Genomic DNA, 72,089 nt, shown 5'->3' on the forward strand with positions numbered 1-72,089 from the left:
CCCACTGGACCATCTAGAAAGTCCGTGGTCGTCATCCAAACTCCGCTAGATGACTTGATCTTAAAACACATTGAGGCCTCTCCTCAATTTTATTTTATCACACATCACTATCTACCCATGTTCTACCCAACATATTTGTAGATAAAAATACTTATACAGTTTAAAACTTGTATAAAACATCAACTAAACAGTCACCTCAAATAAACAATTAATATATTTACACATAGCACGTATTATAAGGTAAATACTTCATATCTATGTGTAAAATGAAAGTGGCTATATACTCACATGATTTGATGATAATCGGGCAGCAATTCGTTTCCTAAAACGATCGTTTCTAATAAAACCGGGAGTTTTATTGAGAAATCGGGCTTTGCAAAGGTCGGGCTTCGAAACCGAAAAGATAAATTTTCTGTGCTTCTCGGGCACTTCGTGGAGTATTCCTGGGCTTATAATCGATACCGGGGCTGTGGGGGATGTTAATATGAAGAAAATATGGAAAAAGGGTTAAAAGTGGCAAATTTCCAAAGTTACCCGGGAGGTCTCACACCCTTCTATTTATAGGGGCGAGGCTTCTGATCGGACGGTCAGAAAGAAGACACGCGTCGCAGATCCGAAGGCTCGCAGGGGGTGGCTCACACATGGCTCGCACCTGCGAGGGGCTCGCTGTCAGTCTGTGATTGGACCGAGGTCTACGGTCCGAAGTTGGTTCCGGTGGTGGGGTCCGCAGGCGAAGGTGCGCAGATGGCAGCACGTGCGAGGGTCTCGGTGACGGTTGTTGATTGGACCACGGTCTAGTAGTCCATGTGCGAGGCTCGGACTAAGGCGTGCGAGGTTCGGATTGGGCCTCCCTTTGGTCAAATCAGAATTCGACACGTGGCTTCGCATGACTCACCATTTCTAACACGTGGCACATGCGAGGCGAGGGTGACGTGGCAACTCGTGACTATGAGAATTTTCTCGATTTTCGCGCCAAAACTTCTAACATCCATAACTTTCGCATACGAGCTCCTTTTTTGACGTTCTTTATATGCACGCGTAGGTAAAATTATGCTCTACAACTTTCGTTTAGACTTCGTCGGCTAAATTTGAATTTAATTTTTATATTATTATTTTTAAAAGACCGGGACAGGAAATCCGTTAAAAATTCATAACTTCTTCATCCGACGTCTGTTTTCGTCAGACTTTTTACCATTGTGCTACTAATGACGAGACATTCAATTCTCGTTTAGGTCGTGTCGGCTAAAAATCGCTCGATCTAAAATTCGAGTTTTTAGATGTCTACTGCTAAGCTGAAACTTCGAAAAATCATAACTTCCTCATACAAAGTCAGATTTGGGCGTTCTTTTTATCGAACTTCTCGGTTTAACGAATATCACGATTTTCGTTTAGATCACTAAGGCTAAAAAGTAGTTTATCAAAAACTCACTTTTTACGACATTCAGCACTGTGCCGCTTTTGTCGCGAAACTTCGACAGGTCATAACTTCTTCGTTATAACTCAGATTTTGGTACTCTTTATATCCTCGAAATCCTTGTTTCGACCACTAAAACTTTATGTAAAGATATCAGGCTTATCTCACACTTTAATTTTGACGCTTATTTTTATTCTTAATTAATTAAACCCTAATAATTAAGCATAAAACACATAATTCACATAATATTCACATAATTCCTTTTCATTTCTTCAAAATGAGTTACAAAGGTTAAACTAGACTATAATGTCAATATTTATGCCTAGCCTAGAAACATGGGCATTACAAGGCAACCCAAAAGGACCATGCACCATCGGGTCAAGTACATACCAAAATAATTATGGACTTAGACACTAATCTAACATAAACATCACATCAATTATATTAATCTGTAAGTCTTCTTCCACCTAATTAGTTATTGCCTTATACATAATTAAGGCGAACCAAACAATCGTTACAATCATTAATCACTTCTTGGATATAGTTCTTCAAATATCAACAAGGTTATTTAACACTTCTTACTTACTTCACCAAACTACCACATATCATCAACAATATTATATAATACACCAACTCCACAGATCGTATAACAACACATATCAATTATAATAAGTGTTAGAGTAGAGTACTCACCTTAATATGCACTTAGAGTATTGATTTCTATCTCTTGAAATCGCATAGTTTCTCTTGATTCAGAAACTCCAACAACTGTCAAAATATCACATAATTCTTGAGTATTATAACTTAAAATGTAGCTCATTAAATCATCAATAATACTTAATGCTTTCATTAAAGCCTTTTGTCCCATTTTTCTCCAAATTAATCATATCTCATTAAGTTGATTTCTACATGTCTAAATCACTTAATACATACACCAAACATCATTTTACGATCACATTATTAACTCAAAACTATATCTTAAGGTATAAGTCCTTAAAGCATGAATAAATTACATGTCGTAGTCCATTTAGACAAAACCAATTATACTCTACCAATGTCACTTATTTTAACCAAATATCACTTCAGTTTCATCTAAATCAACAATTCCTCAACTAGGTTTTACGATTCATCATCTTCTTCATTTTAAGAAATCACCGTCCTTAACTCTTAATATTAATGTTTTTATACTAGTAAACATGATTACTATACCAAATTTATCAACATCATCAGCATTACAGCTCATAATAAAGATATATGGAGTCAGGGTTTCATCATCTTCTTTCTAGTTCCACCATAAAACACCATAAGCTTATAAGGAGGAAGAAAGATTTACCACACAATCCAATTCCATAAACCCGCTTGAATCATATCTTTGATTTGCACCACTTACTCTCGAAAATCGCCATCATTTGACCCTCCCGTGTTCTCTGAAGTGCGAGACTGATAAATGGGGATAAAATCGTGACTTGGCTCTTTGAAACCAATTTATTATTATTATTATTGTTATTATTATTATTATTATTATTATTATTATCATTATTATTATTATTATTTCTGACGTGTCGCCGCATTGTGGTGGCTACTGATCAATCTGTGGTTTGGAAAAATTTTTATCTCAACTTTGGATGACCATAACTTCTTCATTCGAACTCGGATTTAGCGTTCTTTATATTCACATGTTCGTATTCGAGCCAACTACAACTTTGTTTTACATTACTTCTTCTAAATGAGATCCCTTATTTTTTTAGGACAAACTAAAAGCTTTTATTTACACTTTCAAAATCATATTATCTTTGATTGCGGAAAATCCCAGTATAATAAAACATTTAGCCTAGAATATGTCTAGTTTATTAACATATCTTAAGTACAAACATTGTTTCAAAATAACAAAACTCTAACGATTTCATAATCAACACGTAACATAGTTGCATCGCAAAGACCTATCGGTCTTGAAACACTACTGCATGTTGTCTCTTAATCACTCAACATCCTAATCAAGTCCCATCACCTTTAGCTTGTCATCTGTGATGCATATAGTTTGAGTGGATCATGTTTGGAAAAACCTGGTGAGACACATAGGGTTTTCAATCTCATAATATTTTTAGTGAATATGAATATATAATTAACAAACCTGCAAAACCAACTGTTACCAAACACTATAAATATATAATCCAATGAAGATATCTATAAGTCACTACACCCATACATAAACAGCCTAACGGATTCTCACAAATCCTAATCCATGATCATCTGGAAGAATCACTTCACCCGATGAAATCATTTAGAATAATGGTTTGACTACACAGTTAGGGGATTCCCCGGCCGGTGTAAGTCATAAAGGCAAATTAAGCCATCAAAGTATTTGACAAATATGGTATCCCATTTCATTTACATTTGTAGGTTATAAATCCACATTAGCACCATAGTTCACAAGATTTTATATAACAATCAAATGCTGCCATCTTACCATGGTAGATAACTAGACTTACCTAACCAGTTATCAAATACAGACCCAACATTTCTGATTGTCCCAAAAGAAGAGGACTACTACGCTCCACTTTAATCTCATGTCTTATTGTAGAATGCGACTGCCCAATATCCAACTTAATTGATCTAAACATTTCTTATAAGTCTTTGTATATAACTAGACTAGACTATAAGTAACCAACCTTCAATATAGATTTCCTATTTATGTAACATCATTTATGATATAAGATACAACTAAGCACTTATTCAAATTACTTTGAACTAAGCATCCTTTATAAGTCTCATTGCAACACTAGAAAAGACTATAATGCCTATAATCAACATCCACAACCATTTTCCTAATTATACAATACTACCACAATATCGGGTATAACTAAATGCTTATTCAATTTACTTTGAATTAAGTATCTTATATGAGTTTTAGTAACTAAGTATCTTATATGAGTCTTAGTTTGTAACTAGACATGACCACTATACTTGTAATCAATTATGATTCTTATTTAGGTAAATACTTGTCATAATGCATATATATATATATATATATATATATATATATATATATATATATATATATATATATATATATATATATATATATATATATATATATATATATATATATTTAGCACTAAGTTCGAACGATAAGTATTTGGTCTATATTTAATATTTTTAAGTAATAATACTTATTTTAATATGGTCATAGAGTATTACCAAATATTTCTTTTAACATAAATATAATATTATCTGGTCCGTACAGTGTAAGTGTTACCAAATATGCATTTAACAAATATTTTCAGATAATATGCATATAATTCACATATAAAATTTCAACTAACATTTAATAAATTTAATAAATACTTGTATTAGATAATGTTCTTGAAAGTAAATATGCACTCACCTGATTGAGGATGATGATTTACAGGAAACTCAGCTCCTTGACTGACACTTCAAATTTCCCTTTTAAACCACCTAAATACGAATATTACTAAGTCTTAGTATTTGTTTGTATTTATAAATTTTATATTAATTGTTACTAGATTCATCAATAATCCCAATGAATGGGATGTTCTTCAGTTGGGCGAGTATGCGTCCCTTCAATTCGAAGTTTGTTGTCGCTGAAATGGCCGGTTGAACAAGACCTGGTCCGGTATCCTCCCACATCTTCTTATATTCCTCCATGGATATATCTGCAATATCTGCCATCTCTACATCTAGTTTGGGTGACTTGGGTGTTTCGGGCTTGTGATATGTTGTATTTTCTTCTTGAGTTTTCTCAAAGCTTTCACAACCGCTTGATTCCCCGATTGCTTTTCTATTCTTTTTGCACAAAATTGATTCCAAATCTTCCAATGGTGGTGCTACTATAGAATTAGAGCTCCAGGTCACAAAATAGCTGAAACAAAATAGAAAATTACGCGTAAAACGAACAAAAACAAGAAAAACGAAAAGTGGAAACATGACGTGTTCAAGATTGACCTCGTCCTGTTTAATGCAAAAATAGAATAAACAGAAACGAAAATTAAAACAGAAAATTTGTCACTTTGTATGAGATAAATCTCACACAAATGATCGACAACAATTAGCAAATAAAATTAACTATTTAGAACCGCTCCCCGACAATGGTGCCAAAAACTTGATACGTGTGGAATGTACTAGTTTTAATCCTAACTAAGTTAAACAAAAACCAATATACGATAGGCAGTGTACCTGATCGAATAGTAGTTTAGTGCAGGTAAGTAAGATATCGAACACAGGAAATGGTAAAAACAATTAAAATATTACTAGTGTTAACTAATTAAAACAATTATTAAAGAGGGGGTTTTCTCTAGTTTTGCAGGACTAGAAATTTAGACAATCAATTAAACACTTAACAAAGAAACAATTAACAACTAATTGAAGGACAAAAGACGACTTGATTCAATAACATTAAAGATACTTTCGTTTAGATTCAATTTACTTAATCCTATGGGTGATTTCATAGCAAGTGCAATAGATTAATGTATTATCAATTACCGATTTCTAATATGATTAGGTTCATGTTCACTATTACTAATCCTTTAGTAAACAAGTCAATTCAAGAAATGATGAGTTGATTAAACTAACAAGTTTCTTAGTGTTAAGTTTGAATCATGCAAGATTTGTAGTAGTAGTTAATTAAATTGGTTGGTTCAATTAACTTATATATGGTTGGTCATCATATATAGCTCACACATTAACTTACTTATTTTCTAGTTAACCCTATGTTATGTTCACAACACTAGGCTTACAATCTTGATAGTCACAAAATCATAAGAGGTAAGCAATTAAGAAAGATGTTCATGCAATCTCAATAAACTTATTAATTAACAGAAAATAATTGTCATTAACACATAAGGTTCTTTTAACAAACTTAGCATGATGAATAATTAATTACACATAATCCAAAGCCACAAAATCAAACTATAATCATAAGATCCTCTACTCTAAACGAAAGTAGGGTATTTAGCCCATGACTTTAGCAGAAACAATCATAAAAACTAACTTCAATAGTGTAAACATGATGTAAACAAGAGAATTAAGTAAAATGAATGTGATTTTGCCTTTAATCTCTTTAACCAAAAGCTTCAAGTCGAATTTTGTAATCCACAACTCCTTTGGGATGTCTCTGGCCTCCAAAAATCGCTAAAACCTCCAGCATGCATTAGGGTTTCAAACAGAAACGATCCTTAAATAGATTCTGAAAAACGGTGCAACACGTCGTGTTCTAGGACCCATCATGTCGTGTTCTTCATTAAAACGTGTGTACGACAAGACACTATTCCATTGGGATTTCTCATTTCAACACACCGTGTTTTGAGACAACAGGCCGTGTTCTTCTTCTATTTCTTCAAAATCCAAGATCCAAGCTTCCAATTGCCAATTCCGCTTCCTTTTCCTTCTGAGCATGTATTTGTTGCAGTAATTGAAATTTTAAACTAATTAAGTGCCTTTTGTTCATTATTTGAAACAACTACAATATAAAATATTAAGATAATGCATGAATTATATGATTAAATATGCAAATATCACCAATACATGGCGAAGGTCATAATAAAGCAAATAATTGATGCCTTCCGAGCCACTCAACTGGTGCCTCATCTAATTCCCACTCCAAGGATTGTCTAAATTGACGTAGGTTCTCCTATCAGAAAACCAGATAAGATCCCTGAAGAGTCTTTGCTTCCTCCTCTATCTGATCTGTTCATTACTCAATCTGGCCAACAAATCATTGTCTACATCTCATCTCAAGTTGATCAATCAATAGAAAGAGGCAAAGGAGTAACCATTGGATCGAACAACTCCATGAAGTCCTTCAAAAAGTATGAGGACTGGTCAAAAGAAGAATTATAAAAAGCATTAGAACTCAAAGATAATCCAAATCCAATGTTGGGCGTTTCTCCTCTCTTCCGAGAAGGGATTCTTCATGACATACACTTTGTGCCCTTTATGCACTTTAATCTTCCAACACACGATGCTGATCAAATTGACCTACCAATCTCTCCTCATGGATGCTATTACATCAAGGTCACATCCCTACATCAATCTGATGATCCTCAAATCATTATCCAAACTGAGCGTGAGAGATTAGAACCTTCTATTCTACCAACGCACGACCCAAAAAGGAAGTGTGTTCTCAGAAGAGAGATACCAAGATGGTTGGTCATGGTAGAAAGGTCCAAGGCAAGTTTGATCGTGACTGTCTTTTGTACAAATACTTCATATCTGAACAAGGAATCCACCATCCCCGTCACTGATGCAGATTTTCTCTTAATGAATCCAAACGACATTCTCGTTATAGTTGATCATCTCCGAGATCTCCAAACAAACGAATTAAGCATTAGAGCTTAAACCTCCACCATCAACTTTCTAAAGGACTACATTTTTGAATTCTATTGATCTGATGAGGAGTTCGCTCATCTTTTTGGAACAGAAAACTTTTTGGACAAGATAGCTATCGAATTTCCTGAAGCACAGATCTTAGTAGAAGGTCCAATTGAAGAACCAAAACTTGGTTATGTCTACCTCAAAAAAAAAGACCAATCAAAAGAATTTTTTCAGAGTGCTTGGCAAACAACTTTGTTCCCACAAAGATTCTTTAGAAGTTCATCTCAAATGCTGCCAAGAGTGATTCTTCCGAGCATATCAAAAATAAATTTATGGATCATCTCAAATGGTACATCGAAGTCCACACTTACTTTTTTTCATTTGTCTTCTAGTTACTCCTAGTCTATTTAAGGAGTAGTCACTTATCTTTCATGTGGCACCTTCTTCTCATCTATCAAGAACTATTCATTCAATCATTTTCTCTTACATTCTTCTTATTCTTAAGTTACTTTACATTGTTTATACTTAATCATTTATAGTTTTGAGTACCTTGTTGGTTATATTAATTCCGATACTATACTGTTTTACCAGACTTAGACTGGATAATTATTATTAGTAAACATTGATCTTAAGTTAATTAAAGGTTTGAACTCTCAAACCTTGTCCGTGCACCCTTATTTATTTACACTCACAGACTAGGAAATATGAGAAACGCATATCAAAGTTGTGGCTACAACATGATACATAGGTCATCACGGCGTGATGCAGGCTGCAACCCAATCCATTGATCTTTTAGGGTTCCCTTCATATTTAAACCTCTCTAAGTCGATTTTAGGGTTCACTATTAGCCTCCATCACCCTTAAATCTCAAAAAACCCTAAACCTAATCCATCTTGGTGGTTCTTGGCCTTTTGGTGTTTTGGTAGCTTGGTGGTTCTTGGCCTTTTGGTGTTTTGGTAGCTTGGTGATTCTTGGTCTTTTGGTGTTTCAATAGGGGGTCTGTAGCATCTATTTCGTGGGTTTGATATGTGGTTTACTTGATTTGTGAGTCAGGTGAGTCTTCTCACTATACTATGTAGGATGCTAGCAGTCTTTGTGACTCTTGCATTGTATATGGGCGGGGCCAGTTCATATGCTGGGCTGGGCCAATTTGTATACTGGGTTGGGCCCATTTGTATGTTGGGTAAGGCTCATGTGTATGATGGGTGGGGCCAGATGTTATGTATGGTATGTGGTATTTTGGTTAACTCACTAAGCTTTGTGGCTATATTTTGTGGTTTAAAGATTTTCCAGGTAGTTCCAGTTCGAGAGCGAAGGGCCCGACTTGAATGCATAACATCCCTTGATGGCTTTTCCACACCAATTATTAATGTTTTAGTTTGATGTTTGAAAAATAGAATTTACTCTGATTGCTTATGAAACAAGTGTTTGTATGGTTTTACTGATTAAAAAAGTAAAAAGTTTACTACTTTTTTTTGGGACGTTACACGGAATAGGAATGCCTCAGCCTTTAACAGATCATGTAAACAAATAGCATTACAAGAAACAACCTACCAAATCTATCAATAACATATTACACCCTAACCATGTCCAAATAACTTTAGTACAATGACATTAGGCATGTAGAGACTATACTATATGCTCTACTCTACTAGCTCTTATATCCTATATACATGGAAATATATTATAATACATAGTATAATGAGGTAACTCACTTGATTGAGGTGGAAGATCCTCAGGAAGCTAGATGATGGGCTAACACTTCGGCTTATCTCTTTTAAACAACCTAAGTAGGAATATTATTGTGTTATTTGTTTGAATTTATACTGTTGCGTGGATTCCTCCTCAATCCCAATGAATGTATCCAGATCTATAAAATAAGAAACAACTGGGTAAAATCATATCGAGATCTACTATAACGTGAAATAAGGTGTTACACAGGAATCACATCAACAAACACCATCCCGATGCTTCGTTGTGGGCCGTGGTCATGGACCATGGTAGTTCCTATAACAAGTAGCAACATCCAATGGCAACCCTTTGAAGGATTTTGCTCGTTGCCTAGCTGTTCAACGGTAAAAAAATTAATTTATATATTTTTTAAACAAACAAACCATATCTATATATAAACACAGCAAACATAACATTTTACCTACATTCAAATAATTCAACTTTATACTCTTTAAGAAACCAAATTTATAGAATTCTTTAGGAAATTTGATTCCGATGATGACAAAGAATTTATCTCGACATTCTTCAATATTGTGCAACACATATACAATGAAGAACACACATATGTTACACATACAAGAATGGCTGTCAATCAAGATCGCCAAGCCGCACATGACTTATTGGTATGTGATTACTCTGCCAATAATTTTCTTTAGAATTATGACTCGTTCGAACGTCATTTCCGTCTAAAATATGACTATATTTTTAGCTATTAGTAATGCTTAAGAGGCCCATTATGCTAATTTTAAGCAAAAGCCCGATACTAGAGGTAGAATGGGCTTTAGTAGTGTACAAAAATATTCGGATGCGCTTAGATATTTAGGATACAATATAGCCTTTGATGTATCCAACGAGTACTTGAAAGTAATCTAAGAGGACCACAATTGATTGTGTATGTTGGTTTTGTGTATGAGATTTATCACGAAGATTATTTGTGTAAACCTACTGCACGTGATATTGAGAGATTATATTTGGCTCATGAAGATAGACATGGATTTTCTGGAATAATTGGTAGCCTTAACGGTATGCATATCGCATTGGAAATGTCCAAATGTGTGGCGCAGTCAATTTACTCGAGATGATATAGGTGAGCCAACTATAATACTAGAAACTGTTGCATATCAGGATTTGTGGATATGACATTTGTTCTTTGGAGTTGCATGGTCTAACAACGATCGTAATGTTCTTGGCCAATCCCTTATTTTCAAAAATATTTAGACAGATAAAACACTTGATATGTCTTTCATGGTGAATGAACATTCTTACAAATATAGTTACTTCCTTTGTGATGGGATATACCGTGATTATTCTATATTTATGAAGGCATACTCGGTACCTCGAATTGAAAATGCAAAGATGTTCACAAAAAGGCAGGAATCAACTAGAAGTGATATCGAGAGGACATTTGGAGTGATCAAACATAAATGACATGTAGTGAAATACGTTAAATGACTATGAGATATAGATAGAATTGAACGAATGAGAAATATGTGTATAATAATGCATAATATGATTATTAAAAATAAAGGTAGATCGATTTGCGCGTATGATCCAGACGACGTAGTTATCCCGTTTGAAAAGTTTATACTTGGAACGACAATATTTTTAGCATGAGTTGTTGACATTCATAACAGTGAAATATGAGTTCTCAAAAATCGCCGAGAAGATGTCGACGAACATTTGTACCAACAAATAAGAATAAAGATCAGTTCTATGTTTTGAATTTTATGTTTATTTGTTTGTCTTTATTTTAAGTAATACTACTTTTTAAGTTAATGTAATATTTTTTTATTGAATGAAAAAAATTTCATAAATTGATATCATATGTTTTGTTAGGCTAAACGGTGTCACACCATTTTACCAATGGACACCTAGGCACCTTTGTCATTTTACAGCTTTTAAGAACGGCTTAGGGTATGGATTTGTTGATTACCACCAACAAAACCCATACAATTTTGATTTTTGTCATCAGTAAACTTCCACCGTCGGTGTATTATCGCCGGTAAAACAAAGAGAACAGGTCGGTGTTTACTACAGCTAAATACAACATGCTGCCTTAGGAGTAAATATCCTATAATTTTAATGGTATGATATAATAACGAGATGACACTCATCAGTGTAATAATTAATAGCGGATATTATGCATGACTTAATACATAATCCGTTAACACTTGACACAAACCAAAAGCAGGATTTGATTTTTTTAATTTAAAGTAAAAAAGGAAACGAGAAAGTTCAAAGTATGGGTACGTGTCCTGGTCTGGTGTGAGGAAGAGTGTAAAGTCAGGCATGTGGACGTTTTCTCGATGCACTACCTCTGCACGTGTCGCGGTCTTCGTGAACCACCTCCATTTTCAAATTGCAATACTTACTTCATACACCCCTACAACTATGAAGTTCACCAATTTCAGTCCTCTGCAGAAACTACTAGCAAAACCCCAAACTTTTTCACAGTTGCATTTTGTGAACCTACACACAAACTAGGTTACGTAAACTTATACACTCAGCTGTTGGGTAGACAAGTTGAATAGACTTCAATTTATTTTATCTAACAATGTGATGACAAAGCGGCCTTTAACAGTTACTTTAACCTAATGCTACGTTTTAAATGTTTAAATTCTAGTATATATTTGTATGTATATCTGTTAGCTGTTTCCAATAGCTATACATTTAGTTTAATTTTATAACTACGAGATAAAACCCCATATTCTAGGATGGTTGCCTTTATTTTTATGTGGATTTTGTAATAAATACGCTTGTATAAACCGTAGTATGTGTTTGACCTTTAAACACATGTATGTGTGTTTATTTATTGTTTATAAGAGTATTCCTAGCTAGACATGTAACACCTTGCGGTATATTGTGCATGTTGGAGGTTGTTCCTAGCTGGCCGGCCTTGAAGATTTGTAGGTAGGGATGTGCTCCGGGTCGGACCTGTCCGAACCGGACCCGAATAACCCGAAACCTGAATTAGATGAAAAGTTGGAACCGAAACCCGGACCGATTATACTAATATACGGGACCGGTTCGGTTTAGATAATATAGTTTTCGGTTCGGTTATTAACCCGAAACGACCGAAATAACATGTACACTATGTTTTTTAACCGAAATAACACAAATAACATATATAAACCAAAATAATCAGAATAGCCTAAATAAGAAAATACTATATCTAGTTCATGAAAAAACATATATTAAACATTATTGATAATTCATATTTCAAAACTCCATAATTCATATTTAAACATTAAACAAGATAATCCAGTTGAGTAGTAGTACTTAAGCAAGGCAACCAATATGAAAGGCATGAACTATTAGCTAAAGGATCGTACTGAAAGCTCTTTGCCTTCCGCTCTATAACATACATGAATATGTTATTGGATTATTGTGTAACGTCCCTAAAATAGTGACAAAATTTTTTATTTTTATTTTAATCAGAAACCATCAAGTATTCATAAGAAACCAACCAAAGTATGTCAAATAAGAGTTACTATCAGAGTATACATCAACATCATAAGGAAAATACGTCACACGAGTGGATGCAAAGCGATCAGGACGTGCCCTTCCCTTTCGTATCGGATGTACCTGAAACCACAAACAAACTGTAAGACCATGTAACACCTGTTCTAGGTATCATTTTAATTTTACTAAGTTTAGGGTTTTATGCTAAGACTCGACGAGTTGGGGAGCTCCACCTCGTCGAGTAGAGATCATTTATGAGGACGCGGGATTTAGATCCTACTCGATGAGTCGGAAGGCCCCGACTCGACGAGTAGGCGTTGTAAAGGAAAACCCTAATTTTTAGGGTTTGCACAATATATAAAGGACTTAATCCACCTCTTGTGGCCTCCTTTACCACTTCATTACCCATAGAAGAAACCCTAGCCGTTATTGTTGCTTCCTAGTGTTTGTGAGACTAAGAAAGTTCTTTTGGTACCTTTTGTTGAAGAAGTTTGAAGGTTGAGAAGTTTGGAACAAGAATGAGATTGTAGATCCAGTCTACAACGTTTGGGCATCCATTTGAAGGTAACAAGCTGTTACCTTGATCATTCTAGCATTAGATCCCCTTTTTCTTAGGTTTAAGGTCATTTTTAGTACATTTATAGAGCATTTCGGGTGTTGGGTCAGATCTGGAGTTGTAACTTCATATCTAGACTCCTCTAAGTCCCTAGAGTTATAAAGTCACTGAATTTATCAAGCATTGGCCCTTCTCTTTGGCTAAAACCCCTCCCTTAGCTTGGTTTTGGCATTTAAGAACTTGCAAGCATGTAAAGTTTGCAACTTTACGTGAAAACCATGCCTTAGGAGGCTAGATCTGCAATCTGGAGCTTTAGGGTAGCTTAAAAACGTTTGAACACAAAAAGGACCAAAGGAACTCGTCGAGTCCCTTAGCCAACTCGACGAGTCGAGTGGGGTTTACCTGTTTTCGAGTTTCCGAGTGATTTTTGTGAAGGATTGGGGTTTTCGGTCTGCATGGGTTTTCGGTCTTCTGGACCTTGAGGAACTCGACGAGTTACACAGGTAACTTGGCAAGTTGACAAGTTAATCAGGTAACTCGACGAGTTGCTGGATGCACTCGACGAGTTGAGGTCAACATGGACTGTTGACCTTGACTTTTGGCCTTGACTTTGACCAGGGTTGACTTTGAGGATATTTAAGGTATTTCGGGATTGTGAAAAGTTAATCACATGATGATTATAGGCAGTTGAGTTGGAGCAGCACATGGGATTTATCTGATCTTAGCTTGTCAGTTCAACATTCATGAGAGGTGATTCACCTCACCATGCCAATGGGTCAAAGGCACCAAATCCGGTCCATTTTATGATATGTGGGATACTAGCTGAAGTTATATTATGAGGCATGATAGTTGGTTATGTGCTAGGAAGTATGCTAGTTGTATATGTGGTATGCATGTATGAAAGACTATGGGAGAGCCCATGACACCTGGATGTAAGACCATGGGAGAGACCATGACAACTGGATGTAAGACCATGTGGAGAGCCCATAACTTTCCTATCAAAGACCCTAGTAGAGACCATGGCACTTAGGTGTAAGACCATGTGGGGAGCCCATAGCATCCTGGAGTAAGACCCTAGGGACAAGCCCATGACATCCCTATATGTTATATGCATGGCTTACGTGGTATATGTCGCTTTTATAGCTAATATGATATGTGTTTATGTAGATGGTGTGTGGGTATGATTTGGGGAACTCACTAAGCATTAGTTTACAATTTGTTGATTGTTTCAGGTACTTTTGAGCCTAAGGGCAAAGGCAAGGTCTGATGGCGCGACATGCACTCTCACATGTGTTTTCTTTTAGGACATGTGTTTTCTGGTTTGATATGGATGGAGGAAATCTTCGGTTAGACTAGGATTTGAGCTATGCGATAGCCTGTGAGATATGCTTTGTTTTGGGACAAATTAGAGTTATCAGGTAAAGCCTTGGGGAAGGTACATGTAGGTGTGGAAGGTAGTATTGGGCATGTACTACTGGAAGCACAAGACCTGTACCCGAACCAATGTTAGATCTGGAAGCTCTAAGGAGAACCAATGTGGAGGATCCCTTTTTTTGGACATCCTGATCATTACATTTTATGATATTGTAGTTCGGTATGGTGATGAAACAACATGGAGCTGGGGGATCAAGATCGGGATCTAGATTTGGGTTGGAGATGTTATCGAGCCTATTGACGAGAGGTTGTGTGAGCTCATCGCAACCGAGGTTATGAGGGGCATCCTTGACGCTACCCGAGTGATCTTTGGACGGTCAAGGAGGGTATGATGGAGATCATGGAGAAGAGGCTCAGGGCATTCAGAGTCGAGATTGCTGCAGGCCAAGTCGGGGCTTGAACTCCCTCGTTCCGGGAGTTTAAGGCATGTGCGACGCCAGAGTATTTCAGGGTCAGGGACCCCATTGTTAGTCGACGCTGGGTGGCAGACATAGAGAACGCCCAATGCACGATTCCATGCCCTGATGCGGCGAAGGTGGGGTTTGCTTCATGTATGCTGAGGGATCGGGCCTGGGATTGGTGGGGAGAGGTGACGAGCCAGGTAGGAGCAGCTGGTGTGGCTGAGATGACATGGGCCGAGTTTGCTAGGCGATTTGACTTATAGTTTTCACCACCTATCAAGGTGCAATGGCTAAAGAGGGAGTTTCATATGCTCCAGCAGACCATTGAGACTGTGGCGGAGATCACCGCCAATTTCGTGAACGAGCACTGTTGATCCCACCGTATGCTACTGACGAGGATATGAGGCGGACGAGGTATCATTCCATGCTGAGGGATGATATCTAGGAGTTTGTGAGTTTTACAGGGTGCAAAACCCAAAATGAGGTGGTGGAGAAGGCCCGTGAGTGGGAGATGGAGTTGGACTTCTACATTAAGCGAAAGCTTGAGCAGGCACAGACAGCAGTAGGTCAGGCTAAAAAGCCTAAGACCTCGGATTCTTCCAGTAGGGGCCAACAGAGTCGGCCGGTGTGTGAAGTGCGGTAAACCGCACAGTAGGTCTTGTTGGGCGGCAGGCTCGGGATGCTATGCATGTGGCCAGTTGGTCCACATGATCAGGGATTGCCCCAAGAAGGGCTTGATATGTTTTCAATGCAACCAGACCGGCCACAAACGGGCCGATTGTCTGAGGTTGCATGGAGGGGGAGGAGCAGTGGCGGTGCCTGCGCCCATCACCATGAGGATTACAGATGGAGGCCCTGGTAATGCGGATGCTACAACGGTGAAGAGCCGCACATTTGTCACACCCCAAAACCGGAACGACGGAAACGTTTGGGGTGGAGTACGTCATGTTTAGTATCAAAAGAAATGCATCATAGTAATCAAAGTAATAAACAACCATTTCATTAGAAAGAAAGTGTTACATAACATAGACTACAAAGTAAACAACAAAACAAGACTTGAAGCTATACTGCTCCATCTTCTGAATCCCAGTGCGCGTACCTATCTACTGGTCTCCTGAGAATACAAGTTATTTTGAAAGAGGAGATCAGCATTTAAGCTGGCGAGTTCATAAGATATTAGTGATGTAAGTAAGTTTTATGAAAGTTAAAGTAAGTTGTAAGTTCTGTTTAGAAAATTTCGCCTGTTCCTCCAGAAAATCATATATTTCCTGCTTTGATGAAAGATAAGTAAAAATGACTCTACAATCCTTTCTATGGGTACTAAATGGATACAAGTTATATAAAACTCAGAGTAAAGAAAAAATCGGTTGTGTGTATCTGCCCTAAGCCCACAACCAAACAAGGAACATGAAACGAGGCGGAAAGCACACATCACATTGTTTGTTAGATCATCGTTGTATATAACCCTGGCGTATTCACTTGGTACTAACGAAGTTAACTGTAATAGTTCCTTTATATTTGATGAAAATCTTCTTTAAGAAAACCCTTATTTCTTTAGTTAAAATGGTAACCACAGTGGTTCCTTTTATAATCACTTAGTTTATACTAGCTATGTATAATCTAATATCAGATAGATAGTTAATTGTGTGAATCTGCCCTAAGCCCACAACCAAACAAGGAACAGGAAGTAAGGCGGAATGCACACATCCAACTACTTATCGGGTATTAATTATATATAACCCTGATGTCTAAACTAAGGTATTATATAGTTAACCACCTAAGGTCCTTTAAGTTTATACTGGTTTCATAAAATGGATTAAACCCTTTACAAGTAAGTTTCTAGTTTTGTATATCAAATGTTCTAATTGAAAAGTATGTTTTGCACTAGAAAACGGTGCATTGAATTAGTGTCCTATGACCTGGCCCATACCTGGTACTCCTTATGATTACTTGGTGTATACGGAATATATATAAAGCTAAGATTGAATAGATAGTAGGCTGGGTGAATCTGCTCTAAGCCCACAACCAAACAAGGAACATGAAATGAAGCGGAAAGCACACATCCTACTACCTGTCGGATCTGATTAATATATATTCCTGATGTATAAACTAAGGTATCATAAAGTTAGCATTATAGGCCCATTTCTAATGAATGTACTAGACTTGACTATTCTTTTTGTTGTTTGAAAAGATGTAAGTTTTCCCTAGTTTATAACTATCATAACTCGAAAATAGTTTGCATTAACTTTCAAGTGGAACTGTCACAACACTACTAGAAAAAAGGCCTTTTACGACGCGCAAAATACGACGCTCATTGATCTATGTTACGCAAAGGAGAGTGACATTAGAAAAATGTCATCTCTTCAAAAAATTTAAGGATAGAAGACACGCATTATTGCGCGCCCTTAAATTAGTGTCTAAAAAAAACACGGAGGGCACCTATAATAAAATGCGCGTCGTCTAAGGATGTCGCTTTATATTTTTTAATGGAACGCGCGTTCTATCCTTTAATAGTGGGGGAAAGGGGGAAATGAAATTCTGAAAAAATTAAAAACCCCGCCATGCCCTCCTCTACCATCTTTCAATCGTTCTTCTCTCTCTCTCTCTCTCTCTCTCTCTCTCTCTCTCTCTCCCTCGCCATTGTTGGTCCTCACACGTCAGACGACCGCACCGCCACCATTAGACCCACTTACCACTCCAAATCGTCATTGTTGCTCCTCTCTTAAACCACTGCAACCACCCTTCTCTCTCTCTTTCTAAAATGCTCATTTATGACCACCATCACACCAGCCACTACACCATCACCATTAGCAATGCACACCGCACCACCACTACCGTTCCTCTTTCTCCATACGAAAAAACCCTAATTTGTATGTGCTTACAGGTTTTAAAAATTAAAATGAGAGTGCATTGAAATAGGTGACCTAAAAGATGAATGCACATGAAAATCCATCGTTGGAGGTAGGTTTTTCTCACTAATCTTTACTTTTCCTCAATGTTCTTTGAAATTTTACATTATATATTTCTCATCTGTACATGTACCAGAAGTTGTTTTCTATTTTCCGTTTAATTTCACCCAACTCGTTTCTTAAAAGAGTTTTTTCCTAATCTTGTGGTCAATTTGTTTTCTATTTGGAATCACACCTGTTCATGTAGTTTTACAGAAGATGAAAACGACAACACCTGTAAATTGTAATTATACCCACAACGTCCCTGTTATCGTATTCTCATTTGGCCTAATTGGAAACCTATTCCATGAAATCAGCGAAATTGTGATCCCACTTTTCATCACAGCGAAATTGTTATCATATTCTCATTTGATCTAATTGGAAACAATCTTTTCCTGATATTCTGACAAGGGCAATGTGTCTTGAGAAACCAATAATTGCCCCTGACTTACCAATAATCAAGAAATATGTAAGTCAACCTATCTCTATTACAAATTATCCTTTGACTTTTTTCAGTCAAACTTCTATTTGGGTGAAATTTATATGATATTGTATTCTTTTTTTGTCTAAACCACTAATTGTATTTCTTAAACCTAATTACTGTTTTTTCCACAAAAACTTCAATAAGTTCTGATTCATATCGTTTTCGAAATCGAAAATAGTTTGTTTGACTTTGTAAGTCAATGTATGACAAATTAATGTCAAACTTCTATAGACTCATATCATTATTTTTGAAGTAGAAAAAAGTTTGTTTGACTTCAAAAGTCAAAGTATACAAACTAATAATTTCATAACACATTTCAGGTTAATCACGGGGTAAATGGGCTTCTTTTTCCAAAGGAAAACATAAAGGCGTTAACACAAATAACATTACAAGTGGTTTCCAAAGGAAAACTATCATCTCTAGCTACCAATATTGCATCAACCGGAGAAGACACTGCCAAAAACATGATGGCTTTGGATTCCATTGAAGGGTATGCTTCATTGATAGAAAACATCCTTCACCTTCCCTCGGAAGTTGCATCTCCAAGGGAAATATCGGAAATTCCCTCCGATATCAAAACAAAGTGGCAATGGCATCTTTTTGAAGCTATTGAAGATCGTGAATACGTAAATAGAACTTTGAGGATTCATCATTTGTTAGACAAAGTCGAAGGTCAATGGAACCGTGCTCCAAGGGCAATTTCGGAAATTCCAACAAATGATTCCTTTATATACGATTTATGGGAAGAAGAAAAAAGAGACCAGATAATGAAAGCTAGAAGGGCAAGAGAAGACGATGAGGTAACGGGATGAAAATTGAAAAAAATCTCTTTTTCCTTATTTTGATTGATGTGAATTTACTTATTTGGCCTTTGTTATGTAGGTGAGAGATAAAAGTGAGCAACCAAGGGGGACATGGGAGGAAGTGTACAAAAATGCGAAAAAAGCTGATAGAAATAAGAATGATTTGCATGAGAGGGATGATGGGGAGCTTGAAAGAACAGGTCAACCGTTGTGCATCTATGAACCTTACTTTGGTCAAGGATCTTGGTCTTTTCTCCACACTAATTCTCTTTATCGGGGGATTAGACTCGTAAGTAGTTTCTGACTTTTTTGACTTTTTCATTATGCATCTATGAAAACCCTTTTGGCTTTTTTGTCGATGTGTTTTTCATCAAATTTTTTTGGTCAAGTACAAAAGACCAAGATTTTCATTTCTGCACTCATATTAGTGTCAAATTCTGACTTTTGGAAACCATTTTTGGTCAAGGCATTGGCTTTTTGGAGTCAAACTTTGACTTTCTGGTCAATTCTTGATTTTTTTAGTACAAAAAACAAGATTGCCACTTTTGAAACACCCTTTATTCATAAACGAACCAGGATCTAGTAATTTTAACCTTACATTCATCAGGGTCAAACTTTGATTTTTAGTAGAAAAAACCAAGATTGCCATTTTTGAAATACCTTTTATTTATTCACATAAAAACCATGATGAAGTAAGTAAATACATAAACATTTATGATTTATGAATTGATAATGATGGTAAATGTTGTAGTCAACAAAAAGTGGAAGACCAAGAAGAGATGACATTGATGCAGCTTCTCGTCTCCCTCTTCTTGAAAGTAAACTTATATTTAACGATTATATTTTGTAAAATGCAAGAATCTTTTTGGGAATTTCAGGCAGGGGAGTGCTTAAAAAGAGAAAAGGACAGAGTGTCTCATTATCTTCATTCCAGCAGTGAGCCAAAGCTTCTTGAGGTTTGTTTTATCATTTTTTATTTTAAAATTTTGGGAAAGGAAGTTATTTTTTACTCAAATACAGGACCATGATTTGATCTTGTTCTTGTTCTGATCTTCAGTCTTCCTATAGTTTCTTCATTATTAATTTTTCTGGAATCTTTTCTAGGTAGTCTTTGGTAATAGAACCGTAGATGTGGTGGTGGTGGTGGTTATCGTGGTGGTGCCCCAGTCAACCAATTCCAAACCTTAATTTAGCTGCTGCTAGGCTTACCCCAGGGTAAATGAGAGTCAAAAAGACGTTTTTGCCCCTCTTTGTTATTGTGAATCTGATTTTTTTTGGTGTAATTAGTGGTATTGGTGGAGCTGAAGGACCTGATCGTATATTTGTTGGGGGTTTACCGTATTACTTTACTGAGGTACAGATAAGAGAGCTGCTAGAATCCTTTGGGTATATAGTTTTATAATTTTATGATTTTTTTTTAAATATTTTTACAAAATGAAAGTTTAAGGAATTTTATTGATTCAGACCGCTGCGTGGGTTTGATCTTGTGAAGGATAGAGATACTGGAAACTCTAAAGGATATGGTTTATGTGTCTATGAGGTAATTATCACCCTTTTTGTCTTTAAATTAAACAATATGAATCTGTAAATACTCTCAGTTTTTAAACATTTTCGCACCTTGTCCTAAGTTAATTTAAAAAAAGGGCGTTATTGTCAGTTATTCTTTCTTCCAATAAATATAAAATATTTGGGAGTTATTTTCAGGATCAAGCAGCCACAGACGTTGCCTGTGCTGCACTTAATGGCTTAAAAAAAGGGCGTTATTGTCAGTTATTCTTTCTTCCAATAAATATAAAATATTTGGGAGTTATTAAACAAATCTTTTTCGAAGGGTAAAAAGGTCATTTATCTTTCCATTTGTATTCCTTTCTTCTTACTCTTCCCTCTCAAGCATGTCTTAGTCGTTGGTTACCTATTTAGACATTATATATGACAATGCGTATTATTGGTTAGGTGTGTGAGCTGGAATCTCAAATCGAGGTTGGATAATGATGAATTGAGCCCTGAACAAGTAAATGATGTTAAGGACTTCATTGGTGACTATGTGGAACGAAATTAGGTCATCATATACTTTTTTCCTTTTCACATTTTCTCAATAGTTTCTTTGAGGTTCTCTCCATTATACCACCTTGTCAAATTCAGGATAAAAGAATCTTGTGGTTTTCACTTTTCACAAAGCATCTAACAGTAAAACCACCACAAACCATTTCGTCTACAGGAGGATTTTGATGAGTTTGAGGATGTTGATATGTTATATATACAACACCTTATCATTAGACAAAGTAGAAGCTCTAGAAGATCTTGTTATCATGCAACCCTTGGTCATGTGTTTGTATATCATTGGTCATGTGTTTGGGTGAAGGTCTGGATGGTGGTCTGAATGGTGCATGTCTCAAAGTGTGTATTCCAATATCAAGTTAATCTACTCTTATTATTCTTTGTATGACATTATAACTTGTGCAATTTATTTTTTGAGTATGAAATTTTATTTTATATTATGCAATGGATTGTATTTTTTGTATATGGTATTTTATTTCTATTATAAGAAATTAAATGCAAATTTAATTTAAAAATCAATAAATATATAATTTTTTTTTAAACATTTAAATTTACGATACGCAAAAATGTGTGTCATCTTTATTTATAACACGACCTTTCTTGACAGGGGCTTTCTTGATACGCATTGCGTGTCATTAACACGCGCGTCGTAAGGTTACGACACGCGAATGTGTGTCGTCTTCCTTTATGACAGGGCCTTCCTTGATACGCATTGTGTGTCGTAAAAGCGCGTCGTAATTGCGCGTCATAAATGAGCGTCGTCTCTCTTTATGACAGGGCCTTCCTTGACGCGCATTTGCGCATCGTCTGAGCCTTTTACGACGCGCAATGAGCGTCGTAAAAGGCTGTTTTTCTAGTAGTGCAATATGAAAGTAATGGGAAAATATAAGTACACAATCGTCTTTTGAATTGACATCCTGACGTACTGATTACCTTAAAACATGTTTGGTTTATTAAGGTCATAATGTTATGGATAGTACCCTTACTATACGCTCTCCCTGCAAGAGATTCTGGGGACCAAACACGACTTCCGCAAACAAATTGCTAGGCCGCGTAAATTCACATTAATGTTATATGATCATGTATACCCAATTTACTATCACCTTTTGTTTAGAACAATGAGTTAGTGATTATTAGTATAGTTAGATCCTGTATTGCTCTCATGTTATACCATTTAGTATGTTCTTTCTGTTATCGCGTATTGTGTCTTCCTCCATGTTTCTCTTTATAGTATGTTTGTAACGACGTAAAATTTTCAAAATAATTTTCCATTTTTAAAACATTCATTCATTCATAAATAATGTCAAACACATTGTATCAAAAGTTATTATCACAAAACATCTCCCCAGAATCTCTACAAAAACTCCAGTGCGTGTGTGTGTACGAATCATGCCGGCGCCTTCCCGCGCTCATCACTAGTACGTGAAACACATAACACAACAACTGTAAGCATAAATGCTTAGTGAGTTCCCCAAAATACCACATACATCACATACGCCACTCGAGGCTATAATACGACCCTCCGATCGATGTGTCTCAGCGGGACCCTCCAGTCCCGTAGCTCGTTGGACCCTTAGGTCCGATCATAGCTCGTTGGACCCTCTGGTCCGGTCTATATCATCATACAACATACAAATATCACATAACACATAATCTTATACATAACACATAAGACCCTATGGTCATCGCATAGTACCACTCTAGGTAATGTATAGTGAGAAGACTCACCTCGATGTCTCGGTAAATATCTGACTCGGATGAAGTGTGATCTAGCCTCCGCCTAATCACATAAAGTAATACTCTCATAAATACAACTGTACTCAACCTTAAAAGTCAAAAAGGTCAACGGTCAAACTTTGACCCGACTCGGCGAGTGCACTAGGGCGACTCAGCGAGTCTACACGTGTCCACTGACTCCCTTGGACCCTCTCTTGGCACGTCGAGTACCTCCCTGAATCGACGAGTTCCACCTGGCATGAATCGCGGGGCCACCCCGACTCAACTTGCCGAGTCTCAAGAACAAATCGGGGAGTTCCAACTTGAACTCAGTCCCCCTGACTCTCCCTGACTCACCGAGTCATTCCCCCAACTCGGCAAGTCCACTCACTGAGTGATTAACGGGCAACCTTCATGCTACTCGCCGAGTCTGTTCTTCGGACTCGGCGAGTTCATGCCATGCACAAAATCAAAACAACTTCTTAGGACAGATCTGGTCCATACAATCATAGATCTGGCCTCCCCAAGCATGATAATAACGTAAAGTTCGGACCTTGACACACATATAACATAGAAATGGTCCAAGATGGTGATTTAGCCCCAAAAATGACATTCCAAGCTCAAAACTCCCCAAATGACTCATAAAGCTCCAATGTTTAAGGTCTCTGGACCTCTTTGGGTCCAGATCCAGAACACAAACTCGAGAAGGGACCAAATACACCACTTAATCAACCTCTAAAAGGGTTAGAAAACCCTAAAATTATGAATCAACACCAAAACTGAAGAAGGTACGAGAATAATACCTCAATGCAATCTCTATGAGCTCAAAACCACCAAAAAACGCACCTCTTTCAGCCTCCTCTTTCCTTGAACACTTCCCTCTTGCAAAAACACCCACAAAAGTTCAAGATTTGCCTCTCCTTCCTCACAAACGCTCTAGATCTCTTTTAGGGTTTCTCTTTGGGGTTGGTGGCCGCAAATGACGGCCATAAGGCCCTTTAAATAGGTCTCAAACCCTGGAAATTAGGGTTTCATTAAACAATGTGGACTCGCCGAGTCCAGCTGTGAACTCGCGTACAAATCCGCGACCATATTCGGCGAGTCTAGACGCCAACTCGCCGAGTTCCCCCACAAAACCCAAAAATATAGGAACAAAATATCATACCTGGGAATCCGGGTGTTACAATTCTCCCCCACTAGAATCAGACTTCGCCCTCGAAGTCTCACTCTGCAAACAACTCCGGATGCTGCTCCCGCATCTCACGCTCCGGTTCCCAAGTCAACTCTGACCCTTTTCGATGCTACCACTGGACCTGCACCAGTGGCACTTCCTTGTTCCTTAAAACCTTGATCTTCCGATCCCTGATCGCCACCGGTCTCTCAGCATAATTCAGGCTCGCATCCACCTGAATATCTTCTAGTGGCACCACTGCCGACTCGTTGGCTATACACTTACGCAACTGCGACACGTGGAAGGTGTCATGAATCTGACCCAACTCTGCTGGCAACTCCAAACGATAGGCTACCCTGCCTACCCTCGTGATCACCCTGAAAGGACCAATATATCGGGGCCCCAACTTGCCCCTCTTCCTGAATCGGATCACTCCTTTCCAAGGAGAGACCTTCAGGAGCACAAAGTCGCCGACCTGAAACTCGAGCTCGGACCGGCGTCTGTCCGCATAACTCTTTTGACGACTCTGAGCGACCAACAACCTCTGTCTGACCTGCTGGATCTGCTCTGTCGTCTGAAGCACAATCTCGGTGCTGCCCATCACACGCTGCCCTACCTCTCCCCAGCAAATAGGGGTTCGACACCTCCTCCCATACAACAGCTCAAAGGGCGACATGCCAATGCTCGAATGATGGCTGTTGTTATAGGAAAATTCCGCCAAGGGCAAATACGTGTCCCAAATCCCGCCGAAATCCAACACACATGCCCGGAGCATGTCCTCGAGCGTCTGAATCGTCCGCTCACTCTGCCCGTCAGTCTGTGGGTGGTATGCGATAATAAAATGCAGCTTCGTACCAAATTCCTCATGAAACTTCTTCCAGAATCTGGAAGTGAAACGTACATCTCGATCTGAGACAATCGAGATCGGCACTCCATGCCGCGATACCACCTCTCTCACGTACATCTCTGCCAACTTCCCTGCGGAAGAGCTCTCACTGATGGCCAGGAATTGAACACTCTTCTTCAACCTGTCCACAATCACCCAAATCGCATCGACACCCCTTGCGGTCCTTAGCAATTTGGTGATGAAATCCATGGTAATCTGTTCCCATTTCCATTCGGGAATCTCTAATGGCTGCAGCTTATCATGTGGACATTGGTGCTCGGCCTTCACCCTGCGACATGTCAAGCACCTCTCTACAAACCATGCGACATCCCTCTTCATACAGGGCCACCAATAATCCTTCTTCAGGTCCAAATACATCTTAGTGGCCCCGGGATGGTTTTCGATCGATGAGCCTCTTTCATCAAAATGGTACGCGTTCCACCTACAGACGGTACCTATATCCGACCCTGAAATGCCATTAGCCCCCGGCTATCGATAACAAATTCCGATACCAATCCGACAACTCGTTCCCTCTTCTGGCTTTATGGCTTCACAGCCTCAGCCTGGGCCCCACAAATAGCATCCAACACCGGGGTCATCACTGACAATCTCAAACAAACATCTCGAATTGGGGCGCCCTCCGCCCTACGGCTCAATGCATCGACTACCACATTAGCCTTACCCGGGTGGTACAAGATCTCACAATCATAATCCTTGACCACGTCCAACCACCTCCTCTGGTGCATATTCAGGTTGGGCTGATCCATCAAATACTTCAAGCTCTTGTGGTCCGTGTATATTATACACTGAACCCCAAACAGATAATGTCGCCAGATCTTGAGGGCGAACACTACCACTCCCAGCTCCAAATCATGAGTGGGATATCTCGACTCATGAGGCTTAAGCTGCCTCGATGCATAAGCAATCACATGCCCCATCTGCATAAGCACTGCTCCCAATCCGGATATCGATGCATCACAATAAACCACAAAATCTTCCATCCCTTCCGGAAGAGCTAACACTGGTGCTTCGCATAATTTCTGGCGAAGCATCTCGAATGAGGTCTGCTGCTCCGGACCCCAAGAAAACGCAACACCCTTCCGAGTCAACTTGGTCAGTGGCACGACGATCTTGGAGAAATCCTTAATAAATCTTCGATAATAGCCGGCCAAACCCAGAAAACTCCTGATCTCGGTGGGTGACCTCGGCACCTCCCATCTCATGACCGCCTCAATCTTGGTTGGATCGACCAATATCCCATTCTGGTTAACGAGGTGTCCCAGAAACTGAACCCCTCGTAGCCAGAACTCACATTTGGAGAACTTGACATAAAGCCTCTCCGATCTCAAGACTCCGAGGATCTCCCTCAAATGCTCCTCATGCTGCTCTTTGGACCTCGAATACACCAAAATGTCGTCGATGAACACGATCACTGAGCGATCCAACATCGGTCTGCACACCCTGTTGATGAGATCCATGAACACCGCCAGTGCATTGGTGAGTCCGAAAGCCATCACCACGAACTCGTAATGCCCATAATGAGTCTGGAATGCTGTCTTTTGGACGTCCTCCTCCCGCACCCTCACCTGATGATACCCCGACCTCAAATCGATCTTGGAGAACCAAGATGCTCCCTGCAACTGATCAAACAAATCATCGATCCTCGACAATGGGTAACGGTTCTTGACCGTTAGCTTATTCAGCTCACGATAATCAATGCACATCCGGAGCGAGCCATCCTTCTTCTTGACAAAAAGAATAGGCGCCCCCCATGGCGAACTGCTCGGCCTGATAAACCCCTTCCCCAATAGCTCCTGAAGCTGCGAGGATAGCTCCTGCATCTCCGGTGGCGCAAGGCAATAAGGCGCCTTAGCGATAGGCGCAGCTCCTGGGACCAACTCAATACCGAACTCTACCTGCCTCTCCGGAGGCACACACGGCAATTCCTCTGGAAACACATCCGGAAACTCGCGTACTATCGGAGCCTCAACAACTGACTTCGGTCTCTCTGAAACAACCCTCGCATCCATCACATATGCCACAAATCCTCTACAGCCCTACTGTAGACTCTTTCTCGCTCTGGCGGCCGAACAAAATGCTGACCCCACACGTGTACCCTCACCGTGCACTGTAAGAACTCCCCCACTAGGGTCTCAAATTGTCACCAATTGACGTTCGTAGTCTATCACAGCTCCAAATCGGCTCAACCAATCCATACCCACTATAACATACACGTCCCCCATCGCGATCGGAACCAGATCTATTTGAAACTCCACACCGAAGATCTCAAGGACACTTCCTCGAATCACATCCGAAGCATACACTGCTCGCTCATCAGCTATGGAAACTCGCAGAGGCCGATCCAACGCCTCTCGACGGATACTAATATGCTGACTAAATGCTATGGAAACAAACGACCGACTCGCACCCAAGTCAAATAATACCAATGCAGGCACAGAACTCACAAGAAAAGTACCTACGCATATCATCATACAAGCATAAAAACTCAACTCAAATAAAAGATGAAAATAGATTACATACCAGCCACAACATCGGGCGTCGTGCGGACCTCCTTCGCGGTCAACTGAAACGCTCCCCCACGAGCCTTCGGGGCCTCGACCTTCACTGGCCGAACCTCGGTAGTCCTAGCAGCAGGCGCAGATCCCTGTGCTGATCCCTGAAGAAGTTGTGGGCACTCGGCCTTCCGATGGCCGGTCTGGTTGCAATGAAAGCAAACTGAGAATCCCTTGGGGAAATCCCTTGCGATATGCCCCTCCTTCCCACACTTATAGCATACCCCAGCCCTGCACGACCCCTCGTGACTCTTTCCACACTTCCCACAAGTGCGGCGCTTCGCGCCTCCAGATCTCGAATCAGCTGATCTAGCCCGCTTGGCTGCCAGCTGAGACTGAGCCGGCCGCTGATCCATCCTATGAGACTCGGCCTCCTTCCTGGCCTGAGTCTCCAACTCGATCTCCCTCTTCCGGGCATTTGCTTGGAGCTCAACAAATGTCTGATAAGTTGAGTTTGCCATGAACTCCCGAATATCCCTCCTCAGTACACTCAGATAACGACTCATACGAGCCTGCTCAGACAACACCTGCTCAGGGCAAAACATCGCCCTCTCATGAAACTTCCTGGTGATCACTGCCACAGAATTAGTACCCTGGTTGAGGGTCAAGAACTCCTGAATCAACCGTTCCCTCTCCACCGGCGGAACATACTCCTCTCTGAACATAGCGGTGAACCTCTCCCAGGTCACCTCGTAAATCTCAGCCAAAGTGAAGTTCGCCGTCACGAACTTCCACCAATCCTTCACTTCCAGGCGGAGCTGGTTCAAGGCGAACCGAACCCTCAAGTGCTCTGGACAAGATCACGTATAGAAACATCCCTCGATTTCAGAGATCCACCTCATAGCGGCAATCGGGTCCTGCGTCCCGTCGAACTCCGGTGGCTTTGTGTTGCTGAACTCCCGGAACAACAACGAGTGACCTCCCTGAGGTCTGGCAGAAGCAAAAGCAGCAGTAGCTGCAGCTGCAGCAGCCTCAGTCAGCGCGGCGTACCGCAAATCAAAGGTCTCAATCAACGTGGTCTTGATGTCCCCAAACATCTCGGGAATCTCAGCCTGGATGGCAACAACAACCTCCGCATGAAGCAATCGACAGATCTCCTCGTCGCTTACACCACCACTCTCAGGTGTGTGTCGAGTCCCAACCATGATGTTTCTGAAATACAACAAAAATTATCAAAGACTCGATCGAGCACACTCATACTCGATGACGCAACCCTACTTGTCCTCTGTTGTCCAAAAGATTCTTACTTGGAATGCCCACTGATCCGGTGTCTTCAGTAGTACGGGCCCGATACTACTGACCACACCGCATCAGTATTCACTCCAAGTCCTCCTCCTTGGATCTTGGATTACAAGTACTCTACTCTCATGAACTGCTAACAGATATCTACTTGTCCTCAAAGCATCTCAGCAGCAGAAATCTCCTAGGCTAAGGCATCATAGATCAGGCCACTCTAGTCCTAACATGTATACCTAGCCTACTCTAGCCTGCATAACACAACATATCTCATAACACATAATGTAAGGGGACTTTTGGGGATTCACCGTTCGGGCATTGGCTGATCGTACACACGGCTCTGCTCTGTTTGTCTCAAAACTCTTTTTATTCTTTTCAAAAATTTTACTTCATTAGCAAAAATCCTTTCTCAAATCCTCAGTTTGAGTTCAGATACGCCCGAAGATGCATCCGAATCCCTCAAACCAAGGCTCTGATACCAACTTGTAACGACGTAAAATTTTCAAAATAATTTTCCATTTTTAAAACATTCATTCATTCATAAATAATGTCAAACACATTGTATCAAAAGTTATTATCACAAAACATCTCCCCAGAATCTCTACAAAAACTCCAATGCGTGTGTGTACGAATCATGCCGGCGCCTTCCCGCGCTCATCACTAGTACCTGAAACACATAACACAACAAATGTAACCATAAATGCTTAGTGAGTTCCCCAAAATATCACATATAGCACATACGCCACTCGAGGCTATAATACGACCCTCCGGTCGATGTGTCTCAGCGGGACCCTCCAGTCCCGTAGCTCGTTGGACCCTTAGGTCCGATCATAGCTCGTTGGAATCTCTGGTCCGGTCTATATCATCATACAACATACAAATATCACATAACACATAATGTCATACATAACACATAAGACCCTCTGGTCATCGCACAGTACCACTCTAGGTAACGTATAGTGAGAAGACTCACCTCGATGTCTCGGTAAATATCTGACTCGGAAGAAGTCTGATCTAGCCTCCGCCTAATCACATAAAGTAATACTCTCATAAATACAACTGTACTCAACCCTAAAAGTCAAAAAGGTCAACGGTCAAACTTTGACCCGACTCGGCGAGTGCACTAGGGCGACTCAACGAGTCTACACGTGTCCACTGACTCTCTTGGACCCTCTCTTGGCACGTCGAGTACCTCCCTGACTCGACGAGTTCCACCTGGCATGAATCGCGGGGCCACCCCGACTAAACTCGCCGAGTCTCAAGAACAACTCGGGGACTTCCAACTTGAACTCAGTCCCCCTGACTCTCCCTGACTCACCGAGTCATTCCCCCAACTCGGCAAGTCCACTCACTAAGTGATTAACGGTTAACCTTCATGCTACTCGCCGAGTCTGTTCTTCGGACTCGGCGAGTTCATGCCATGCACAAACTCAAAACAACTTCTGGGGTCAGATCTGTTCCATACAATCATAGATCTGGCCTCCCCAAGCATGATAATCACGTAAGGTTCGAACCTTGACACACATATAACATAGAAATGGTCCAAGATGGTGATTTAGCCCCAAAAATGACATTCCAAGCTCAAAACTCCCCAAATGACTCATAAAGCTCCAAGGGTTAAGGTCTCTGGACCTCTTTGGGTCCAGATCCAGAACACAAACTCGAGAAGGGACCAAATACACCACTTAATCAACCTCTAAAAGGGTTAGAAAACCCTAACATTATGAATCAACACCAAAACTGAAGAAGGTCCGAGAATAATACCTCAATGCAATCTCTATGAGCTCAAAACCACCAAAAACGCACCTCCTTCAGCCTCCTCTTGCCTTGAACACTTCCCTCTTGCAAAAACACCCACAAAAGTTCAAGATTTGCCTCTCCTTCCTCACAAACGCTCTAGATCTCTTTTAGGGTTTCTCTTTGGGGTTGGTGGCCGCAAATGACGGCCATAAGGCCCTTTAAATAGGTCTTAAACCCTAGAAATTAGGGTTTCATTAAACAGCGTGGACTCGCCGAGTCCAGCTATGAACGCGCGTACAAATCCGCGACCATACTCGGCGAGTCTAGATGCCAACTCGCCGTGTTCCCCCACAAAACCCAAAAATAAAGAAATAAAATAACATACCTGGCAATCTGGGTGTTACAATGTTCTAGTATCTAGTATGAACTGAACCCCTAAACTATACCTATTATAGTTTACTAGTATGTTTACTTGAACTATTATTGAAAAGACTCATTTATCTACTAAGTTATGATTGTACTTTAAAAACGGAGTTTTATAAACTATAAAGTAACATAACTTAAAAAGAGTTTTTGAAATGTTTTGGTCACTTATAAAAGACATAAGTAATCTTTTGAAACATGTTTATAACAAACATTTACACAATTATCATTGTGTTCCACTTGTATCCCCCCCCCCCCCCCCCCCCAAAAGCATTTAAAATAGTTTAAAAGATTGATTATAGGGGTATGAATTCACCTTATGTGAGTGATTCAAACAAATATGCCCATAAGGATGAGAAGCTCCACGAATGAAGTACCAAGACACAAACGAGTCCTAAATAACATATAATGGCATATATTGGCATGAATATAGTGTTTAGAAGCAACCATATGCAAGGAAACACCTTAGGGACTAGGAAACACTTGGACCAAGTGTTAGAATCACATGTGATTCATCTAAGGGAAGTGTACGGCCACAATAGGGAGTGTGCGACCATGGAGTGTATGGTCGTACACTCATGGTAGCAAGTGCACAAAATGGTATTCTAATGATAGGGAAGCTTGTAGGACAATTGCTCATCAAGTGTTGAAGCTAGGATTGTACTTTGGAGGCCCTTTAGGGGTGTTTTGAGGGGTGTATGGCCACACATGGGTGTACGGTCGTACACTCCTTTGGATCTTGAGTTTTGCATGATTTTAAGGCGTTAATCAAGTGTTCGTAACATGTACTAAGCATAGCGAAGAAGTACTTAGATTTGAAGGCTCAAGAGGGTTCACAATCACCAAGAACAAGTGTGTGTTCTTGGTGTTCTTGGTGAAAGATGAAGATCTAGTCAAAAGATGATTTCCATGGAAGGAATCAAAGGGTGTTACTAGGTTAAGAAGGATAACAACAAATCAAAATAGAAGAAAGGCTTACATTCTTGAAGATCGGGGTGAAAGCTCGATGATAGTTGAGAGAGAAATCGATGTTCTTAACTTGGAAACTTAGGAAATGGCTTAGAAATGAAGGGATATCACTCTTATGGAGTGGGTGTATAGCCAACATGGGTGTACGGCCGCACACACATGTGTATGGCCGCACACTCATGTGTACGGCCGTACACTCCCTCTAATGGAGTGTTCTGCTTGATTTCAACGCAAAGAACTTTAGCTGATACATCCCTAAACCCAATGCTTTAATGTAATGAGATTTGAACCTTTAAACAGAATCTAAGCAAGGCTAAAAGGTAGCAGAAACGAGTCTGACACACGGTTTAATTGAATGGTTGAACTTACAAGGCAACGATTTTCGGGTTGTCACAACATTTTAGTTGACTACAGAGGAGGCTCGGGCAGCGCCAGACGTCATGGCTGGTACGTGTTTTATCTTTCTTGCTCTATATTTATTTGCATTGCTTATGTGTATTTTTGTGCTCATGAACAGGGACCTTTTTGGTCAATGGCATGTCGGCTCACGTTGTATTTGATTTGGGTGCTACCCGGCCGTTTGTATCTCTTACGTTCAGCAAGAAGTTCTGGGATGACGCCGGGGACTTTGAGTGCCCCATTTGAGGTCGAGATTATGGATGACCACACTGTGAGTGTTGCGAGGGTGTATCAGGACTGTGTCCTGAATGTGCTTGGTGAGAGGTTTTGTGTTGATCTAGTTCTGATACTGTTGCGAAGGCTGAAGGTGATTGTCAGGATGGACTGGTTAGGGGCCAACGGGGCCATGATAGATTGCGAGTGCCAGTTGGTGAGGGTTCAAACCCCAAGTGGGGGAGAACTGGTTATTCACGAAGAGAGGGCCTTGTAGGGGCCAACCCTCTGTTCAACTGTGATAGCTAAGAGATTTCTGCAGCATGGTTGTACAGGATTTCTGGCATATATCTCGCATACAAGGGTTGAGACCCCGAGGGATTTGGATAGTGTACCGATTGTACAGGAGTTTCGGGATGTCTTTCCCAAAGAGTTACCTGGAGTGCCTCCGGAGAGGAAAGTGGAGTTTCACATTGATTTGGTGCTGGGTGCCGCTCCGATAGCCAAGGCACTGTACTGGCTAGCTCTGCCTGAGATGTAGGAGTTATCTATGCAACTTCAGGAGCTGCTAGAACGAGGATTTATCCATCCGTGCAGTTCCCCATGGGGAGCTCCGATCCTGTTCGTGAAAAAGAAGCACGAGACGCACAGGATGTGCATTGATTATCGAGAGGTGAACAAACTAACGGTGAAAAACCGTTATCCACTACCAAGGATCAATGATTTGTTCAATCATCTGCATGGTGCGTCTTGATTTTCCAAGATTGATCTTCGGTCGAGATACCATCAGATGAGGATTCGGGATGAGGATATACCGAAGAAAGCTTTCAGGGCCCGGTACGGACATTATGAGTTTGTGGTGATACCATTTGGGCTCACCAATGCGCCAGCAGCGTTCATGGATCTCATGAACAAAGTGTGTAGACTGATGTTGATCGTTTTCATTGATGATATCCTGGTCTATTCTAAGACCAAGGAGCAACATGAGCAGCATATGAGGGAGGTATTGGAGACATTAAGAACGGAAAGGTTGTTTTCCAAGTTCTCAAAGTGTGATTTCTGGCTGCGTGAGGTGTAGTTTTTGGGGCACATCATCAACCAGGAGGGTATTTCGGTGGATCTTGCGAAGGTTGAGGCAGTGATGCGGTGGGAAGTACCGAAGAAAGCATCGGTGATCCATGGCTTCTTAGGTTTAGCGGACTATTATTGGAGATTCATCCAGGATTTCTCATAGATCGTCGTGCTTTTGACCCGCTTGACCAAGAAGAATGTGACATTTCGATGGGACCCATATCAGCAGTTGGCTTTCGAGACCTTGAGACAGAGGTTATGTGAGGCTCCGATTCTAGTACTACATGAGGGGCTGGATGATTTGATAGTGTAATGTGATGCATCGATCTTCGGGTTGGGCGTTATATTGATGCAGAGAGGGCATGTGATCGCGTGCGCTTCAATGCATTTAAAGCCTCTTGAGGCGAACTACCCTACACACGACCTGGAATTGGGGGCAGTGGTGTTTTCCCTCAAGATTTGGAGGCACTACTTGTATGGACTGAGGTGCACCATTTATACTGATCACAAGAGTTTGAAGTATTTGATGGATCAAAAGAACCTCAACATGCGACAAAGGAGGTGGTTGGATGTGCTGAAAGATTATGACTGTGAGATCTTATACCATCTAGGGAAGGCCAACGTGGTGGTCGGTGCTTTGATCCATAAAGCGGTGGGTTCTACGATTGGGAATGTTTGTCTGAGGATGACGGTGGTCTCTCCACTACTAGATATGATAAAGAAGGCTTAAGTGGAGGGTTTGAAGAAAGACAACTGAAAAATAGAGCAGACCCGAGGGCAGTTTCCCTTATTTGTACGGGATGGTCAGGGGCTCTTGACACAGTGTGGCCTGGTCTGGGTACCGATCACCGGGGGAGTGAGACATAAAATATTGAAGGATACACACAAGTCCAAGTTCTCTATACATCCGGGAACTACAAAAATGTACAGAGATCTGAGACTGAGCTATTGGTGACCCTGCATGAAGAGGGATATCGCTAGGTTTCCCAACCTGACCCACTCAGTTTATTTGTATCACATGTGTCGATATAAAGCTACATTACACTGAGAGATTACAGGAGATGAAAATCATTAGTGTAAATCCATGTAAGGTCTGTTTATGCATATGTTTATGTATTGATGATGACATCCCAAAGTTTTAATATAAAAAATGCATTACTTCGAAAATGCTTTGATAATATCATTATCATGTTTTCTGAGAACAAATTCCGCAACACTTTTCTTTAAAAGTATACTCTGATTTTAAAAATGAAGCATAAACAAATCATTCTTTTATGGCCATGGAAACGGGGATGTAACAGTTGGTATCAGAGCATTAGTTTAACCGAACTAGCAATTTCTAGGATTTCTAGACTTAAACTTAGAATGTTAAGCGATGATTGTGAGATGAGTGTCTGCTACATTTTAGACACGAGCACTAGTTTATTTTCAGAAAGATGCCTAAAATGCTTTTATGTGATAAATGCTTTATGTCTGTCGTATATGCTATTATTTATTCCGGTCTATGGTTTGTTGCCGACCGAATCTGTAAACCTTATGTTTTTAGGATTCTAAGTGTTCGATTACGATATTAGAACTAGCATGTAACATTTCGGAGTGATAAGGAGGATTTAAACATCTATCGTACATAAAGATCTAAATTCACCTACTTTGGTGTATAGATCAACAAGGTGAGAGCCCGAAGTGGACTCGAAAATGGAAATGGGGACAAAAATTAGTAGCCTTGTCCCCAAGGGATTGAGCAGGTGACGATAGTAGAAGCTACACCAGAGCCAATCACGATGGCTAGAGTACAAGCCATGATTCGGGCTATGATGGCTGAACAGATGGAAAAAAATGAGGCAACTATTGTTGAATAACAGGGATGGACCTTCGATGCCTGTTGAACAACCATAATTGAATGACGGACAGTCAGAGGAAGGGAATTACAGCTGCACTGTCAGTCAAGTTGAACCCCCAGTGGAAAAAAGGAATGACCCAGAGATGGGAATCAACATAGATAGACGGATGTATAAGAAATTCTTCGGTGCCAAACCACCAAGTCTTTCTGGAAGCCCAATGCTAGTAGAGATTATGGACTGGACATCCGAAATAGAGATGACATTTGAAAGCTACAACTGTAGCGACAAGTAGAAAACTGTCTTTGCAGTTAGACAATTGAAGAAAAGAGTTTTAAGTTGTTGGAGGTTATTAGCAGATACGATGCCACGAGGAGAAGCTTTGAAGATGTCTTCAGAAGCATTCATGGAGCAGTTGAAAGTGTAGTACTGCTCCGAAATAGATCTGATACATCTAAACAATGAGTTACAAAACTTGAAGAAGGGGAGAATGAGCATTGATGACTATGCTACTGCATTCACCGAGAAGATGAAGTTATTTCCATACCAGGTGCCGACCGAACTCGCCAAGATAGAGAAACTTGCTAACGGATTGCCATCAGACTTTGGCCCAATAGTCAAAATGGTAAGCACGCTGAAGGCAGTCGTTAGAGCAGCCAAGAATGTTAAGACCCAGTTAAGAGAAAGGGGTCTGGAAAGAACTGAAGTTGGTGAGAAAAGGAAGTTAGATGGATCCATCATGGTGGCACAACATGGTGTATTTCTTGAGCATCACCAACTTTTGATCATCCGTGAAAATTCTTGAGCATCACAAACATGGTGCATCTTTCATGATGATGGCCTATCTTGTACAAAGATGACACAACATCCCTCTAGCATGGCCCAACTTCCTTCTAAGTGGCACAACTTTCTTCCAAGGTGGCACAACATATTCCAAGTTGGTGCCACTTCTTCCACTTTGGTGCAATATCTACTAGAGTGGTGCAACATGGTCCAAAATGGTCCAACATGTATGCCAATTGAGGAACATGCTTTCCTAATGGCGCAACATGCTTACCACTTGACCTAACACATAATAAAATTAGGCAAGTTTCAAGTTGCTCCATTCCACTCCCATGTGCTCTAAACCTCTTATAGATGTTCCATAACACATTTTAGACAATCTGTTCCTTTAGCACTTGATCGGTTACTTTGTTAGATGATGTATACCCTTCTCAAATGATCCATTACTTTGTAACATGCTCCATTAACCACAAGTGCTCCATTGAGTTCCAAGTGATCCATTAAACTTAAATGCTCTAAATGCTCAAGTCACATTTAACAATCTCCACCTTGACATGAGCATCCTCTGAACTCCACCTTAAACAATACCTTCCTCTCCCTTCCTGCCATCAATCCTTGAAAGGGCTTACCACTTGCGAACATCAACCAATTCCAAGCAAAGATTGAACTTCTCTCTTGGCAATGACCTTGTCAGCATGTCTTCTAGATTCTTCGTGACACCTGTATTTTGAATGCATAACCTGTCATAGAAAATGATAGGATTCTCCACCTTCAAAAGAAGACTTTGAACGAGACCAACCACCAATGATCTTGTATCTAAATCACTTTCGTGGTCCGAGTCTATCAATAGAACCAAGTATGTATTTCGTGCCTTAGCACCATACACCAGAAAACATCAAACGTTCCCTTCAAGTGTTGCAAGATCCACTTGACCACTTCCCAATGAGCTTTCCCATGATTGTCTCGAACTGCCCAAGAAGTACTAGTATGTTTGGATTGATCACTATAGAATGACCACGAGACTTTCTTAATGTAGTGAGAAATGTATAACCATCCTGCTCTTCTATCACTCTAAATCTCCATTCTTGTTACCTTCTTTCCAACTCCTATATCGTTCTTCACAAGCTCATTCTCCAAAAGATTATTCTGGTTGTCTTTCCGGGCATCAACATCACCTTACACTTTTTCCCTGGGTTATTCAAGGGATTCCTCATGTCTATGATGTTCCATGCCACCTTGCTAGTTCTCATTTATCATAAAACTATGTGGGGTTTTTATTTTTAAATCCACCTTATGGCTAGCACCTTGATCGTTCCCTACAACACTTGTACCACCTCATATATGGTTACACATAGCAAACTTAAAAGTAACATCTCCGCTAATAATGAATTTCTTAGTCTTTCCTTCTTCTTTACACCATATACAATGACCTTTCCCTCCAGATGCATATCCTAAAAGTATGAAATTCATTTCCCCCCAGCTATAGTTTACCCGCATTCACACGAGCATTACCAGGGCATCCAAACATTCATAAACCAGAATACTTTGAGGGTTTCTAGACCATACCTATTGAGGAGTCTTACAATCAATTGCAGTTGGCTGAGTTCTATTCACCAAATAGAAAGCAGTGTTGAATACTTCTGCCCATAATTTCTCCGATAAATTAGTAGATAATTGCATGCACTGAGAATTAGTGTTTGGTTCATTTGGTCTGCCACTTTGCTTTGTTGTGGTGGTAGTCTTATGGTGTAATGCCCCATTATACCTTCTATTTTGTAGAAATTTTCAAATGAAGCCTTGTAAAACTCCAACCCATTTTCTGTTCAAAGTGACCTAACATGGTTCTCGGTCTATTTTTCAACCATATTCTTCCACTCCTTGAAACGCCCAAGCACTTTACCTTTATTCTTTGTCTTCAAAAAGTACACCCAGTTTTACCTTGAGTAATCATCAATAAAAGTCACAAAGTATTGACATCCACCATGAGACTTCACATGAGAGAGACTCAATAGATCTGAGTGAACACACTCGAGGATATCCTTACTTGAGTATTGAAATGATCTGAAATTCACCCTATATTGTATCTCTTGAAAACAAGTTTCAGCAAGTTTAGCATTTCCAATTGCATTTCCACCAAACAACTACTACTCATTCACATGTACCAACTTATGATGCCATAACTTTCTTTCATCATCATACCAATTCAAGAACTGGGATATAGTCATCATTCCTCAAACCATAGTGTCTTCCACGATAAAAAAATCCCTTGGAGACTCTTACCCAGTCAACCTCTGCAGAATACTTCAATCCATCATTCGCCAAAGTGCCAAGAGAAATCAAATACCTTCAAAGCTCTGGGGTGAACCAACAATTCAGTTTCCTAACTATACCATCATGCATCTTAACCTGTACCATGCTCCATCCCTTGATATTGCTCATCCATCTTGATTGTTCCATTCCACTCTTTAAAAGAGTCGAACCAGTCACAACTGAATGTCATATGATAGGATGCTCCAAAGTCCAAGACCCAAGCATAATAATAACTAGTTTTACATAGAGTCAAAACTTCACCATCATCCCCTTCATCAGAATTTCCTTGACATCATTCGCAGTGATCGTTATCCTACCATACAACATGGTATCAATGAAATTCTCATACAAATTTGGCAGTGAGCATAGGAGGATAAGTGTTTGATCTTCATCTTCAATCTTTACATCACACCTTGTAAATCCAAGATGATTCTATTGAAGTTGTCCAGACGATCCTGCATTTGGGTGCTTTCCAACATCCTAATAGTATATTTTCGACATCCTAAGAGTATACAAACGTTGCTTCTGATACAACTTGTTCGTTAAAGAATTGTTTAGATACTTTTCATATAATTTCAAGAAAAGCTCAAATGCACTCGTTTGATCCACAACTCTCTTAGTACTTCGTCTGTGAAACTGAACGGAATAGCATTGTGCGCTCTTGCCAGAATATCCACCTTCCTTTTAGCCACCATGTCCTTTAGCAATTTCGCTTCTCCTTCCAGTGTTGTTGCACATCCTTGTTGAATAAAAAGAGCCTTCATCTTCTCCTTCAACAAAGTGAAATCATTTGAAGCATTGAACTTCTCCAGATCAAATTTGTGAGATGCCATCTTCAATCAATAGAACACGAACCATAGCTTTGATACCATTTGTTATGAAGTAAAGTGGAAAACAAGCAAAACCAAAAGTGTACAAGACACAATATCTATGTGGTTCAGTCAAGGTAATCTACATCCACGGGCAGGAGAGGAGTATTCTTTATTTATAAGCTCTAAAACAGAGGTTACAAGTACAAACTCAACAGAGATTTGCCTATCACTCTAGAATACAAGACACTTCAAATGACTTACATGCATCTGTATTTATACTGAAGGGGTCAAACCTAAAACACTAATGGGCCAAGCCCATTTTGTAGGATCCTATGGTAATGAAAATTACAGATTAAGAACATGCATAGTCGAAAAGACACCAATTAACATTTAAGCATAATAATATAGATAATGGGCTAGTACAAAATTTGTAAAAGCATGTTTTTGCCTAACTACAATACTCTCTCTCTCTCTTTCTCCCTCTCTCTAGACTAAAGGACTCCTCTTTACAAAATATGGGATTTCTCTCAACCTAAAATGAATACTAAACTAGTATTTATAGACTAACTCAACCCGTAAGGCCTTATACATGAGAAGCCTTCCATATCGAATATGGAGAAGCCTTCTAAATCACTATCTAATGGAGAGCTTTTCACCCCAACATCCCCCCCCCCCCCTCAAAGATTGGATTGGATTACCTGACTTCTGATTCTAAAAGGGAAACTGCGCTAATTAAGACCTCAAGAATGACAAGAATGTAGAAGTAATCATCAAATCTCCAAATCTTCTATAGCCTTCTAATTTGGGTTCTAGGAAGTGCAAGAGGAAATCTTAAGTCCTTGAGTATCCAGAAGTCCAATGATAATTATCCATCCTTGAGCATAAAAGCACATCCTAAAAATCTTCAATAAGTCCAAACCCTAAATAAAAACCCACTTCAGAATATCAAATCTAAATCACTTCACAATCAATATCAACTCTCCATCAATGTTACATTAGTCTTTAATTATAAAAGATCATTTGCTACGAAAAAGAATATCCAAAAACTTTCGAATGCCCATTTCGAAATCTCTTCCCCATTTTATAATCGAATATGATTATAAAATCTCCAAAAGGGAATGAGAAAGTGCTTGAATTGGATTTTTTTTCAATGCAATACTCCCCCTTGATATGTGACAAAAAAATATGAAGCTTCAAAACTGGAAAATTCAAAAAATATGTTAATTTTCGAAATCTTGACTTCCCGGACCACCATTGACTTGAAAAAATACCAATATTATTCATGTTGCTGGAAAACTTTTTGCAGAAATAACAATCTTTGAAAGCCCGAGAAATAATCTTCAAAAGTTGCAAATAGTATAGTTTCTGGTTAAGAATTGTCATTTAGTTGAAAGTTCGAGGACCAAATGTGTAACATTAAATGTTCTACCCTAATTCTATCATGTTACAAAAATTCATTATACAACAACCAGTCACGATAGCGAAGCACAAGCTTCTCAAAAAATTGAATCCTTCGTTACAAAAAGAACGCAACAATAGTGACTTAAGATTTTCAACCCTTCGCAATCAAACCTTCAAAGCTTCGCGATCAATCATTTGCTATTAAACCCAACAATGTCGAACCATTAACAATCTGCGAAGCAAAGATCAGATGCGAGATCAAAAGTAATCTACGAGACGACTTCATATGCGAGACATATGTGAATCCAATGTTCCGATTACGAGACTCATCAATTGTGAATCAACTGTGAATCGATTGTGAGACCATTACTATCAACTTCACAGCTTCGCATCAACGACCATCGCAATATCCAATAGTTCCGATTGTGATAGACCTCATTTTTCATTCATTCAGATTGAGACATTCGCACTTTCATTCATATACCCAAAACGACCATCACAATCCTGAAACCAAAATCTTGATACTCAACTACAAAACTATAGCCTTCGTTCCGTTTTATCTTTTACTTTTGTCGCGATACGCATACCCAAAGCAACACCTTCATTCCAATCATGTATCTTTCATTTTCTCTTCCAAACGATCAGTCAATTTTGACTTTTTTGTTTGAGCATTAAAACTAATTATGTAATTCATCGATTCCATGAACTTCCGATAATAAAGAAAAGCACCACCTCGATGTCAATTCCATCACAAACACCAAATTCAATTTCCATGAAACCTTTTCAGATTTAAGACATCAGTTCAATCAATATCATCTCCATCTTCTTATGTTCTTGACCAAGTTTTCACATACTCATTCACCGAATTTCCAGATCAAAAACATTACCAACTCGCCAAGTCCTTCTTTCAGAATAAATAGACAAATACTTAATTAAACGCGTACCAGGGAACCGAACATTACACAAAGATAGTAAATTATGATCGTTAAATATTCTACAAAGATGGTAAATTAGGATTGATAAAGTATCCTAAAAAGATAGTAATCTAGGGTTGATAAAATATTTTAAGAAAGGTTTTTCTAAAAGAAAAAGGATTCTTTATTTATTACTGCTAAATAAAGCAGAAAGGTATAAAAATCCTTGCACTCATCAACATTATGTTGACATTTTCAAAATAAATGTATTCCAAGGGAGATGAGTGTGGAGGATAGTTGTGCCAAGGAGGAGGCCTTCATGGAAGCTTGCTGGAGTGTGACGTTTCCACCACCGGCCGGGAGTGTGACATACTCTTTCTTTAGTCCCATATTGAAAGCTTTCACGGATGTTGCAACATCTAGGTGTGGAATATCTAAGGCTTTTCCCAAACCTGCTAACATAATCTATCAAGGATTCATTATTTCCTTGACTTACTTTGTAAAGGTCACTTGTTAGTTTTCAAAAGTTCTACTACAAGAAAATTGATTGTTAAACAAGTTAATTAAATGTGAGAAAGAAGTTATAGGGTAAGGAGAAAATTTTAGGAGCTACTTCAGTGCGGATCCTGTAAGGGTTCAACCAAAAGCCTTGCATAAGCAAGCTCCCTTAAGATGTTGACGGATTAGCACTACATTTATGCATTCTCTAAATTGGGTGACATGTTCTTCAGGATCCGTGGTTCCATCGTACATCTTTATTTTGGGCGTCTGAAACCTTTTTGGAATTTCATCGTTACAGATAGGAAGTGCGAATATTGAAACCCTATGGTTGGTAGGTGACACCTATGGTATAGGTTGAATGCTTCCTGGTACACTTGATATCATATCTCTCAATTGCTTGAGTTCTTTTTCCATTCTTAGACTTATACCCAGATCCTACGTATTAGACGATATGTTGAATATCCCTCTAAGATCTTGGGATACATAACCTCCCATGCTAGGAGTCACACTATCTGTGAAGATAGGCGCATGTCTTGATTTGCAGTATCCGACATGGCATTCTGAAGATGCATCAGCTTTGAAGTTTAAGATTATGGTCTGAAAAAATGAGGATGGAGTTGGTGTAGTTTCATAGGCCTTCTTGAATCTTAGCTTAGCCTCTCAATTCTTTCAAATAACATCTTTTTTATTTCATTTTTCTCAGTGATATGTTACTCCATTCCGGTTAGCATGGATATGATCTCATTGTTCGATACTATAATTGGCATCTCTTGGGCTACACCTCCTGAGTATTAGACTGGTGAAGATGTTGGGACAGTCCTTCTGGGTTCTCGACATTCCTTCTTTGTGGGTTGATGGTAGGAGGTGTGGGTAAGCTCTGACCATTGGAGATTGATGGAATAGTGCCATAAGTGGATTTTGGTAAAGAAGTCATTTTTAGTGCAAAATGTGTAAGTAATTAAAAATCTAAAAAAAAAACTTTTTGAGTGACTTTAAGGAAAAATATGTGATAACACCACTTGTCCCACAGATGGCGCCAAATTGTTTTGGTCGAAAATTGACGAATGAATTTATAACCAAATTAGTAAGTGTGGTGTGATGTTTGAAATAAGGTGTATAAAATTTGAGTGCTTAAGATCATGAAATGTGTTAAAGATGTTGGATGTGCCCAATATCTTGGGAATAAAATAATGATATCCAAAAAACCATTGATTGAGAATAAATTATTTTCTTATGTAAATAAATGTATCTTGGGTTTTTGGGACAAAATAGTGTTGTAGTAAGTTAATAAGTTAATTTGTACAATAAATATCAAGATATTGAAAAAGTTACAAAGAGATCATAAAATATCATAGTAGTTTAGTAATGAAAATATATTGATAATCAAATGAATAAGAGGATAAGTTGTGATCGAACAAATAAAATTAAAATAAATGAAACTAAATTCAAGAGCACAACGATATACGAGGAAATCCCTTAATCCTTTTGGATCTCCACCATAAAACCTCGGGAGGTGATGGAATCACATGCCTTAGAACTTATATTAAACGAAATAAAATTAAAAATGCTAGTTGATCTTAATATAGATGTAAAAGTGCTCGAGTATCAAGAGAATCAGATTAAGAGTAAGAGTGGGAACATGTGTGTGAATGATGATCAACTAGACTTTTATACATAGTGATAATAACAAATATTATGACATTCTAGGGATCTTCCTTGATCCATGCTTGACCCGGTTTTCTCGATAGTATTCAACATTCACGAAGCTTTGACCATGTGCTATTAACCCGGTCTATTCTTCTCTAGTCAAGCTTTTAGTTCCTACACACGATATTATATGAAACATGATGACAGTCCAAGAATAAATCCAAGATCTTGGGCTTGCCTAGGATGTTAGTACGTATTCAAGATATAAACTAATAAGACAAAAATTCTACCCACAACTGGTATTATAGACATGTTTAAAGGATACTACTAATTGTACCAGTTAGGATGGTGGATGAAACGTCCCACTTTTCAAATCAATTTTTCTTCTTCTTAAAGTAAAGAGTAACACATCTAAAACCCCTTTCCATAAAACCCAAGTACCACTTTGTGAAAAATCATAAAATGTATCATAATCTAAAGTCGAATAATAAAACAGTGGAAGTCAAAAACGTATATCATTAACGATGCGTGTATAGTACAGTCAAGTTGGGCCCTTCCACAATCAGCGAAACTATCTAAAAAATGTTTAATTCAAAAATGTAAGTATAAAGCTTAGTGAGATCCCTAAAGTACCACATACAACAATAATCATATAGTACTTACAAAGCTGTCGACTCTAGTGTCAATCCACCTAAACAAACATCGACTAATGGCTCTAGTGCACGTCTTGTCATAACAGAGAGTAACAACTCTGATGCATGTCTAGTCATCTGTAACGTCCTAATTTTCACAATAATTTTTTATTTTTAAATAAGATCAATTTTCATTTCCATAAAACAAAATATCAATAAAAGCCATTTGTTCATAAGGTCATAATCCCAAAAATCAGAGTGTAATAAAATAAATGCAGAATCTCAAATCATAAAAGTTTTCGATGAGTGTGTACAGTCATACCTTCATCTTCCCTTGATCGGAAGAAGATATTGAAAACATATAATCTACAACTATAAGCATAAAGGTTAGTAAGTTCCCTAAAATACCATATACAACAATATACAAAGAAATACAAACATTGGCCTTCAACATGAAGTTGGTTTGTCCTTGTCCATCATCATAAAGTTGGTCTGCCCCGCGTATCTTAGCCTTCAACACAAAGCTGGACAGCCCTCAACTCACCACAACATATGTCGACATATATAACAGACAATCAAACACAACATGCAACTAACTAAACTAGTCTATATGCATAACAACATACTTCAACATAATCACCACCTAACTTACAAAGGACATATACTGCAACATATAATATAGTGAGAAAACTCACTTAAATCAATAAGTTGAGAGATCAACACACGAAGTCTCGCCAAGACAGCTATCAGAACCTCCAAATATTGATTGAAAAAGGTCAAACCCCAGTCTACAACTCAAAACTTATAGGTTAACCAAAAAGTCAACGGTCAACAGTCAATGAACACCGTGTTGAGACCAACTCCATGGTCGTGTCGCGGTCACTAATAGTCAAAACAGTCACGACTAGGTCTCGTGACTAGCATCCCACTACATAGCAGTTCACGTCCTAACAAATTTATCTATTAAGCTCTTAACCCTTAACGTCTAAAGCTTAAAAGCTTAAATTTGATGCTTCGTAGGGACTTAATGTATAAATTTCTTGACTTTAACGATTACTTAACCAAGCTAAGTCGAAAACTCAAACCCTAACTCTCAAAGTAAGACAAAATGATCAAAAGGTTATGCATGGCTTGGAAAGGTACAAGAACTCAACTTTTTAACATGAAATGGTCCAAAAGTGAGATTTAGACAACATCAACCACTATAATTCTTCAAACTCCAAGAAATAACAAGATATGTGACCAAAGGACAACCAAAATACCATCCAACACAAAATCTATGCACGGAAAAACACGAAAGTAAGGATCTTTAACACTTACAAAAGGTTTAGAATTGAGGAAAGGGTGCAGAACCTTGAGATCTTCATTCTATGCACTTTCTTCCAATAATCTCTAACAAAAAATTACAAACACTCACACCATGCACCAAGGACACTCGAAAGGGCTAGGTTTTTCTTTCTGGGGATAGAGGTTGGTGAATACATGAAACCCTAGCAGTTAGCACCCTTAAATAGAGCGTAAGGCCCAAGATTTAGGGTTTAGTGCCCAGCCATCACCGCACAGCGGTCCAGGTTCTGACTATATCGTCACTTAAATGGTGTGGTTGTGCCGTGATGGTCTTCGTCATGGCGTCATGGCTAAGCAAAACCCTCAAACCCCCATTAAAATAAAACATCCTTATTTTATCACATACTTGAATCTGAATGTTACACCATCCTAACGATTAACGGCTATAGTGCATGTCTAACCCTAACATGAGTAGTCTACGCTCTTGACTCTAGTGTTGATCCACCATCAACTCATCAACATAATATATATAATCAGTCAATCAAACAATCAACAAGAAAAAGACTATGCTAACCTACTTTCCTAATCAACATACTATAGTAACACTACATCCTATCATACAAATGATATATACTATAACATGTAGTATAGTGAGATAACTCACCTGAATAATTACTCAAACAATTATCAACGGTCTAACAGGCGCACCAAACAGGGTTCACCTATAATACTATAATTGATCAATAATTAGGGAAATTTAGTAGCTAATAATTAAAGCCATCATTAGTTCCATATTTACTTTAATGACTGTTCAGTAAGGATTAGTTAGTCAAGACAGTCGGGATGAAGGAGCATTTCAACTTATAGCATTTCTGAAATCTAACAACCAAGCCAACATGTCTATCCTAGACACCGCATCCGTTAATTGATCAATCATTATATAACCATTATTATTGATTAATCTCATACTTGGGTTCATAACAACAACAATGGGTATACTTTATATCAACTTATACTTAAGCGAAAGTGTAACTTACCGGTTGACGAATAACTCAAAAAAGGCGAGCGTAACTTCGATGCGTAACCTTCTCTTGTTGGATCTTTCTAACTCTTCAACACTTCACTAATGACACTCGAGAACAAGAAATCAAACCACGAGGGACTGAGATATATATATATATATATATATATATATATATATATATATATATATATATATATATATATATATATATATATATAGAGAGAGAGAGAGAGAGAGAAAGAGAGAGAGAAAGAGAGAGAGAGAGAGAGAGAGAGAGAGAGAGAGTGTGAGTATGCAAGGAATGAGGGAGGGCATGCCCTCTATTATAGGTTGGAAAAATCATGGCCGCGTCCCGCCCTGCATGTGGGCATGCCGTTTCTTGCACGCAACATTGGTTGGTGGAGTCAGTTGCATTTAATGCTACACGCTACATATTTTTATAAAAGCCAACAAAACTTATAGAAATCGTAATTTTCATATACGAACTCCGTTTCAATATTATTTATATCAACACTTTTGTATTGACGTCTACTACAACTTTTATTTAAATTACTTTGGCTAAAAAGTTATATATTTTCATTTTTATTTTTATAAATTTAGGTTTATAGTTTGATATCTCAAAAGTAAAAACGAAATGTTACAATAGAGTCAAGTTCAGTTAATGATACAAGGAGTGCATGACCAATAATAAATTGAGAAAATAATGTGATATTAAAGTTGGAGGAGTTAGTTTTTTCTTTTAACGCCTCGTATAGAAACAGGTAAAAACTTAATATGAGGATAGCAGAGTTGCCTAAACCTATACTCTTATTTGTTTGCACCGTTTTATATTTTATGTTACACGAACACTCCCTAGCATGTTTATGTTTTCATTCTTTATTGATGGTAGGTGTGTAATGTCATATGATTTTCTCAGCTATTTATTTTAATGCTCAAATTCACTCACTATCTTCTTCTTTTTTGTCTATTTTACAGGTTCACATAATATACATATGTCAGACATTATCCCCTACAATCTAATGGGATTATGATTTGTTACTATGCAACAAACTCACAAACAATATATATGCAAGTATGTATGAAAGTAAACACATACACGTGAACACATGAAATTACGAACATATGCATTGATGTGCACATATTACTAGTTCCAGATAAGATAAAGTTGTTACCTTCGGTATACATCAAGCTTGACACCTATGGGCTATGGGGGGATGGGCTATGATATATAAATTAAAAATGTTGCTCATTAAACGTCTAAACCTATCCTTTAGTTATAATGAAATTTCGTTACAAGTTACATAATGAAAGAAAAGAGGCTTTGTTGGACACTCAAATACTGTAAACCAGTCCAAGTAGATGCCTTGAGCAATGGGCATAGTTGATAGTTCTTTAACTCTTTTCAATCGATATTAGGCCTGAGTCAGAAAAGGATCCAAACAGATGAAAGCCCAAAAGAAAATAAATTTGGTCCAAATGACTCGGTTTTGTTTGGCATAAGTACAAAACCTACGTACCTAACCATTCCAAATCGGTTTTGAAACCTAAATGTTCATCAGTGAACTTTAACAGGGGATTCTATGGCTTGATTATTCAAATAAATATTCAACAATATCAACTATTTCTGAAATATTTACTTGATAATGATATCATTCAGAATGAACTTTGAGCTCGTGTTTAACTTGAGGGTTATTAAACTAACTGGATAGGACGAATTAAAGAATAAAAGATCCAATCATATCTTTAATTTCTTGTATTTTTTTTGACACCTTACTAATTGCTTAATAATATTTTGTCGTTTGTAGATAAACTTATGAGAAATATTGCTTCCAACAAAATGCAAGTCAATTTAATGTATATGATGTAATGAGATATCCATATGCTTTACCTATTGTTTATATATTTTTAACGATCAAGATATCGTTTTCTATTCTTAAACTTATAGTCTAAGTATTATAAAGGTATATTTACATGACTATGGCAAATAACACATGGTCTGCAACCAAATTATATTTTTTGTGACGCGTTATAAGTCAATAAGTAATGATAATATAATAATGGCAATGCAGTTTTCATCAATAGTGACACTTTTCCCCATCGTTAAAACAACTTTTTTGATGAGGCTTTTGGATTCACACTAATGTTTTTCTTGCTTTTAAAAGCAATAAAAAAGAAAGCATTAGCAACGCATAAAAGCTTGCGGTACTTGTCGAAATTTTATGGTCCCGTTTTATCCGCTACTTTTAGCGACGGTTAAATGTATCCACGTCTCCCATCTTTAATTCTATGGTCACAAAGCCTTCTGCATTATCTTGCTTTTTTTTTGTCAAATATGTTTCTCTAGAAGTAGTCAGTTATCATATGGCAATATGGCATGGCATCATATTTCTCCTGACTGTCATTAATATTATAGCAAAATAGATGAAAACTTGTAAAACTGTATGTAAAATAGAGAAACTAGACAATACAAACAAATTCAAAATATATTTCTATTGAATTCAAGGTTATGAGTTAGGTGAACGTTTATAAACCATTATACTTAATCATCTCTTGAGGTAAACAAAAAAAAAAAAAAAAAAAAAAAAAAAAAAAAAAAAGAAGCACACTATGAAAGTCATGTTTATTTTCGTACTGTAATTTTTTAAAAGAAACATTAAATTTGATAGATAACATCCGGCAATCTTAAACAAATATGATGTCATTGAGAAATCAAAACCTTTGATTAGTTGGATTTAAGTGAAAGACAAACTGTCATTTAGACTTTGACGGATGACATAACAAGAAACGATTTTTCAAATGACATGGCGTCATATTTCTCTTGATAGTCATTAATACCATGAAATTAAATTGACAACATTGTATTTAATGGTTTACTTGTTTCCTAAGGAACCCAATGAATTATATATCACGAGATTCTTATGGTCCCTGGATTTTTGAGCATTCCAAAATTTAGGATAAAAAATTTAGAAAAAATAATGTAGTTGGTCTTTTTGCAAAGGGCGGACCTGGTAGGTGTCCCGGTATGACACCGACAACACCTATTTTTTTGTTCACGGTGGAAAATTTTTCGATTTTTCGATTTTTGTACCTATTTTTTCTATATCAGCAACACCTATTTCAACCTCGGCAACACCTACTGTGTATTTTTGTATCCGCTCCTACCTTTTTGGTAAATTTGGTAAGTCATACATTGTTTAGTTCTTATGGTTTTTTTTTTCATGTGGTTGGTCCTTTTGGTTTCATATATATATTTTTTCCAAAATTGGTCTAAAATTATTATTATACCATTGATTGTATTTTTTTTTATTGATTTTAGTTTCTGTTTTCCTATTTTAAATATATATTTTTATTTATTAAAAAATAACATCACTTCACCTACTGAAGATAGTAATTCTGTATTTTCCATATCATATAAGGCAGGAAAGGAGGAATTTGACGAGATATTATGATGCATCGTCATGAAGAGTTCAATTTGAGAATATGAAGAGAGACCGGTGATGGTAAAGGGAGTTTCCAATGGTCGGTAACCGGAGGGAGGGAGGCTCGTCTCTAGTTTCATTGGGGAAAAGACATTTGTCTAATATATATTCATGTCGCTTGCAACTTTGTCAACCTTACACAAATGCCTTTTCTCCAATGAAACTAGAGACGAGCCTCTCTCTCCCCCCGGTCACCGACCACCGGAAACACCCTTTACCATCACCGGTCTCTCTTCATATTCTCAAATTGAACTCTTCATGACAATGCATCATAATATCTCGTCAAATTCCCCCTTTCCTGCCTTATATAATATGTAAAATACGGAATTACTATCTTCAATTCAAAGTAACCAAAATTTATGATCCTAGATGCTTCATTCACAGTAAAAACCTAAATTTCTATAACGTTCCAAATTTCAAAATCATTTTTTTTATTTTTAAAATAAGATTAAACAATCCAAAGTCATTTTTATAAAAAGATTGCAAGTAACCAAGTGTTCCAAAACCATAAAACATGAAATAAAACCGAGTTATTTAAAAAAAAAAACAAGCATAAGTCTCAACATAAAATCATTCACCGATATGAGTGTAGTACAATCACACCACACTCTTCTCTTATCAGCAGGACAACGTAGAAAAAGAAAATATAACTTAACAACATAAGCATAAAGCTTAGCGAGTTCCTTCGTGTACCATATATATATATATATATATATATATATATATATATATATATATATATATATATATATATATATATATCGAGGGTGAAGTCTGATTCTAGTGGGGGAGATTTGTAACATCCCGACTCTTAGGTATTTACTTATTTTATTTATTATTTAGGGTTTAATGAGTGACTCGATGAGTTGTGAGCCTAACTCTTCGAGTAGAGTCTGATTTGGTCATGTGGGTTTAATGACCGACTCGACGAGTCAGAGAGCTAACTCGCCGAGTAGGCGTTGTGAGGTGAAACCCTAAATCCCTGAGGAACTGTTGGATCTAGTGTTATATCGACCAAGAGCTTCTGTGGAAGGTAAAAATCCCACACCTTTCTCATCTTATGGGTTACATCTCGTGATTATGGAAGAATGGGGCTTTCACCACCTTTTATTGGGACATTGATTGCATTGAATCTATCAGGAGGTCTAGACTTCCAATCTGGACCTTGTGAGGTCCATAGAGTCCAAAGGTCCCAGCTTTATTCAGCCATATAAGAGTATTTGTACTTAAACACCCTTGTTAGAGTTGTATTGGCATTTTGGAGGAAAATATGCCATGCATGAATGTAAAGATCGAAGCTTTACGTGAAATTCGAGCCTTGGGAGCCTAGATCTAGAGTGTGGAGTAGTATATCTGCCTTGAAATGCCCGAATAAGAATTCAGACTAAAGGAACTCGTCGAGTCAACGAGCTGACTCGACGAGTCGGCTAGGGTTTTCCCCGATGAGTCTGGACACGGGTAACTTGGCGAGTTGACGGGCTAACTCGATGAGTTGAGTTGGGTTTTTGCGAGGGTCTGAAGAAACAAGGGGGACTCGACGAGACACATAGATGCACTCAGCGAGCCGGGTCAACATGGACAGTTGAATCGAGTATTGACTTCTGTTAACTTTAAGGTTTGGTCAAGGCAGGGGGTATGAGGACTGTGAAGGGGTAAATTTGTCTTTTACCCATTCCATGAGTTTGAGAGAGAGATTAACCTAGCTTATTTCGAGTAGTGATTTAAGTGTTGATTAGAGATTATTATCTTATGTGTTAGGCAGAGGCTAGTTCGAGATTCGTGTACGAGATTATTACTTACTTGATTACGAGGTGAGACTTCTCACTATACTTACCATGAGTGGTATCTATGTGTTACCGGAGGGTCTTATGTGTTATATTGAGTATTTTGATATCCTACATTATGTCTTTGTGATTTATGTTGAGTATTATTATTATGAGCTTGTTGAGTTAGGACCAGAGGGTCCACCTGAGTTGTGGGACCGAAGGTTCTCCACCGAGACACATTGATCGGAGGCTCGTATTGAGTTAGCCTCGAGTGGCTAATGTGATGTGTGCGATATTTTAGGGAACTCACTAATCTTCGTGCTTACCGTGTTATGTGTTATGTGTTTCAGGTACCTCTCAGGATCATGGGAAGGCACCGACTTGATTGTACACACACTTGAGTTGGAGATATGTTTTTGGAGGATCCTGGATTTGTGTTATAAACAATTTTGGGACATGTATTTTGACAAATTAATGTTTGTGGGATTTTTGGGATTTTGGAAATGAGATAATTGTGTTTTTAAATGAAATTTTTTGTTTGAAAATTTACGGTGTTACACCTAAGTATGTAAACTTTATGAAGATGCATGTCTCATGCATTACCTTTCCATAATTAGATCAAAAGTGCATTAAAAACCTAACTTCAAGCAAGAACTCTAAACCACCACCATTTCCTAAATCTATAAGATATAATGCTCTTGGGACATAAAGAAACTGCAAAGTTGCAAACTTTATCTCTTCAGTCCACTCAAACCACCTCAAAGGGACCATAAAAACCATAAAACCTAGATCTATGAAGAAATACAAGAAAAGGTGCAAATTCTAGGACTAACAAAGGGTCCAGAAGATGCACACAAGTGAAGGGGAGGTTTGCTTGCATAATAAATGCACCAACTCTTCTTATTTTTCTTTCAAGCCACAAAGAACTTGCAAAATTGAGATCACAAAAGCTTCCAAAAGGATTAGGGTTTGCAATGGGGTCGTTTGAGGGTGATGGAGGTTGATGGTTGATGAAACCCAAGCCTTAACTTCCTTTAAATAAGGCTTAAATTCTGAAGATCAGGGTTTGGTTCAAAATGGTCGCCACAGCATGGCTACTTGGTGACACAACATGGCACCCAATTAAAATAAATGATCATCAATCAAATGGCCACATCGTGGGGATGCCATCACCACGTCCGTGGCAACCAAGATTTATATATATATATATATATATATATATATATATATATATATATATATATATATATATATATATATATATATATATATATATATATATATATATATATATAATCCTTACATCGGGATCCGGATGTTACAAGATAGGGCTAGATGATTAAAGAATAACAGGATAATTATTCATGATATCAATAAATAGATGTTTTTGATAGATGATTATTTAGGATAAATAATCTAAACAAAGTCATTGTAATCATAAAAGCGAGAACATGCATATAAGGAACGTCCAAATCTGACTTCATATAAGGAAGTTATAATTTTTCAAAGGTTCAATATACCAGTGTGTGAAACAGAAACTGAAATTGAGAATGGTTGGTTTTTAGGAAAAGCAATCTAAATGAGGGTTGAAGATGTAATCAATACCTGTCCATCGATATAAAGACAGTAGAGAACGGATATCTAATGAGAAAGTTATGATTTTTGTACGGATTTTAACAATCTAAGCCTATAAAATATAACTTTAAAATTAAAATAAGAATTTTCCGACGGATTCTAAATGAAAGTTATAGATCTTGTTGATAGCTACGCATGAATATAAAGAACGTCAACAACGAAGCTCATATGAAGAAGTTACAAAATTTACAAAATTCAAACTTTGCGTCATGTGCACAAAGGTGCGGCACACATATCTAGCAGGGGCCACGTCGAACCAGTCTAAGCATGCCACATGTCACAAGGCAGGAGGAATGTCATGTCATAAGGAATTGGCGCACAACTCAAAAAGCATGGCGCGTAAACCTAAATTTTCAACTATAAATGGGCAACACCCCTCATTTATTCCCACACACTTTCCATTCATTCCTCTAGCGGAAACTAGTTATTTAGTCTGACATTTCCTTAGATTTTAGGGTATTCTATCAATGCATTGGAGTCTCTGATAGCCAGGAAAATAGAAGCTATGGGGTCAGAGTTTTGCCAGTGCAATTTTCGAACTTTTGTCAAGAAAATATCTGTAATTTAAGCTACACTTATATAGTTTTTAGTGTAACTTATATTTATAATCATAATCATTATTATGAACTTGTAAATAAAATTTATCAGTGATTCCAAGTCATTATACTAATTGATCTACTTACGGGATTGAGGTGTTTAGAGTGAGATTTTCAAACAGTATACTCTGTATACCAAACAGATCCTACCTCTGATATGATCCTGCCTAGTTGCTTCTTACTTCATAGATCTTGATCTAGAAATTGAGATTAGCTAGGAATCTAGAGTATCATTAGTCACCATAAATATAAGACTAAAAATTAGTGAAATTCGTACTTAGGTCACATAAAATGAAAAGCTAAGTTGTTAGGCGAAGCTCTGCCGAAATGACCAGACATCCACCTTAGTCAAGTGATTTCATAGTCCCTTTCATGACCATGATTTTAATACAAGTATTAATTAAAGTATTAAATATTTGTCGAAAAGTTTATATGTGAGCTATATACTTATTGTCTGGATTATGTGTTAGAAATGTATTTGATTATATACAATATGCGAACCAGATATGCTTCTATATGAGTTTATATATATATATATATATATATATATATATATATATATATATAGTGATATTAATAATAGAAGTATTATTTGACAGAAAGATAAAAGTATATTAACACCTAAATACTTTGTGTTAAAAATATACACTAAATTAAGATAGTGTTGTCTAAATAGAGTTAGTATTGGGATCATAGAAGTTTTGCCCGTTAATGAGATAAAAATTATTATATATGCCTAATTCAATTAAGTTTGATATTGCCTAGTCATATTGCAGTGTATGTGTGTAAAATTTAGGAATGGAGAATAAAGTTATGTTTTGTGACACTTTTAGATGTTGATGGTACGGAAATACGTACCAACATACAAATAGCATTCCTTTTTAGATGACCAAAAATGGTTGGTCCAGATCAGGCAACTATAATGGTATGTCTGGTCATCTCCCAGAGTAATATGACAACACTTGATCATTCTAAATGGTCTTATGGATTACGTTTGCTAGTGTGGGTTCATGACCTATAGACGTGGATGAAATGGGATACAATATTCATCAACTATTATGATTATTCAGGTTCCTTTATGACTTTCACCGGCAAAGGAAGCCCCTAATTGTATAGTCAAACCCTTAATATAAAACGGTTTATCTTCCCGATAATCGTAGACTAGGATCTATGAGGATCGATTGGGTTGGGTATATATATATGTATGAGGTTTTATAGTTATCCAAGTCGGAGACATATTTATATGTTATTTGGTGACAGTTGGTTTTGCAGGGTTAAGATATATATATATATATATATATATATATATATATATATATATATATATATATATATATATAATAACGTTGTGGGATTACAATCTTTATGTATCTCATCAGATTTCCCAACCTGACTCACTCAGATTGTATGAATCATAGGTAACAAGATTTAAGCTACTAGAACTTGATTAAGATGTTGAGTAATTAAGAGAAAGCTTGCAATGATGTTTTGGGCCATTAGGTCTTTACGTTGTAACTTATGCACATATATTAATTATCATTGTTAGGATTTTATTTGAGGCATTCTCGTTCTCAAAAGATTTTTTATATACTGGGATTTTCCGCAAATGAAGTGTCATTATTTTTAAAGCGTAAATTTCTTTTTGGTTTTGAAAATTTAGAGGATGTCACAAACACCTATATAATCAAATCATATTTTATTTAATCTTATCGATTGCATTATCATCGTGAATATATAAACAAGAAATAAATGTACCAACTTCAAAAGATGGAATTTTTTAAGGGAAATGAGTCTGATTCATTTGATATATGTGAATGCTATTTATATAAAGTAATGAAAGAAAGAAAGGCTTGCCAAAAAATTATATAAATAAATGTATGTAATATTTTCAATCCATGAATAGTTTTAGTGATAGATACTTAATCAGTTTCACCGATGACTTTTTACTTGTTATTATTGAAACTTTTGATTTGTTCAAAATGTTTCATAGTGAAGATTAAAATACAACGTAATGAGACCATCATTAACCTTTTGTTATGATAAATAAAATGAGTATTTAAAACCAAATCTTCTTGGAACATCTTAGGAATTGTGGAATCGGTTCACAACTCAATTTGCTAAAGAACACTCACTCACCATTTGTACGATTCTTATGGCATAGGATCACCTTATCGCTAGGATTTTGTCTTATGATGTTCGAGGTAGTTATCGCATTCTCTAGTAAGATAGGGTCACATGGTCACTGGTCGAATGTTGGTATTACAAGTTTTTGAAGAGGATAAAATCAGACCTTACAGTCTGTTATATGATGTCTTAGAGAACTATTTCCTTTATAATATTTTTGATGTTATGCTCATTGCAACAAATATATATTAAATATATGTTTCTAACTAAACAATTACATTAAATACTTTCATCAGACTAAGGACAAAATGTTTTATCCTTATCTAAAAGGTATAGTGTTAGGGAGCTTATGTTATACAAGCAGCTTAAACCCTAACATCTACTAATAACATTTATCTAGAATATCCTAAATGATTGTTTAGGATGAAGTTTCTACAATCCCACTGATTGTCATTCTAGAAGACATATACTTAGAAAGTTGTTTTTCTAAGTGTGAGAAATATTGAACTTTAAGAGCTAAAGAACCATAAACTAAATGCATCATAGTTTGGAACTAGCAAGTTTTTTGAATAGTTGTTGAACCTGTTTAATAGTTGATCAAAAACTAACAGAACATATAGAGATGCATTCATGTATGATTATCAAGTATGGGCTTGATTAATATTCTTTGACAAACTATGACTATAAAGAGGTAGTGAGTTTTAAAAGGAGAAAACATACATGGATGAAAATCTTTTCAAATTTAAGCTAACATCTCAAAGTAAGAATCTTCCTTCTTTTAAGATAATTACATAGTGTTATTTTCTTTATAAATCAAGATGACTCTTGTGCTTTCTACAAATCTAGTGGGAGCATAGTAACTTTCCTAGTCTTGTATGTGATCGACATACTAATTATTAGAATAAAGGATCTCTAGATAGATCATGGCAACTTAATTGATTAAGTAGAATTGCATTACTTGTCAATGATCTTAAATATCTTAAGATATAAGACTCTAAGGGGCTATTTGGCAGGATCTGAATTTTTAAGAGGTCTGCGTTTCTAAGAGGATCTGAATTTTTAATATGATGTTTGGTTGGAACCTCTGAATTTCTGTATTGAATTATAAAAATGACTATTTTAGCCTCCGTATTATTTTATACTGAATTCAATGTTTATTTTTATAAAATAATTGAACCAATTCCTTCAATAGTTAAAAAAATATATAAACATCAAAAAAATTCAAAATTAAACAAAAATCTAAATAGAAACATTTATGATGACATTTTTATAAAATAATTGAACCAGTTCCTTCACAAAGCTTATTTCTCCCCTGTAAAACAATGGGAAAAATATTCATTCACCAAAAACTAAAAACAAGGCACCAAAAGTTAAATTCAACACTAAACACATGAGAAAATTCCAAAAAAATTAAACAATAAACATAAGAACATCTCATATCATATGCAAATTTGTAACCAAACATCATTACAATGAACTATTTATTCAAAGTTATATCACCAAAAACCAATTGTTCATTAAATTTCTTGCAACTATGAAGTATTTTTTTATTTTTTGATAAAAAAAAAACTTTAACTTGCAGCTACAATGGAATCAAGCTTCTAGCAAGCATGTGCATAAGAATAGAGTAGAACAAGCAAACAATCACAACAGTGATGTGGCTGTTGAGCAACATTGCAGTGGCATTGGTCAAAAGGGGGAGCCTATAATAGTTTGTAATGTTCTTAAAATTACTTGGGTTGAGTTGGGAACCCATGGTTATGGGGAAATCAATTTCAATTCAGAAAACCGATTGTAGAAAATTTGCAATTTCAGAAAACTCAATTTCAGAAAAGTTCAACACTATCAGCAAAAAAAAAGAGAAACAGAACGAGAGAAATACAAAATTGTGGTGGAAATGACCAAAAATAGTGATTGGGAGGGTGGCGATGGTGATGAGGGTTGTCGGCTATTCTTCAGCTATCGGTGGCGAGGGTAGAAAGCGAGAAAAACAAATTCGAGAAAGAACGAGGCTATAGGGAGGCGCATGCAATAGCACTGGAGGAGGCGGAGGTTCTGGTGAAGGCGGTGACCGCCCGATGGAAAGATTCGTGGAGGGTTGCAAGTCATTAGAGATGGCTAGGGGGAAGCAGTGTCGTGAAATAGAAAAGATGGGAGGGAATGTATTTTGGGCAAAAGAGGAACACGAGTAACTTTTTTTTTTTTCAGATATAAACTTATCTCTAAAAAATTAAGAGGCAAAAAAATAATATACAACCAAACACTCTATATCCTAATTTTTAAGAGGCTGCCTCTTGATTTTTCAATTAAGAGGCTACCAAACAACCCCTAAATGAGTTTATCTTGTCAATACCATATGAAATGATTTTGAGCATGCCTAAAAATCCTAGAATAATGTTTGAACTGGATAGTATGATTGTATTCCATATGTTGTTGCAGTTGGATTCATCAGATATGTCATGATGATACATAAAGGCTAGATAAATCATATGTCTGGAGCAGGAAAAATAAATACCAGTATAATATGAGAAGAAGTGATAGTATGAATTATAGGAGCATTCTAAAGTACTTACGAAGAACTGAAGAAATATTCCTGATTTGTGAAGAATTTGAAAGAAAGTTGTGTTTAAACTCTTACACAATCGAGCATATCTTCATTATGATTGAAGTGAAAGTTACATGGATAGGAGTACCATATAGATTTTAATTATAGTTACACATCAGATTTAGAATACATTGTTGTTCGAGAAACCACATATGAATATACTTAACTAAGTTCCTTCATTAGCTAAAGCATGAAAGTCAAGTTGGTGCTATACGACCTTGTTGTTTTAAGTGATTGGAACTGATAGAAATTTAGTATTTGGATATTGGAATAATGTAAGCAACATATATTTTCATGATTTGATATATTGGATATATTCTATTCATTAAATACTTGTTGTGCTCTATAATAGTATGCTTAATCCATGAATAAATTGGTTATTCTAAATGTCAATAGTTGTTCATAGTTGTAGGAGCACCTATGAGGTAAGACAAATATGAATGAATTAGTTGATTTTCATGGAGATGAAAAATGCAAAGAGCTACGACCAAAATCATAGGTAGTTGATTAGAGAATAACTATTATTCATGACCCGCATCAAAATCACTTTGTGGATCATAGTCATGATTGATTTTTTGATCAAGGAAGTATCCTTGTATTCTTAGACCTGAGATACATATTTGGGACTTGAATTGTAACATCTAGATCCCGAGGTAATTCAAATTTAAAATTATTAAGTATTTAGGGTTGCCACAATATGGCGTTTCAAGAAATATCCCGATCTCATTTAAGGCCGCCAAGGTGTGGCAGTTGTTTAATGAGAAGACCCTAATATCCATGGTTTGCGCCCTATTTAAGGGAATATGATGGCTGGGATTACTCACCCTTAGCCTTAATCACACTCCCTCAGACTCCAACCAAACCCTAACCTCCATTTTGCTCTCTAAGCTTTTTGTGTTGATTTTTGGAGAAGAAGAAGAAAAAGGTGACCTCTAGACTTGGATTCCACAAGCAACTCTTCTCATCATCTTTTTGTGCATCTTCTGGACTCTTGTAAGTCCCCAAGTTCCAAGCTTTTTGGTTCATTGTGCATAGATCTATATTGTCCCCAAGTTCCAAGCTTTTTGGTTCATTGTGCATAGATCTAGATTTATATGGCTATTCTTCATGTTAGGACATATTAGAGTGTTGGGATTTCATAAGTTGCCACCTTTATGAATCCCCAGAGTCTCTTTATGGTTAGGAGTGTTGGATTTGGAATTTTATAGAGCTTTAAACTCTTACATGAGATCTTGGCCCCTTTTTCTCTATTTTGACCTAATGAGAGTCCAAGACATGCATTGGACATGCATGTCTGGAAAGTATGGATTTTTATGTGATTTTAAGGTGCTAGAAACGTTCTACAGTAAGGATCTAGTAAGCTTTCAAGGAAAAAGTGCTTAATGTGTTAAGTTAAGTCATGTTTTGCCTTATTTAGACCTAGAAGATAGATCTCTATCTCTTGGAGGGTCAAAAGGGATAAAGTTGGAAACTTTATCCACTTGGACATTCGAAAGGACCAGATCTATCTGAGTTTTGGAGCCCTTGAAGTTGGAAAGAAAAGTGACTTAATGGTTTAAGTTGCCCAGACCAGTTCCCATGGTGAGGTTGAGGTCACCAAGGCATGGTGATTGGGTCGATGCCCGTTTGTTTTGTCAATTAGTAGCCACGACATGAATAAGGATGGCCACGACATGGCGGGCAAATGTAGTTGACTTTGACTTTAACTTTTTATGTTGACTTTGAGAAAGTTTGACCTAGGAGCATTTTGTGTATATTAAGCTGTGAATGGAGTCTAGGTCATTGTTTTCTATATAGTTGACTCGTAGTGTTGATAGTTTGAGCAGCGTTCTCTTCCACTATCTCTTTAGATTATGAGGTGAGTTTTTCCTCATTGTGCTTGTGGGTCAAAGGCACCACTGCCCGCCCAGTAGATGGTGTATTTTGGTTTGGATTATTTCAATGCTATAGTGATCTGTTAAGATCTATATGATTATCTGGTTGCTTATATGTGTTTTATCTTTTATATGTGTTGACATAGTGTGGTTGGATTGAGACAGTACTGCTTTTTGTTGCCAGTCAATAAACCCAGGAAATCCAACCAAAAGGTTGTGGGACAGGTCATTCCAATCGTAAGGTTGCGGGCCAGGAGTAATCCAACTTGGAGGTTGTGGACCCAATATGTATTAGGCAATCCAACCGAGCGGGTGTGGGCCAGGGCATTCCAACCTTAAGGTTGTAGACTAGTGGTAATCCAACCAGGACGTTATAGACCTAGTATGTGTTGTATATGTTTTGGTTTGTGGTATTTGAGGGAACTTACTAAGTTTTGGCTTACAGTTTAAGTTTTTTCTTCACTTACTTCAGATGATCGGCGAAAAGCAAAGGTGTGATCGTGCATATCGTTCTGATTTTATGATATTAGATTTTGGAATACTCTTATTCGTGATTATTTTATTTGGGAACACTATGTTGGAAACAATTATGATTTGTGGTTAGATTATATATATATATATATATATATATATATATATATATATATATATATATATATATATATATATATACTTGATTTTTGTGATGTTACAAGTTGATATTAGAGCCCTAGTTTGAGTGAATTGGATGAGATTTCGTGTGAATCCAAACTCAAACTAAGGATCTACAAAAGTTTTCAATTTTTTTTCAAAATGGCGTTCAAAACTGTTTTAAAAAATAACCAAGTAAGGATGAGAAGTGCATGATCAGTCGGAGCAAGAAAGTGAACCCTTAGATACCTACATTGTTATTTGTTTATGATTTATAGGTTAGAATTGCATGCTAATGATGGGCTAGGGATCTTCGGAAATTACATGATAGAATTGCCTGATAGCCTAAGAGAACTCTCTACATGATATATAAAATTGACATCATTATTGTAGTTGCTGATGTGCATCATGGTCGTACATAACTAAGATTCTATAGCCTGAGAATGTTTGGTTCAGCCTTATTTCCTATTCCTTGCTGGTTGTAGGATTAGGGTAGAATCAAGTATTCAATTGTCTATAGAATCCAACGTTATGTAGGATTAGCATGCATGAGTGACTACAAGATTGGTGGAAGTTTTAAGAGTTAGTATGTGAGCAGCCGGCGAGATGAGGAGTGATTAGCCATTCTCGAGAGAGTGAATATAGAATGTATGAAAATCCTAGTATGAGCCCATACTACTAAAAGAACAAGACTCGTATGCATAAGAAGGATGTCACAAACTCCGAGGGTTTAGCCTCTCTGTGATGACTGTATAGTATGAATGGTGGCATTTTTTGATACATTTATTGGTTCATTTTTAGTATGGTGCTCAAGAGAGGATCGAGTTTTAGATTTGGAGCGGGTGGCCACGATAGGCCAGGGTTGATTGATGATCAGATTCGCGAGCTGATCGCCACCGAGGTGGCTATTACTCTCAAGGGTTCTATTATGGACTTGTTTGGGTCTATCAAGACTATTATGATTGAGTTGTATGATGATCTCTATGTTGCCCTCACTGAGGTTGCTACTACTGCAGCCACCGTAGCTGTCGTTGCTACTAGATGCCGAGGACGGGGTTCATTCCAATACCGGGACTTTAGTAACACGAAGCTCCTAGAGTTCAACGAGGTCAAGAACCCAATCATTGTTATGAGATGGTTATCAGATGTGGAGGGCTGTTTATTCATATGTTCTTATCCAGAGGACTGGAAGGTCAGGTGCACCTTGAACCTCCTTCGACTGGGCGTGAAGGATTGCTGGAGCCTAGTGATCAGTCCATACACTCCTAAGTAGACGACTACTATGACCTAGGAGCAGTTCTTAGAGATGTTTCGCGCAAGGTATGTTCCCCCTAGTGGAGAGGGAGAGGTTGGCTCAAGAGTGCTTGGACTGGAGGCAGGTGACTAAGACAATGACGAAGATCATTAAGATGTTCACGGAGAGAGATCTTTGTTGCCCTGATTTTGCTGATATGGAGTAGGTCCATATGACTCGGTACTTAAGTATGCTCAAGACGGATATTCAGCAGTTTGTGTCTACCCAACGATAATGTGCCCTCACTGAGCTTCAGGATGCCATGAGGAAGCGAGAGATTAAGTTAGAGACCCAAATGAGGGAGCGGCATCAGGCTCCAGTTTAATCCTAGCCTACAACAAAACAGTTCAAGCCCACTGATTCACGATCTGGAGGACAGAGGGTTCGTACTTGTGGAAAATGCGCCAACGTTCATGAGGGTCTTTTCCGATCTTCTGATGGGTGCCAAAATGTGGCAATGAAGGGCATTATGTGAAGTATTGTCGCCTGCAGGCTCCGCCGCCAATTTACAGGATTTGTTACCATTGTGAGCAAGTAGGCCATGTGAAGGCATAGTGTCCCTTGCTTGTTGCCAAGTCTATGCAGGAGCCATATACTTCTACCTTAAGGATCACGGTTGGACGCCAGGCAGGGTGGAGCCTCCGAGGGCTTGAGGTCGTGCGTTCCAGCTCACACCAAAGGAGGCCAGGGTGGCGCCGGACGTCGTTATTGGTATGTTTTCATTTATTATTTTGTTCAATTATTTTATGGTATGTTTATTTTTATGATTCTGCTAGGTACTTTCTTATTGAACTTCTAGCCTACTCTTGTTCTTTTTGAGTCGGCTGCGAGTCGGTATTTTGCGTCTTAGTCATTTGGTAGGAGTTTTGATATGATTCGTGGAGAGTTAGAGTTACTATTGCGAGTTTCTATCGCCAACGAACACGGGGTTTCAGCATCGAGTGTTTCTCGAGATTGTATTTTGGATATTTTCGGGGTGCCTTACTCAATTGACCTAATCCCTATTCCCTTGGGGGGGGGGGGTGTGCATGATAGTAGGTATGGAGTGGTTGAGCAGATTTGGTGTGATGATTGACTGTGAGGGTCGACGAGTGGGGGTTTGAACCCCAAGGTGGGGAGTATTGACTATTTATGGAGAGGGTACTAGGGCTGGTTCAACTTTTTGTTCTTCAATTAGGGCTCGACAGTATCTTCAGCATGGGTGTTTGAGTTATCTTGCATATATGGTCGATGCCCAGGATGGAAATGATGTTTCAGTTTCAGGTGTGCCAGTGGTTAGAGAGTTCCCAGATGTGTTTCTGGAGGATATTTTTGGTGTGCTTCCTGAGAGGAGGGAGGAGTTCAAGATCGATTTACTCCCCAGTGTGACCCCAAATGCTAAGTCGTCGTACCGATTGGCACCACCAGAGATTTAGGAGCTGTCCTCTCAGCTTCAGGAGTTGTTGGGCAAGAAGTTTATCGGATCGAGTTACTCTCCATGAGGAGCACCAATCTTCTTTGTAAAGAAGAAGGATGGGTCTCACCGAATGCGTATTGACTATCAGGAGTTGAACAAGTTGACGGTGAGGAACCGTTACCCACTTCTATGGATTGATGATCCCTTTGATCAGCTTCAAGGTGCATCTTGGATCTCCAAGATAGATTTGAGGTCAGAGTATCACCATATGAGGGTTAGAAAGGAAGACATGGAGAAGACAACGTTTCGGACTCGTTATGGTCATTACAAGTTCATGGTGATACCATTTGGGCTCACCAATGTGCCTACAACATTTATGGACTTGATGAATTGGCTATGCAGGCCGATGCTCAATTGATTAGTCATTGTTTTTATTGATGATATCCTGGTCTATACCAAGATCAGGGAGTAGCATGAGGAGCACCGTCGAGATCTTCTGTGAGTTTTGAGGCGGGAACGGTTGTATGCTAAGTTTTGTGAGTTTTGGTTACGGGGGGTCCAGTTCTTGGGACACCTCGTTAAACAAAACTGGATTATGGTTGACCTGGCCAAGATTCAGGCTGTGATGCAGTGGGAGGTCCTGAAATCTCCCTCAGAAATAAGGAGTTTTCTGGATTTAGTTGGATATTACCATAAATTTATTCAGGATTTCTCCAAGGTTGTTGTACTCCTCACTCATCCGACGAGGAATGGCATGGATTTTCGCTGGGGGACTAAGCAGCAGGCTACTTTCAAGACGCTGAGACAGAAGCTATGTGAGGCCCCAGTGTTAACCCTCCCTGAGGGTGTTGTAGATTTTGATGTATATTGTGATGCATCCATCATCGGTCTGGGGTAGTTCTTATGCAGCGAGGGAGGTTTATTTCCTATGCTTCTCGGCAAATGAAGTCGCACGATGTGCGATATCCTACGCATGGTCTGGATTTGGGGGCGGTGGTGTTTGCCCTTAAGATTTTGTGGCATTATCTATTTGGGTTCTGGTGTACCATCTACACGGATCATAAGAGTTTAAGATATCTCATGGATCAACTGAATCTAAACATGAAATGGAGCAGGTGGCTTGATGTGGTCAAGGATTATGACTTCGATGTTCTGTACCACCCTGGGAAAGTGAATGTGGTCGCTGATGCCTTAAGCCGCAAGTCGGCTAGTTCTTCTATTGGATGCTTATGTATGAGGATATCTATTGATTCACAGCTTTTGGATCTTAGCCGAGAGGCCCAGGTTCAGGGAATCAAGAAGGAAAATTGGAAATAGGAGCGAATTAGAGGTGAGATTGATAGGATTTCTACCGTTATTCGTGGATTATTGACCTGGTGTGGACGGGTTTGGGTACCCGATTTTGGTGGGATCAGACAAACTGCGTTGGAAAAGGCACATATGTCCAGATCGTCGATATGGTGTTCTTAACGGTATCACCCTGGAAGGGTGTAATACACTTCATGAAGAGGGGAAACTTAGGGCCCCAATCTATTGGGCCATTTCGAGTGATTTCTAGGGTTACTTGAGGAGCTCAGTCAGATTCATAACACATTTCATGTCTCTTAACTACAGAAGTGTGTAGATAATGATTCAGCTGTGCTTCCTTTAGATGATATTCAGGTTAATGATTTCCTGAATTATGTAGAGAGGCTACTGGCGATTACAAATAGGAAGACAAATTCACTGCGCAATAGGGCGGTATCCTTGGTCAAGGACTAGTAGCAGCATCATAAAGGTTCCGAGTGGACTTGGGAACTCGAGGCAAAGATGCATGAGCACTACCCTGAGTTATTGGCAACATTGGACATTGAGGATGAAGTCTAATTCATGTGGGGGGGGGGGGATTATAACATTTGGATCTTGAGGTAATTCAGATTTCATAATTTTAAGTATTTAGGGTTTCCACAACATGGGGGAAACTGCCACGATGTGGCGTTTCAAGAAATATCCCGATCTTGTTTAAGGTCGCCAAGGCATGGCACATGTTTAATGAGAAAACCCTAATATCTGGCGTTTTCTCCCTATTTAAAGGAATGTGATGGCTATAGTGGCTCATCCTCAACCTCCATCACACTTTCTCAGCCTCTAAGCAAACCCTAAACTCCATTTTTCTCTCTAATCTTTTTGTGTTTATTTTTGGAGAAGAAGAAGAAGGTGACCTCTAGACTTGGATTTAGAATGCAACTCTTCACATCATCTTGTCATGCATCTTATGGATTCTTGTAAGTCCCCAAGTTCCAAGCTTTTGGGTGCATTATGCATATATATAGATTTCTATGCCTTATTCTTTATTTTGGGACATATTGGAGTGTTGGGATTTCACAAATTTGCCAACTTTATGAGTCTCAAAGTCCATTTGTGGTTAGGATTTTTGGATCTGGAATTTTATACAGCGGGCGATCTCTGACAAAATGAACTCCCACATCTGCTCATCCACCAGCTCAGAGGTAGTACCTAAGCCTGAACCAGAACTTGAACCTCCTCTATGTGTGATCATCACCATTCTGAAAAGCAACCATACAATAATCAAAACATATCCATAAAATCTCTCATCCTACAGGCTTCTTAGAATCTTCATGAATCTCCTTAATTCAAGTATGGATCATATGCTTTCAGTAGTACGAGTCCAATACTACCTTCCACACCTATCCATACTTTCCAAAATAATTATCCTGAATCCTCTAAGTCACCTTCTCAAACCGGTACTCCAAGTACTCGCTAAACAGTGCATACATACCCACTAAAACACTTCCTAGGCTTTCCTAAGCCCACCCTGCCATCAGCTGCTAAAGAACTCCCACTTATGTCAGTTGCTATTACAAAAATACAATTACATGCAACAAAGTTTAGATAATCTTTCGACTAAAAGACTCAACCCTACGACGGTACTCAGACGAGAGATGTGCAATAAGGCCAAATCAATCACTTTGAGATTATTTAACCTTTACTGCATGTAACTTTAACATATTCATTTAATAGTTAGATCACATCAACAAGAGTCCCACAAAGCACAAAGCAAGAAGCATTCATGCAGTAACTTCTACACTCACTGTCGGTTGCTTTATGCAATGAAATTATACACAATACAAGATCAAATAGACTATCGAATAAAAGACTCTACCCTAAGACCACAATTAGATGAGGTGCAATAAATAAGGCTAAATAAGTCATTCTACGGCTATATGATCCTAATCGTATACAATTTTTAAAGCATACACTTGGAATTTTCTTCTTCCAATACAGATTCCAAATCTAACATAGCATCCAATTCCTCATAGGCTAATCTATCATGCAATTCATGTAAGTATCCTTAGCCTTATCCTAACATGAAAGCATTCATATCATATAACATATCAATATGTATGGGTATTCAGGGAATCACTTGCTTGAGCTTGGCTGATTGTACGCATCACACCCCATCTTATTTATAATAATCTTTTTAGAAAACTTAATTTCTTTCAAAAAGATTACCAATTCCTCAATTTGAGTTCAGACACACCCGATAGTGTGTCTGAATCCCTCAAACCAAGGCTCTGATACCAACTTGTAACGTCCCGAAAATCCATGGCAAAATGTTCATTTTCAAAACATTAATTCATAAAAACATTCTATTCCTAAAATCATTCAAGATGAAAAATAGTATTTAAACATCAGAGTAAAAAATCATGACTAATCAAATGCGGAATAAACTTTGGGGGATGTTGTGCAGTCATGCTAGGTCCTTCCCTTTAAAACTAGAAGTACCTGAAACAATAACCATAAAATTGTAAGCACAAAGCTTAGTGTATTCCCAAAAATACCACATACCATACATATCAATGGGCCTAGCCTGCACATTGGTCCCAACCAATATAATAGGCATGGCCCTTCCTAATCAATGGGCCCAACCCAACATACAATTGGGCCTAGCCCGTCATACAATAAGCCTAGCCCTTCCTAATCAATGGGCCTAACCCAACATACAATTAGGCCTAGCCCATCATTCAATGGGACTATCCCAACATATAACGGACCCAACCCTCTCATGCAATTGGGCCCAACCTTACATGCATGATGTTGGGCCCAACCCATCATATAATGCAAGAGTCACAAAGACAATTAGCATCCTACATAAAAAATCCTAGTGGGTCGACATTTGTGCATTCGACCCATGGGTAAAGTAAGGAGATTCATCTCAATCTGATGTCAACATATCACACACTCGAGCTGCTGCTACCATGACTTCTCACACTTAACATATCCAAGATCAATCCTAGTCAATAATTAGGGTAATAACCCAAAATCAAATGTCTAACCATATCCTATCATGCTAAGGGGTAAAAGACTATTTTACCCCTTCCCATACTTAGCCCAATAAAACATGGCCAAACCCAAAAAGACCCAAAGCCCAAAATAGCCCAAAATGGCTTCTGGTGAGTACACCCCGTGTGCCACCATTGTACACCCATCGTACAACATGATCGAAGAGAGGGTTAACATGCTAAACCCATTACGCATAATGTACCAGGAGGGTACGGCGACCGTAACTCGTTGAAGCCTAAACTCGATTCTAATCTTCTTAATACCTTAAGACTTTAAACCTAATACCCAAATTTGATTCAATGGGACACCTTAAGTCATAAATTTCCCGACTTTATGACTTTGCATGGCTTAATGGAGTCCAAACCGAAGCCCTAGATTCATAACTTCACCAAAAGCCCACTAACTTATGTATGGATGATATATACCCATCAATATCCGATTTTTATAAATTAATGACCTCAAAAATGAATAGAAATGAGACTCAAATTTTTTGGTATAAATTCTACGCACAAGACCCAAATCATGGGACCAAAACATGGCAAATCATAACCCAGAACTAGATCTACAGAAAAGAACCTAGATTGAAGCTTTATACCTACAGAAGCTTGCAAAGGTGAAGAGAGTTTTGGATCTTCAAGCTCCAAGCTAGCCAACACTCCTCCAAAGAGTTCTTCTTCCAAATGCACCAAAAACACACCAAATCACTCGGCTCAAGAATATTTCAAATGGGGCTAGGGTTTTGTGGGAACTTCTTTAGAGGGTGGAGAATGAAGGTAAGAAGGGTTTCCAATAAGTTAAGGACTTTAAAAAGGTCCAAGAACCAAAAATTAGGGTTTGACTCTAACTTGTGTATGCCTAGTGTACTCAAAGTACTCCCAACATATTAGGGTGCATCATTGCGATATCTTAAGCCCAGTAAGCCCAACGTATGTCCCATGTACGCCCATTGTACAGGGCAAAACGCATTCTCATTCAATTTCCAAAGGCACTAACTTATTCATCCTAATTTTTTTTTCAGCGCTCTTTATATGCTCGGAATAGTAAAAAAAACCCTACAATCCCATCTAATCTCCTTCGACTTAAAACCTTTCGAACATGAATCCTTAATTCAAGGAAAGGTCTGAAGCGTCACTTTTTACCATTATACCCTTGGACTCCCAAAACACGAACCGAAAGCTTGGATCACCCAACTTATATAAATCACGCCCAATTGGGTCTAAATGCAAACCCTTGAAGTACATGGCCCTAACTTGATCCATTTAAAGCCCATAATTCTCGAAATAGAAAGCTTCTCGAAACCGGATGCTACAAATAAAGTTTGCAACTTTATCCATTTACATTCTTCAAACATAATCAACTCTAATACCAACTCCAAAAGTCAAAAGTGTTACAAACTTCAAGCATGGTACAAATGGGAAGACAAAACTCGCTTCATTTTATGACAACTAGAGGGGTTACCCGCGCGTTGCACGGGGCATAATGTGTTCGTTTTCTGAGACAAATAATGAAGTACATTGCACAAATTGGTATCCAAATTAAAGTATGTTACTATTCTGTGTAATTTTCCATCAATCAGATGAATGGAAATGTAATGATAGATCATGCTACCAAAAGAAGTACAATGCTATATTTGAATAGGTTTTCGAAAACAATGAACATACAATCTTATATCCAGGTGGTTTTAAATGAAAGTACAATGCAATCTACAATAAATACAGAAATAGCATCTTCATACTTACCCCATCCATCCATCGTCTTCTTCGATTTCATTTCCTTGAATGATCAAATCATGCACCTAACATTAGAATTAAAGTAAAATGTTATATGTTTCAATAACACCATTATAAGGTCTCCAAATTTCAATGGGTAGTTTAAGAATTGAAGAGAAAATGTATTATGGACACTCATTTAAACAATATGGCCATCGGTATTAACATGAGGGTACAAAAGAATGAAAGCAAACCACAATTTGAGCGGAAAAAAATAAGTCAAAACCTTAATAGAAACAAAATGTAAAATTAAAAAGAAAGTTTTCACATGTATATCGACATCATGCAATGCTTTTGAAAAATACACATCAGCAACCTGAGGTGCCATTTTTAATGCTTGTTTTATTTGTTGCATGTAATGTTGATTCCATTGCAGGAGAAGTCCAATGTTGTTGCTGAAATATCGTTTATTAAAAAAACATTCGTCAAAAAAAAAAATTAGGGAAAGTTATATACAATCAGGGAAACAACTACAACACAAAGAGGTATGATTCTATGAAAACGAATAAAAAGATAATTTTTTTTTGTTTTGTACTTTAAAAATTTACAGCTTTGAAATCAAATATAATAATAAATAAATTATCACATGTAACAGAGATTTAATTATAATTTTGGTATTTCTATATGCTTTGTTTGTCATTCTCTACCCCCAACCTACCCCATGTAACTCCAAGAAAATTTGTATGGCAGTAAATAAGGGAAGTTTAGTAATTCTAGTTTGTTATATGTTCTTAGATCAAGAAATTTGAGTCATTCGGATTGTGTGTGATCAGTAGCATGAGCAGCAAGATCAATCAAAGCAATCAAACCATTCAGTAGATTCTGATTCCAATTCAAATAAGTACCCGAAAACACAATCGGGTATTGAACGTAAGCATAAGAACAAACTCAAAATATTGATCAATCGACCATAGTGATTCCACGACCCCTTCTGCGTAAGCAACAAAAAAATTTTAAATAGCTTGAGTGAGAACACAATAGGAAAATGTGATTCCATAATAAGAATAGAATCCAGGATCCAAGAACAATAGGACCTAGCAATTTTCTTTTTGATTTTGTTAACCCCAGCAGAGCAAATGCTATGATTTCATAGACAATCACAACGCTTCCTGAAAGATTGTCACACTACCCAGATACCTACAATTACAATAAATGTTATGAATTTCATGAAAATCTAACTTTTTTCATAATAAATATTTTATAAATGGGAATCTGGCCTTTATAGTTGTGAAGGAAATCTCTCCCGGACCTAATTGTAAGCATTTAATGCATTGACTGCTGACAGGAGCTTTATGAGATCTTTTTAGTACATGAAGTATCCCAAGATGACGGCTCCGACAGGAAAAATGGATACAAATCGGGTAAGTGGAGGGAAGAAAAGAAAGCCTACGACCCCAGGTGGTGCCGATC

At 38.0% G+C, this 72,089-nt stretch overlaps 1 protein-coding gene and 1 long non-coding RNA gene across 2 annotated transcripts in view; one reads left to right on the forward strand and one right to left on the reverse strand.

Moving 5' to 3' along the window:
* The first annotated feature begins 18,665 nt into the window (after positions 1 to 18,665).
* Positions 18,666 to 20,503, forward strand: LOC111880752 (uncharacterized). Its single transcript, XM_042896721.2, has 5 exons — positions 18,666 to 18,745; positions 19,081 to 19,560; positions 19,643 to 19,852; positions 20,315 to 20,381; positions 20,442 to 20,503. Exons 1-5 carry the CDS (start codon positions 18,692 to 18,694, stop codon positions 20,501 to 20,503), a joined length of 873 nt encoding a protein of 290 aa, XP_042752655.2. The 5' UTR covers positions 18,666 to 18,691.
* A 50,041-nt stretch (positions 20,504 to 70,544) lies between these two features.
* The window catches only part of LOC111880856 (uncharacterized), a 3,053-nt gene continuing 1,508 nt past the window's right edge, over positions 70,545 to 72,089 (reverse strand). The window contains exon 5 of the long non-coding RNA XR_002846595.3: positions 70,545 to 72,089. This exon is cut by the window's right edge and continues 15 nt beyond it. This is a non-coding gene — a long non-coding RNA (uncharacterized LOC111880856).

This window comes from Lactuca sativa, chromosome 7, assembly GCF_002870075.4.
Source record: "Lactuca sativa cultivar Salinas chromosome 7, Lsat_Salinas_v11, whole genome shotgun sequence".
Classification (NCBI taxonomy): domain Eukaryota; kingdom Viridiplantae; phylum Streptophyta; class Magnoliopsida; order Asterales; family Asteraceae; genus Lactuca; species Lactuca sativa.

Bases quoted from the DNA above. Each gene is read 5' to 3' on its own strand.
- LOC111880752 (XM_042896721.2), top strand. From the start codon at position 18,692: ATGTGTCTTGAGAAACCAATAATTGCCCCTGACTTACCAATAATCAAG. The intron at 19,561-19,642 runs GTAACGGGATGA...TTTGTTATGTAG, and splicing joins GGGCAAGAGAAGACGATGAG to GTGAGAGATAAAAGTGAGCA. The intron at 19,853-20,314 runs GTAAGTAGTTTC...TAAATGTTGTAG, and splicing joins TTTATCGGGGGATTAGACTC to TCAACAAAAAGTGGAAGACC.